This window comes from Suricata suricatta, chromosome 4 (assembly GCF_006229205.1).
Source record: "Suricata suricatta isolate VVHF042 chromosome 4, meerkat_22Aug2017_6uvM2_HiC, whole genome shotgun sequence".
Classification (NCBI taxonomy): domain Eukaryota; kingdom Metazoa; phylum Chordata; class Mammalia; order Carnivora; family Herpestidae; genus Suricata; species Suricata suricatta.
In genome coordinates, this window is record NC_043703.1 from 106,984,821 (window position 1) to 107,056,909 (window position 72,089).

At 41.1% G+C, this 72,089-nt stretch overlaps 1 protein-coding gene and 2 pseudogenes across 1 annotated transcript; all 3 read right to left on the bottom strand.

Moving 5' to 3' along the window:
• Positions 1-29,703: 29,703 nt before the first annotated feature.
• LOC115289870 lies at positions 29,704-30,324 on the bottom strand (annotated as a pseudogene).
• A 7,790-nt stretch (positions 30,325-38,114) lies between these two features.
• TMEM17 (transmembrane protein 17) lies at positions 38,115-44,024 on the bottom strand. The gene is made up of 4 exons (XM_029937453.1): positions 43,868-44,024; positions 40,199-40,302; positions 39,913-40,026; positions 38,115-39,036 (listed from the first exon to the last, which is right to left on the bottom strand). The coding sequence occupies exons 1-4, from the start codon at positions 43,965-43,967 to the stop codon at positions 38,758-38,760; spliced, it is 597 nt and encodes a 198-aa protein (XP_029793313.1). The 5' UTR covers positions 43,968-44,024; the 3' UTR covers positions 38,115-38,757.
• Positions 44,025-70,167: 26,143 nt separating this feature from the next.
• Positions 70,168-72,089, bottom strand: part of LOC115290656 — a 10,012-nt pseudogene continuing 8,090 nt past the window's right edge.

Below are 72,089 nucleotides of genomic sequence, written 5' to 3' on the forward strand. Positions count from 1 at the left end.
GTTTCTGTGAATAACAGCATTTCTGTGTGTTGGGAGCTGGGGGCTCTTTAGGACGTCTACTGCTGTGGAGAGGCAGGGCCTTGGTGTGCCCCCTCAGCAGCCCCTTATTGTATGTCACTGAAATCTCTATCAATTTGGGGGCTTAAGGGGCTGTTTGGAACTTCCTTGTTGTCAGCACTGGTTGAAGGCAAGTTATTCAGAATTTAGAGGCCTTCTACTGAAAATCTCTCTTGGGTCATAGACATGTGGTATTCATGCAATGCCAGTGTTTCTGCTTCCTGCCCGGTTCTCTTGACCGAGTCAGTCTGTGGAACATAAACATTCTCATCTAGTTCATTTTCAGCCTGTCACAACAAGAGACTTCTGTAAGCAATCAACCAGGGCTAACACTTCATTTCCACAAACAATGCCAAAACTGCTTTACACACTAACAAACTTACAAAACAAACTGTACTGCTTAAATGAATTTTCATGTGGTCTGCATAAGCTCCCAACCCGAGGGAGAAGAGAATGTTCAGTCAGCCCAAATGTCATTGTAATATTGTTTGAAAAATGTCATCTTGTCATAAACATTTTTGAATACTAGATTTTTCTCAAGTCCTGTTGAAATGGTTTTCCTTAAATAAGCAAAGCAATAGAGACCAATCACAAAGCCGAAAAGAATCACAAACATGGCAGGGGGGTGGGGTTCATGTCCTATTCGGTGATAACAGCCCCTCTATTTTTTACACTTGAATGAGGACAATTACATATTACTTAGCCTAACCAGGATTCTGTTTGCTGTGGTTGCAGGTAAAACATTAACTCTTCTGTGATCTAACTCTCAGAATGCACCAATGGGTAGAAATGGCTGTTGTATCCATCTTCTAGGTGACAAAACTGAGGCTCCATGAATCAGGCTAGTCCTTCTTACCTTGGCTGCAATTTAGTAGTTGGGTGAGCCAATCACGGGGCTGTGGGATAGAGCGCCCCCTGGGATGCGGCCGTGGGTCTTTGTCTCAGTCACTGAGCTTCTAGGTTTCTTTCTGTTACAGTGTTGCTGCATTTTTGTCCTAAACGTGCCTGGGCCATTGGTGACCCTTATCCACAAACCCCTCACCCCCACCCCCACCCTTTTTTCTTAAATTAGAGATTTTACCTTTGTGTCTCTTCTCCTGGAAGCCAGTTATCTGGCCTAAGCCTCACTCCTGAATAGTAGGCCACATTTGCGTTTTCTTTAATTTACTTCCACTTTCTTCAGAAGTTGCTCTATCAGGTGGGCCCAGGAACTAGTATTGTTTCCTGAAGGGCGCATTTTTTTCAGTCATGATTTCCATAATAATGCTTTCTCTGAGATAAAGCCTTTTTGGTACAGGCTGCAGATGGACTCTAGGCACTGTCATTAGCCTGCAGAATTCCGTGTCCCCAAACCTCCCTCAATGCTGGGGACCACCACCTCACATCCAGATGTGAATACGTTTTGCCTTCCACCAGCACTGCCACATCAAGGTTCTTAATGGTCTCTGTCTTTCATGGGAGAAAGGAGTCCTTAAGTCCAGGGAAACTCCCTTATTCTTAGGTCATTTTCCCAACATACTTACAAGCTGTGTGTGCAATTGTGTGACTGTGTGTGTCTTTCTGAGAGAAATCCCCTTCTCATTTACCAAAATAATAGTTCCATCTTCTTTTGTTTTATAAGGTAGAATACCATTCACTCAGTTTGAAGCTCAAAAAAATTAGATGCTAAGTACCATAATTCACCATTACTGTTATGTGTAGTTGATCTTTTCATGTTTTAGATCTCTCCCAAATCAGTTTGTGAATAGTCTACTATTGCTGAAAAATGTAGCACATAATTTTCAAAATGTTTATTTTAATAAACTCTGGCAATCTATAACATTAGATTAATGATTTATCTAAAATAACAAACCACACAATTTCTATAATGTTTGAACTGGAAGGCCAACCCTTGCCTCATTCAATTCTATTTTTTACTTCTTTTCCTTTGTTTTTTCTTTTTTATGTGAGTGGGGCAGAGGGAGAGAGGAAGAGAGAGAATCTTAAGCAGATTCCACACTCAGGGCAGAGCCCAGTGTGTGGGCTTGATCCTGGGATTATGACCTGAGCTGAAATCAAGAGCAAGGCACTTGACTGAGCCACCCTGGGGGGGGGGGGGGAAGTCCCATTTCCCGCCCTCCACCACCACCAAAAATGGAAGTCCCTACTTCCAGCTGGTGTCACAGATAGGCACTAAAATGACTAGCCCAGGTGTAGAAGAGAAAGCAGGTAATTATGGTTGGGGGTGTAGGGACAGCTCTGCAGAGGAAGAAACTTTTGAAAGATGGAGCTTTGAGAGCAGTCTGAGGTTCAGAACTATCAATTGGTGACTGATTTCCCACACAGGAACTGGATCATAGGGTCTCTGGCTAGCCCCTTGGACTCCTGGTAGGTCTCCTCTACTTGTTGATCTCCTGGAGTTTGGAAACACACAAAGTGAACTCCGCTCTGAGCTTTGGCCAGGTTGGGATTTACAGTGGCCAGGCCTGAGAAGGGGAAATGGAGCAGAGTGTGACCTCCGATGCCTGGAGAGACTGCAAGTGCGCCCTCCTCTGGACATTCATCCACTGCAGCTCCTCCGCGCTGGACTGCTGGTCCTGGTGGTGCTGGTTTCCTGTAGGCTGGTGTCCTGCTGGCCACCCCTGCCTGGTCAGTGGGGACAGCCCAGCCTCTTATGCTGGCTTGTCCTACACTGACAGGTAGGGAGCACCTGGAAAATGTGGTCTCCTCTCTACTTGACCCTAGGAACCTTGCTTTTTCAGGGAAATGCTATGAGGGAACCCAGAGGTGATCAAGTGCACTGTTGGTTGAAGGGTGGTCTAGGACCAAGACTATCCCAGAGTCACTTGGAAGAACCTGTTACAAGGCATGTACCTGAGTCTACTTCCAGGCCCCTGTACCCCATCCCTGGAGTGGGCCTGGGATTTGCTGTGTCACCAGTTCTTTGGGTGATTCTGACTGAAAACCTGCGAGCCAGCCCTCCTTTCACATCTAGTGAGTAGACAGCAGTCTGACAGGCGAAGGGCTTGGTACAGATGCTCTGGCTGAGCTCGGGAGAGATCCCGGGACTACTTAGTCCAGTGCTCATCGCCACATTGAACACCACTGGGTTTCACCCACACTTTCCTCTCACTGTTAAGACCTGGAGCCCAGGCGCTGGACATTTGGCCGGGTAGCCAGAGCAGTGGATTGACAGTTCCTGTAGGAGCAGAGAACCCAGGAGTTGGAAACTAAAGCCTGAAACTGGCCCTTGAAAGGCTGTTTCTCAGTTTTGAGCCTGTAGTTTCCTTATGAACAATCGCCTCTTCCATTCAGCCTCAGTCCTGCATGTCCCGCTAACTGGCTGTAGCCTTATGTGTATGCACATTTCCATAAACTCTCACACCATGCTGCGTGCCCCCTGACCTGCTGCTGCCACTGGGGCTTCAAGCCTTTCCACCTTCTGCCCTCTGCATCAAAAAATGAATAAAGATCAATGGGCAACATGTTGGTACAGGGAAAGCCCTGAAATTGGCATTGCAAGATCTGAGTTGCAGCTCTGTGTGAACTTGAATAAGTTCCTAACCCTCTCTGGCCTGTACAAGACATCATTTACTATGTTTGTCCTTCTGGCTTCCTCTTCGAGCTTAGTTACTGCACCCACAGCCCAGAAATGACAAGTCAGACAAAACCAAACCCATTGTGCCTAGGGGAGCCTGGTTTTGCCCACAGTTTTATTCCCAGCAGCTAGCACAGAAGGGCCACATAGAAGGTGATCAGTAAATGTTTGTGGTATTATGGAACAATGTGAACTTAGAGGCACAGAGATGCTAGTAATTCGGGGAAGCCCTTCCTACCAGTGAGTTCGGTAAACTTCCCTGAGTAACTTTGCACTTGATGGTCTGGTGATGAAAGATGAGACCCTAGAACACAGCATTGTCATTCTAGCTGTTAAATGAAGGACCCGATAAGATGGCCCTTCTTCTCCCTCTGCCCTTTCTCTCAAACTTTGTCCCACCTCCTCTCACCAGTTAGCCTCAGGCTTATGCCCCCTGCAGGTGTCTGCTCTTCCAAGCCCCTGCCCTTCTGGGAGACCCTGCCACCATTCTCCCCTTGTTCACAGATCTAGGTGTGTGTGTGTGTGTGTGTGTGTGTGTGTGTGCAGCCTCAGTGCCTTTCAGGCTGGGAAAAAGGAAAGACGCCAGATATTTTTGGTTCTACTGCCTCTCGATACACCTGACCTCTTCAATCTTCAGGGACCACTCAGTCCATAAACTTGCTGAACATCAGACCCTGACCTGAGCAGTCTGCAGGAATCAGGAGACACAGTTCCTGCCAGAAATCAATGGTGTGTTTGGGGGAGGAGCCCACACATGGAAGATTGAGTGATGACAAGGGGTGTCACAGGACGGCACGTGGCTCACTTCTCAATGAGGAGAATAAGGAGTTAGTGTTAGAAGTGGAGTTTGGCACCTCAGTTCTAACCCTGTGATAGCACTGGGACCTTCGGCAGGTTACATTACAGATCTGGGCCACAGTGTTGTTCTCTATGAAGTGGCGAAAACAGAGACCCTCATGAAATACAAAATCCCATTGAGACCCACATCACAGTAATAACTGCTGCAGTCAAGATCCGTGGATGGGTCTAAACTCAGTGCTCAGAAATTGGACGAGAAAAAGGATATTTACATAGCCTTAAAGTATCTCCCCCAAGGTACTTACAAATTATGAAGAGAAAAAGAGTGCCTTTACCGTAGAGAAACCTGTCAGACACCACCTTAATCAAGTGCTCAAGGTTAACATGACCTGTAAGAAGACAAATCAACATCACGCTCCTGGCCTAGTACACTGAGAAGGAAGGGCACAATATCGCTTTTGGGGTGTTCTTGCCAAAAGCACATAACCTCAATCGATACATGAGAAGAACATCAGACCAACCTAGGTTAAGAGATTTTGTACAAAATAGCTAATTAGCACTCATCAAAAGAGGCAAGGTCATGCAAGACCATGAAAGACTAAGGAAGAGCTTACAGACCAGAGAACAAGGAGATCCAACCTACATTAAAGGAGGGATCCTTGACCAGAAAGAGGGCATTATAAAAGAAAAATATAATAGTACTAAGGTTGTATAAAATGTCATTAGGGTAAGCTAGGTGAAGGGTACACAGAACTCTCTGTACTATTTCTGCACCTTTTCTGGAAGTCAAGGTTTTGTTACTTCTTACTGATTTTTTTGTTTGTTTGTTTGTTTTAAAGGAGCCTGATCTGGCTGGGTGGCTCAGTCCATATGCATATGGCTTTGGGTCGGGTCATGATCTCATTGCTTGTGAGTTTGAGCTCCACATCAGGCTCTGTACTGACAGCTCAGAGCCTGGAGCCTGCTTTGAGTTCTGTGTGTCCCCCTCTCTCTGCCTCTCCCTTGCTCTCTGTCTCTCTCAGAAATAAACATGAAAAATGTTTAAAAGGGACTGAGGGTTTTATGAGGAATCAATGAGATGATAGATATATGGTGCTTAGTAGTGTTGGCACAGTGCTCAAAAAAGTTTTAACCTCTGTTATTGTTATTTGGTTTGACAAATACTAAGGTAGAGAACAGGGCAATCCACTCTTTGAAGTAAGAGGATTAGCCTGAGCAGAGACCTAAAGGTACAAGGAACATCTGGCAGACATAAGCAGACCAGACCAAAGCAGAAAGCTAAAAAAAATTCTTTCCTCCAAGAAATAGTGGGAAATGAGACAGGAAAGGCCTCAAATGCCGAACAGGAGAAACAACTTGAGCTAGACAAAAGGCAGTAGGAAGTACCTATGTAAAAAAGTAGCAATATAACTGAAGAAGTTCCTGCATTTCAGAAAGGCCCAAGAAAGGGGCCCCACTGCCTTGCAGAGCTGATAGGTCATCAACAAAAGACAAAAGATCCAACAGAGGAAAGCTAAGTGTGGAATGTAAAGGTCTGTACCAATGGGGAGAGTGAAGGAAAATCCAGCCTGCAGCCTAGGATCACAGAGGGTGGGAGGCCCAGGGGGCTTAGAGTTGGTGTTTTGGAGTGAGGAGGTGGGGGGGTAATGAAAGCAGGTGGAACCTTCATGGGGAAATCCAAACTGAGCCTGTTTCTGCTTCCTGTCCCAGATGCTGCAATGCAACAGGAAAAGAAAGGATGCTGGGAAGCGGTCCAGGAACAGTCAGTGTCTGCTGGGAAGTCAAACCAAATGCAATAGGAATGTGACTTGCTGTGTTCAGAGAGCTGGGAGGCCTGTCCTCTTGGCCACACGAGGAGACTGAAAATGAGGTTCCAAGTCAATCTCCCTGTATGAGTGAGAGGGTTGGGGCCTGTGAGACCTTCCTGATGCACTGGGAGGTGCGGCCCTCCACTTTCCCTGAGCTGGTACAGGTGGCCCTTCAGGCCTCCTGGAGCAGCCAATTTGAGGGTTCAGTGCTCAGGGCAGAGTGGGCTAACTAGAGGACCTTGAGGTTACAGCCTAACAGGGGCTCCCCGCTCGAGCAAAGGCCCCCATTTTGTCCCGTCTGAGAGGAAGGGCTCCAGCAGTGGACAGTTAAAGTAAGTGGGATGTGAATGTGACTTGCTAGGTCAAACGTGGGGGAAGGTGTGGGGGGCTCAGCAGCTTAGCTGCGTGTGGGAACCACAGAGAGTGTCTAGCCAGTGCTCTCCATCTGGCTGCACACTGGGACCACCTGGGGACTCCATTTTAAAACCCTGATGCCCTGGGCTCAGCCTTTAGACATTGCAATTTAATAGATTCCAGGTGAGAATCAGGAATAGGCAGTTTTAGGGCACCAGTAGTTTTGTTTTGTTTTTAACTTTTATTCTGAGAAACAGTGAACAGAATAATATTCCCCCTCCATTTGCCCACCTTCCTGCTTAAACAATTTACAAGTTTTGGCCAGTTTTGTGACCGCATTCCCTCCAGTGACTCCCCTCACACGTGCCTCCCCCCACTCCCATTACTGGGAGGCAATCTCAGAAATCACAAGCTCATGGTCATGCCACCCCAGCTGGTTCTCATATATAGACAGAGCTGAAAACCGTGGACCTAGTCCAAGGCCTTACTTGCACAGATAAGCAAATTATGGCCCAGAGAGAAGAAAGGACTTGCAAACATTCCACAAAAGGTCCCGTCCAACGTTAACATTCTATGGACACGTGAACTTGGAAGCACCACAGAGTCTTTTGGTGTATTCTTGTCAAAACACTTCTGGGAAGCCTCACCCTGGTGCTAAGCCAAAGACTCCCAGAGACAGAACGGGCCTTTGCCCCAGGGGCCAACTGAACATTTATTTTTTTCTGGTTCCTAGTAGAGTTCTGCTTTGTCTCATTGCAAGACTGCTCATTAATGGTCCTGCTCGGAGCCTCTCAAGGTTGAAATTCAGTGGTTCTCTTCTCCGCCTGCAGGTCCAGGTGGGGTGGTGATGACTTAGGGCTGGGAGACGGGCGTTTCTGGCCCACAGGGTTTCCTCAGCACTGGAGGCACAGAGGCCATGTGTCCCCGGACTTCACTCTCCCCAAGGGCTGGGCAGCAGGGCCTCAGGCAAGGAGTGACAGGTGTGCCTGCCTGCTGCTGGGCTTTTACATGTAGTGTCTGTTATCTTCTTTTCTAACCAGAGAGCACATGCTCATTGTGAAACCAGGTGTGTGTGACTTGGGACCTCTCTGAGAGGAAGAAGATTGTCAGCGTCCTCGGCGCTGTGGCTGGCCGGGTCCGGCTCTGAAAACTTGGGGTCTCTTGTTACCACAGCCTCAGAGCTGAGGAGAACCTGGGCTGAAGTGGCTCTGGTCAACGTGTAGGGGCTACAGTTATCTCTTTTCCTGCCTTTATGAACGTTCCTCTGTTTCACCCCTGCCTGGGGTAGATCCCAGTCCTGGTGCTCTTTCACCTGCTTCTGCGAAGACAGTGCCATTGCCTCCCTGCTCTTGAAGAAGCTGCTGTGGGGGCTGAGACCTTACCGGTGTGTCAGCACATTGTCATACCATCCCTCAACTGTCACGGGCTGGGGGGGCGCAAAAGAATCCTCATGTGAAAGAATCAGGAACTCCACATCTTTATTTGACATTTAGTAGAAAGTCCAAAGGACAGTCATTTGTCACCTTAAAAAAAAACAACAGTAGCTTCCAGCAGAGCTCCAAGTGGAGCCCCGACTTAGGCTGTTCCTGTGTTTGTCACCTCCATGTTTAATCCCTAAGTTGCTGGGTGTAGAACTGGTGTGTGGGTGGGTGTGTATGGGTGTTCGGGGTTGGAAGGTTGTCAGAGTGGAGACTGTTCACCCAGACACACCTATAAACAGGGAGAACTGGAGAGTAAAATCCTCACTACAAGAACCTTCCAGTCCAGCTGTTGAGGCAGGTATGCATGAGGAGATCCAAAGATACTTACGTTCCTGTGTGCTAGCCCATCCGACCTACAGGACAGGGGTTCATGGAATGTGGCTGTTAAGAGAGCTGAGCCAAGGAGCAATTGGGGGTGAGAGGGGACTTACTGGGGTGGCGAGGAGAGTCTGACAGAGCTGAGTGTTATCATTGGAACAGGATGGCGGATAACCTAGGAGCCCCATATGTGGATGTGGACCATGGGGTCAACCATAGCCGGCAGGCGCCTATTTTACCTTTGCCAAGGCAGTCTTGGAGGGCCAAGCCAAAGAATACTTTTATTTTTCCAGGAAATGTACAAATGCACTTTGTTATTTCAAGCATACTTCATTTTTAATTTGCATATGCCATACAGGTGACTTTTATTAATTTTTTTAACCTTTATTTTTGAGAGACAGAGCATGAATGGGGGAGAGGCAGAGAGAGAGGGAGACAATGATTCCGAAGCAAAGCAGGCTCCAGGCTCTGAGCTGTCAGCACAGAGCCCGATGCGGGGCTCAAACTCACAAACTGTGAGATCATGACCTGAGCCGAAGCCGGATGCTTCACCAGGTGCCTCAGGCTACTTTTAACATACAAGCGTGAACTTGCCTCAATTGGCAAATGGCATATTCCAGCCTCAGGCTAGGCCCAAAAGAAGTGGTGGGACTTGTAGAGATGCTAAGGTCTTCTTCCCTCAAGATGGGCTCGGAGTCGGTGATGGGGTGAGTGAGGCTGGCAGGCCATGTGGCCCTGTCACATGTGTGCTCTGGGGAAGTGAGAACTTCGCTAAGGCTTTATCTTCATTATCAAACTGCATGGGCTAATTTAGCTTCTTGTGAAGGTCTTTTCAGTTATTTCCTTCCTTCCTTCTCTCCCTCTCTTTCTCTTCTTCCTTCCTTTCCTTTCCTTTCTTTCTCTAAAAATCCAGAGATTGAATTGCTCTGAGATACGGAAGCATTCAAAGGTGTTACCAAATTAGAATTTCTTCTCCTCATTTTCAGAGCTCTTTCTAAGGAATTTCACTTCAAGAAAACAAAAATTAAAGGTGATGGTTACTAAGTCTGCCTGTTGCCAGGTGATGGGAGGCAAATGGCTCCTGGAGAATATCCAGCTGTTCTGCTGAGTGGAGCTGATGAGGTCAGGGAAACAGAAGGAAGTGGCACATTCCTGGCTCTTGAGAATAGGAAAATGCACAAGGAGGCCCAGGTGGATTTTCTGTTGGCTGACACTTAATGGTCTTTGGGAGGAGGCAGTGTCTGGTGCCCTAGAAGCAGGCTGTCTCCTGGCCATCAGCCACCCAGCCAGCCCAGGTCCTGCTGACTGGCTATGAGTCTGTCTCAAGATGTCCTATGTCTTTCCCACCCCCTGTCCTTGAGAAAGCCCATTCCTAGCCCAGCCCTTGGACTTCCACCTTTGTGTCTTGATATTCTCAGGGCCTTGAATACACTCTTTCAGAGTGTGCCCTCAGTCCCCCTAAAACAAGGTCACCTTGCAGGTTGCTCCCTCTCCCTGGTCTCTGAGCTCTAGGAAGATGCCCCTACAGTGGGTTTGTTTTCTTTCGGTATAATGAGGTCTTATTAGTCAGATTTTTCCACCACACTGACCACCTCTGGGAGGGGGACACCTTTCCTCTCTGACACTTCCCTCCTTGCTTCTCTACCCCCAGGATTTAATTCCGAGCCCCTGAGGCCTCTCTCCCAGCTCACCAGTTTCTTGAGCTGGCTCTGGAGAGATGGACCCTTAGGTTTTCACAAAGACAACAAGCCAATATTCAGTGAGGTTCTGACCTGAATTCTGAAATCTTAACATTCCCTTGGAGAGTCCTCACTTCTTGCTTCCAAAATCCCTTGGCTGCTCTGGCCGCCCTTGGAGGGACAAACACTTACAGGCCGACTTTGGCCCACATTCTGTGGATTTCAAGTGAGTCTGTGTCTGTGTCTGTGGATGAGCATTTCCATGGGCACAACAGCCTTGGGCTGGATGACAACCCATCCTGGTCAGAGAACGAGCCCACAGGGTCCTTGGTGGCCTGACCGTGGCTGGCCCACCATTGCGGGTGGGTCCACTTGAGCTTCCTGTACAGTTCTAGTAACTCCTCCCTAGCACTGTGTTCTCCTGGCCAGACCACAGCCCCTCATGAGTAGCTGCCCCAGAAGTTTTCTCAGGAGGAAAAATCAGCTTTCTTCTTTATCTCCTTATCCCCACAAATGGCTCATGGGGGAAAAAAGAGACCAGGGTGATGTGACTTTTTCTGAGAAAGAAGACTGCAACCAAGACCCCTATTTAAGAAAACCTCTTTCATCATAAGGGCTTCTCACCTTGGCCTGTCTTGAGAATAGGACTTGTAAAGTGAGCAGAAGCTGTTTGTAAACAGCAAGATGCACACAACCTAGTAGAGGCTAAAAGCTACTGCCTCTCAAAAGGAGGCCACACCCCAGAACTTGAGTGTGAGGCCAGAGCAGTGGAGAACAAACTCAGCCTCTCAAGATGCCAAGTTTGTGGCGTCCCGGCCAGGGCAGCCCGATCACATTAAGCTGGCCCAAGAGCAGTCACCAAGTCCTCAGCCTTTATTGGGCTCTCCCTGTGTGCAGAGTTCACTGAAAGGCTATGGGTAGAGAATCTAAAGTGTCTTCTCTACCTTCTTGGAAGCTTAGGGCCAGTTGGGGAAATAAGACCAACATAGAGATAGGTAGAGTACTTAAGGACTACCAACTAACTCAGTGACCTTGGACAATGCGCTTAACCTCCCGGGGACTCATTTAATCCATCTGTAAGTTAGGGATAATATTGGTCCAAGGCTGGACCAATCAGATGATGTTTAAAATAGGGCCTGTGCTTGTGGGTTGGAGTTGTTCTAGAAGGCTTCCTAGGTTGGGATCTCCTTGTAAATAGGTCCTATGAGTTTCATCTTGGTATCCCCATCTTTAACCTACTCCCTGGAATTCAGCTGGTGTTCAATAAATGCATCATGAATGAATGCATAGAAGAGAGGAAGGAGCTCGGGCTGGGTGTTGAAAGATAGTAGGATTGTCAGGTGCCTAGAAGAAGGGAGGGCCTTTCAGGGAAGGGACGGGCTGAGCCTGGACTCCCAGGCAGGAATACGATGTGCTTGTGGGGCCGGGGCTGATCTGCCTTGCTGTTTGCTGACAGTTTCTGCACAGTAAAGCATTTAATGTCTGGAACCTCCTTCAAGGGTTGCTGACTGTAAGTCTATAGTGTTTCATCCCACCTGGCAGAGGAATTCTTAGCCCCGTTGACACGCCTTCATCTGTATCAGAGCACAGCAAGTACTGAGAGAGAGGAGGACCCTGGCTGGAACGGGGGACCAGCCCACAGCCCCAGGAGCAATAGGGCTAAAGTAAAACCTGGCGGGGTTTCAGCTTCTGCAGCAGGTAGCAGAGTGTGGGTGGGTATACAGATCTTTTGTTCAGACAAGTGGGGGGAATTTAGAATTCTTTATGCAAAATAGGTTAGCTTACCTATTACTCAGTCAGACTTTTCAAGGATAACACAGACTTAATGCTAATATAAAAGCATTTTCCAACAAAGGCTCTGAAGTGCCAGAGGGACTTGAGAGATGCCACCACCAACTCCTTTTCCAGTAAAAGAAGGCTGGCCACTGAGGACAACAGCAGAGCCTTGGGGGCTTTCCCTGTAGCCTGGAATTATCGCCCTTCCTGGCCCATGTCTGTTTTATTATCGCAGACTCTTGGCTCAGCATTATTTCTGTGCACTGCTGAGGAAATAAAAATGAGAGTGAGAGGATGTCTATTTATTGACTTTGGCTGGTCTCTCCCCTGACTACCTCCCAGTAAAGCTTTTTGGGCTTATTCTAAACCTCAAGGAGTAGACAGAGGCTAGGACTGGAAGTTCTTCTAATTGTCACCCCATAATCCCCATTTAACAAAATTCAAGGCAGGTGTTAACCAGCCTGTTCCAGATGAAGTTGTAAGAGGTCAGGGTAGGGGACTCCCTTCAGGGTTCTATCTGGTCTAAGGAACACATGGCAACAAGGGTAGAAAATTGCATTTGCGTTTTCCTAGGTTCTAATGTATCACTCAACCAGTGCCTTGAACTGTGTTAGGCATATTTGGGAGATAAAGAAATTGCAGAAGACAGAATTGCTTGCCTCAAGAAGCCCACAGAGGTTTAAGAGATCAAAACTAACACATTCAAAAAATAGAAATGGACTATATCGGAGTGATTGAAGGAAACCTTTTTGGAAATTGGCTCTGGCTGGTCTCTTTGGGAGGCATAGTGCAGCACAAAAGAAACCCAAGAATGGCTGGGGTTAGAAGTTGCTAGAGGGGCGCCTGGGTGGCTCAGTTGGTTAAGTGGCTGACTTCAACTCAGGTCATGATCTCGCAGTTCGTGAGTTTGAACCCCATGTCGGGCTCTGTGCTGACAGCTCAGAACCTGGAGCCAAACTTGGATTCTGTGTCTCCCTCTCTCTCTGTCCCTCCCCTACTCACAGTCTGTCTCTTTGTTTCCCAAAAGGAAATAAATGTTAAAAAAAAAAATTAAAAAAAGTTGCTAGAGACATAGAACTCCTCTGTCAATAAGAACCAAACCCAAAGATGGGACAACTTGGGGGCATAGGACTCCCATTAATCAGGTGGCCTCCTTCCCTTTCATTAAAGTAATATTAAGTAATAGCCAGCATTTATTATGTCTCAAGTATTGTTCTAATTGCTTTAACAAAAGTGGGTCACTCAATTTTGCCAATAACTGAGCAAAGTAGGCACTCTTTCTATCCCCATTTTATGGATCAGTAAACAAAGATACTGGGCGGATCTAACCACATGGCCAGAACTCAGCTGCTCAGCTGCTCCCTGTGGAGCTGAACTGAGGATTTAGGAGCCTAGGCCACAGTGGAGACTGCCACAGAGAAGGGAGACAGCCTGTGGTTCTAGAAGTTCTGGAGGGATGCCCACAACACAGAACCAGGAAAGGTGGCCATATGGGAGAACTCATACCCAAGGCCTCAGAGCAGCAGAGCCAACCCTCTGCTCTCCAACCCCCAACGTCTTTCCTACTGATTGCATATCGTGGTGAGCAAGTGGGCAGATCAGTCATCCAGGTTTCTTTCCACATAGTCCAAGGAGTTCCAAGACCGAGGTATACAGACAGAGAATATGTCAGCAAGAGAGATACTACTTTCAGAAGGAAACACACAGGGATGCTGGACAGTGTGATATAGACTCTGCCTGAAATGTCCAGAAGAGAGGGAGGTAGGACTTCTTGGAGGAGCCTAGGCTTGAGCCAACCATTGCAGAAGGAGAAGTATGCATTATGAAAGGCTGGGTAGGAGCCTCCCAAACAGAAGAGCAGGACCCCAGGTCTGCTCAAACCTCAAAATGGCCACACTGAGGATTGGAAGGGGCCAGTGCGGTGGGATGGGGAGGCCTTCACTATTAGTTACTGGATGGCCTGCTTGTCAGGCTTTGAGAAACCTCAAAGAGCCTGCCATGTTCTCCACAAATCTACCAATCCTCATTTTACCATCTTCATGTAAAACTGAAGCAGAGAGATTGGGCGGGGGGCGGGGGGCGGGTGGTGGTGGTGGGAATATATCTTGGTTTGCTTTCTATAAGAGAAAAATTCCAAAATGGTTAATTTTTGTAATCCATCCCTTTTGATGGGAATTGTGTGCATAGGGATATTTAAATGAGCTCTATATCTGTGCTGAGAATAGCTCCAGTCCTCTGCAGTGTTTGCAGCCACAGCGTTCTGTGTCCACAGGCTTGCAATAGTCTCCCAGAGCCAGCCCACAGCCTGCTCTCCCACCCACTCTGAAGCTGCTTCTCTCCCTAGAACAAATAACACCATGTCTTTCTTCAGGCCATGAAAGCATGGTAACATTCCCACATAAACCATCAGAAGCTAGGGACCTCTGTTGTATTAAACAGGATGCAACAAATTCAGGAGCACCTACTATATGGCAGATCCTAGGGGATACAAATGGGGTAATATTTCACCCCTGCCTTCAAGAGGCTCAGGGGCCCTGGGAACCCATGATAAGAGGCAGTTCATGGTGCTCTGGGGTCTGTTAGGGTGACTGACTTTTCCAGTTTGGGCATCCCAATATCCACATCCAAGGAGCCCGTCCCCAGGCCCATGCCCAGGTCTGTCACCCTAGCAAGGGCGCCTTGCTACTCCTCTCATTCCTTGCTTCCATCTCCACCCTTATAAACAGCTTTCTGAAATACACTGGCATTTAACTTACAACAATAATGAAAACAACACAACAACAATCTATCCTTTACAATAGTTATTGAAGGAGATTATGCCACCCCAAAATATGCTGTTTTGGAATAATATTTTGAGCTAAAAGCAATTGAGAAGCAATAGATGCAGGAAAAATTTTCTCCTCTCCCCTTCTCCACCTAAAAGTGGGGCATACATTTCCCTTTGTGGAGGTGGCATAGATTCCCCTTTTGAAGATGTACTTCCCTCCCATACCAGGAAAGGAAAACAACTCCAGCACTGGAGTCAGCACCAAGATGAGTCTGCATTAACAAGCCTTACTAAAATTACCCTTATCTTACATTAGTTTCCCCTCATAGATTTCCTAGTCCCTTTCCTATAATTTATTGTCCTTTGAAGCCCAAACTCTCTTTCCTTTGTTAAGGACATATAAACTCGGAGTCTAACTGCTTCTTTGAGTTTGGCTTATTTTATGTGTTACCAGGTATGTAAAATATGAGTACATCTCTGTTCCTTTTCTCCTGTTAATCTTTTGACAGTTAAATTTGTAGTCTCTCAGTTACTGAACCTACTAGGGTAGAAGAAAAGTTTTTCCTTCCCAACATTCTCAACCTTGGCTTGCTCATTAGAATCACTTGAGAAGCTTGTTTTTTTTTAAAAATGTTTATTCATTTATTTATTTTGACAGAGAGAGAGGGAGGGAGAGCGCAAATCATAAGCAGGCCCCAAGCTGTCAGCATGGAGCCCAATGTGGGGCTCAGTCCCACAAGCTAGGAGATCATGACCTGAGATAAAATCAAGAGTTGGACACTTAACTGACTGAGCCACTCAGGTGCCCTGAGAAGCCTTTAAAAACAATCAGGGCCTAGGTCTCCCAGAAAAATTTAATCAGACTCTCCTGCAAGGGCTTTCAATGTACAGCCAGGGTGGAGAAACACTGCCCAGTGTGGGAAATGCTCAGGGGAAGTTGTAAAAGGGGGTCACTGAATCATGGTGTATTTCCCAGAGTGGTTTCAGCTTCCGGGTCAGATTAGAGTCACTTGTGGATGATAAGCACAAGACCCTGCAGGTGCTAGTCCATAGGCTTACTCTGCGGGGCCCTTAGTCTGTTGTGGGACCCATTGGTGGGAGCAGAACAGCAGGTGAGGGATGCCCACACAGTGGGGCTCAGTGCATCTTTTTGGAGGGATGTCCTCTTCCTGGGACTGGAACCCAAAATGGTCCTCTCTCCCACACACACTTGCAGCTCTTGCCTTACTTCATGAAGTCCCTCTGAGGCAGTTTTCCAAGCTGCTACTCCTTGGCGTTTCTGGTTTTCCCATTTGTCACCTCTGTAGAGAAATTAACAGTTTTGCCAGACCCCATATAAACAGGAAGGCAAGCTGTTAACAAGATCCTCCTGCCCCGCTGCCAAGCCCAGAGCTCATGGTTTCCTTCCTCTGAGCCTGTCAGTTGTGCGGAGGAGAAAGGAGAAGAATGGGCTCTCTTTGGGCACTGTGTGGGCTCTCTTGCGGCCACTTGAATGCCAGCGTCAGGGCTGGCTGACAGCTGGGTCTGCAGCTGGCGGGCTTTGTCCATGTTTTTGAGGGACAGCCAGGGGCAGCCACTGATTAAAGTGGGAACAAAGCAAGACTACAGTCATGGCTGTGCACACCGATGCTGCTGAACAGCCGAGAACAATTAATCACCATGTTGTGGAATGTGTGGATGGGGGCAGGGAGGCAGTTGGAAAATGTAAGAATGTACAGGAAAATGTCAAGCAAGTGCTTGTGTTCACTAGAAGCTGAGAGAGAGAGAGAGAACCAGTTCCCCATGTGTTCTCAGGACCTACCACAGTGTGGAGGGTCCTGGTCACTGCCTACGTACCTCACAGATTTCCCAACTGGGGTGGTCTGACACCCTACAAATGGGGAACACTGCACCAAGCAAGATAGGGAGACTGCTGGCCTTTGGAATGGCAATTTTATCAATTTACATGAGTATATGGTACAAAAATGCCCATTTCCATGTGTGTTGTGACAGGAAAAGGATTGTCTTTCTGCAGATTTGCTGTTGGCTTCTGTATAGGCACTGTGTAGGCCAGTGTTTATGCTTGTGTTTATGCCCTGGGGCTTGCAGTCTTTTATCCCAGAACCAAAGGGGGAGGGCACTGGGAGGGAATAGGAATCCACTACCACCTCCACCACCAGCAAAGACAATTGCTCCTGGCTTGACTGGGAAGCCTGACCAGAGCAGCTTTTATAGAGAGATGGAAAGGGGGTATGTGTATGTGACAAATTGAAGCTAGAGAAGCAAAATAATTCATACAATAAAAAAGATGGAAAAGAATAAGATTAAGAATGGCAAGGGGTGCCTGGGTGGCTCAATCTGTTAAGTGTCTGACTCTTGATTTGGGGTAAGATCATGATTTCATGGTTCTTGTGTTCAAGCCTCACTGGGCTCCACTCTGTGCTGACAGTGTAGAGCCTGCTTTGGATTCTCTTTCTCCCTCTCCCTCTCCCTCAAAAAAGAAAAAAAAAAGGCACGAAAAAGGGTCTGGAAAAATGACAAGAGATTCTTAAAATACTAAGAACAAACTGAGAGTTAATGGGGGGGGGGAAGAGGGGAACATGGGTGATGGGCATGGAGGAGGGCACTTGTTAGGACGGGCACTGGGTGTTATATGGACCAACTTGACGATAAACTATATTTTTAAAAAAGAAAGAAAAGCCATCTGGAGTAGCTGGAAAGGAAAGATGGTTTGAGACCCAGACAAGGAGAATTTAGAAAGTGTTAGATCTTCTTTGCTGCATCTTTATAAATACTAAAGATTGAAATTCCTTTTTGTGATACCATTATTGTTTTTTGGACTGTGTGTTGGACTTCCTAAGCCTCATGGGGGCCCTGGGATTTATGAATTACGCAGAAAAGTTAGTTTTGCTCTTCTGGGTCCTCCCCTACTCTGGATAGCTGAGCCTGAGATAAAATATTGTGTAGAGATTGTTTTTTGGGAGGTGATCCCAGAGAGTAGAAGTGCAGGACTGAGAAAAAGGCAGGCAGAAAAGGCAGTATGAGTGTGTTATCAAGGTCATCACTCTTCGAGTGGAGCTTAATCCCACCCAGGACATGTAGATATAATCTCAGGACTGTCCCCCAGGTGATCAGCCAGAAGAGACATTCATCCATTATCTCCTTTCACTCATTGTTTGAGGGTTTCATTGGAGGCATTCACTCCCCCACATGTCAGGTTTGTACACAAGTGAGATCTGAGTGGGTTCCCACTAGTGTCCCCAGCATCATAGAAATCCCCAAATAGAGGAAGCAAAGAACACGGGCCAGCTCTTGAGACAAGTGGCTATGAGGGTGAAGCCAGGCACAGGCTGTCCTTAGAACCAGAGATGAGGTCAAGGATGAGGGGTAAGAAGCCAGAGGCATCTGACCTACCATCACAGAGAACATGGGCCAGACCCTTGACTTGACCCTTGAAATAACTGAGGTATAAAGACAGGACTGGTATGTGGAGGAAGGATAGTGGCCATAGGCCAAGCTGTAGCAGAAGGAAGTTCAGAGCCTTTCTACATTTCTTTATCTGCCATCTTCTACCTTGAGGAGCCCCAGGACCTATAGCCTTGCACACCACTGAGCAATCCAAGGCATTCATGCTATGGTGGCTCCTGGAGATACCATTCATTGTCCCCTCTCTTCAGAGCTCCCCTGCCTTACTACTTGGGTCCTATTATCAACCACCACTCCACCAGCTGCCATTGACCCTCCGCTCTTTGCTGGGAGAGTCCCTACTTACTGTTACAAGGAAAAAAATGATTAAACTATCTCACATGGTTGTGACGTGGGTCCACAAAATATTGCTCTAGTGGTAAATTTCAGGTGGGGACATCCAAGAAAGATATTTGTAGACAGAGTTGGGAGGGAGGGTGTCAAGAAGCCAATGAGCTTCCTTATCCTTGAGGAATGCCTTGATATAGACCCAAAGTGAGCTCACTTTTTCCTAAACTCGCCTCCGTTCATGTGACGGGATGGGAATGCTTCCTTTCTTAGCCAGCATTGCCTGTTATGAGTTTCCTCCAGAGCAGAGCAGGGAGCAGCATGTACTGCTTTGTTGCTTCCTGTAGAGAGGAAGAGAGTGAGGAAGTCCAGGGAACACTGTACTGGGCAGCTGCCACTGGGGACCCAGCCAAGTCTCCAAGCACAGAAAGGTACATGGCAAGAAATACTCATGGTGCATCTACATGGGTGTGACAGACACCCTTGCTCACTGGCCGTAAGCTTATATGTAAGTAGACAGAGAAGGATTACTGCTTATTTAAGTCACTGAACTCCTCTCCTTGGCCCAAGCATCTCATTGTCTCTTGTGTGGGTTTTGCCCTTGATCTTGGGCAAATGCGAGCCAATAATCAGGATCAATAATAAAGGCTGCTGGTCCCATTTATTATATCTATTGTGACTCTGGGATGGAAGTTAGAGTGTGGGTTGTTGCTTTGTCATTTCCCCCCTTGCCCCAGATTTCTGGGTTTTTTTAATTATTATTTTGAAGCTTACCTTAACTGTCAGCTCTAGTTTTATCCTAATTTACATTTCCCGTGAAACCATTTCCAAAGAGTCTTGTTGTCTTTAAGCCCAAAAGGGAGATTGGGGGAAGTTTAGAAAAATGAGATTTTTTTTTTGCGAGAGAGCGAGAGAGCAAACGAGCATGTGTGAGCAAGCAGGGGTAGAGCAGAGGGAGCGGGAAGGAGAATTTTAAGCAGGCCCCATGTCCAGCTCAGAGCTTGATCTCACGACCCTGGGACCATGACCTGAGCTGAAATCAAGAGTAAGCTGCTTAACTGACTGAGCCACCCAAGCAACCCAAGAAAAATGAGGTTCTGGTTTCATCAGTCAAGGTCCCATGAAAAAGGCAAAAACATATGTATGTATGATAGGGATGTGACCTTATACAATTATGGGAGCTGGTTAGGGAGTCTCTGCAAGGCTGTCTAATGCTCAAGTTTGAAGTCCCCAGGAAAGATAGTAGGGAAGAGAAGGTAGGTGTAAAGGAGAAGAGAACAAACGTAAGGTAGAACCCACAAGGACAAGGTGGGATCCAAGAAGGGCTGAAACCCAAGTTAGTTCTCCCTGCCTCTGAGCGGTCCATGAAAGTCCTTCAGAAGATGCCACCTCCCATGGCAGAACTAACCACACACCTGACTCAGGAGTCAGAGAAGCTGAAGATTCCAGGGGAAGGGGGGCTAGACTGCTACCCCAAAGTGACAAGGTGAGCCAGCAAATAAGTGACAACATGTGTGAACTGCAAAATGGCTGTTGCTTCACTTCTACCCTCCACATCTCACACATGAATCTCTTGTAGTTCCTTCTAAGCAGGAACTTATATAGGAAAGGGAATTTGGGGAAATGTAGTTCAGCCCAGCCAAGTCGACAGATTACAAAGCCACGAAGTGTCCTAAACAAAGTAATAGTAAATTTTTGTTTGGCAAAAATATAATCTTTGGAGCAATGTCCCAGATGCTTTACAGGAGTTACTTCATTTAATCTCTTAATAGTCCTATGAGAAAAGCATTTGATTCCCATTTTGCAGATGGGGAAACCAAGATTGAGAAGTTGCAGTGAGCACTATGGTCTTATGGACCATACATTATTTAAGACTCATCTCTCCTGTCAGGAACTCCTTCCTTGCAGCTGGGTACTGGTTACCCAGTCTATTTTTAAGCCACAGAATGAATCTGTGACCTGACTTGACCAATCAGAGTTCTTCATCCTCTTGGTCACAGTAACTTGTTCCTAAAGGGGCATCAACCTAGGCTGGGCCAATTAGAAACTTTCCTGGGACTTTCTTACCGGAAAGGTAGGATCTTTGTCCTTTTGGGGGCTGTTCAAGTTAAGTTTGGGTACTTAATCTTGGCTTCTGGGTATAGAATCTTGACTTGTGGTATTCATAGTACCATATAGAGTATGTTTACCTGAGGATGGAAAGGTATCATTTGGACCCCTAGGTTCAACCATGTCTAAGATTTGCTATAGTCAAACCACTCAAGTTACATTAACCTATACATTCCCTATTTATGTTAGCTAGTTTGGGTTGGAGTTTTGCTAGCTGCCACCAAAAGAGACTAATAAAACTGGTAACAAAGAGGAGTATTGTAACTGAGAGGTCCTAAAATGTAGGTTTCTTACATGTGGGGAGCAGATCCTTGGATTTCCCAGGTACATGAACCAATAAATTTTCAATTAAAATTTTTATTTTAATGTTTATTTGTTTTTGAGAGAGAGAGAGACAGAGCATGAGCAGGGGAGGAATAGAGACAGAGGGAGACAGAGAATCTGAAGCAGGCTCCAGGCTCTGAGCTGTCAGCACAGGGCTTGAGCCCATGAACTTTGAGATCATTACCTGAGCCAAAGTTGGCCACTTAACCAACTCAGCCACCCAGGCCCCCCTGACTCTTGATTTTGACTTAGGTCATGATCTCACAGTCATGACATTGAGCCCCGAGTCAGAATCCTGCTTGGGATTCTCTCTCTGTCTCTGTCTCTCTCTGTCTCTCTCTGTCTCTCTCTGTCTCTCTCTGTCTCTCTCTGTCTCTGTCTCTCTCTGTCTCTCTTTCCCTCGTCCTCTCCCTCTTTTCTTCCCTCCTCTCTCCTCCTCTCTCTCCTTCTGCCCCTCCCCTGCTCACACATGTGCTCTCTCTCAAAAAAATAAATAAATAAATAAATCAAATAAGCAGAATGAGAAAGAAAAGTAGTCATGGCTTTCCTAACTGATTCCTCATGTCTAGTATAAAGACTACCTATTTCCTGCAAAAGTAGGGAAAAGATAATGGTAACTTCCCTGTTTCCTTGAAAACCAGCTTGACTAAATATTTTTATTTGTATTGACTGATATTTTTATGTATTATTTTACTCCAACGTTTGGAAATATTATGTCACACTGGTCTTTCTGATTCTCAGGGCTGGGAGATTTTGGAACTCAAACAAAACTACTGATGAAGCAGAAGTGTCTGAAAGGACCTCATAGTGAGCACATCTACCACCACCACTTTCTTCTTTCTGTTGCCCTTTTATCGTTTCACTGAACTGCATTTTTGATCTCACATTATGTAAGAGTGGGACAGGCTTTTACATAAGATCTGTGTTCTAAGGTCCAAGAGATCAGGGAGTGTATCTTTAATTTGATTAATCCAGTGTATCCTTTTAACAGTTCTAATGCTCACAGTTAGTAAAATGCTAAACCCTGATGAAAGCTGACTTTAGGAGATGCCAACAAAAGATCACTGGCCGTTTGCTCCCGTTTTCTGGCACTGCAAAATTGCATTTGGCTCCATGTTCGCTCAGCATCTGCCCCCATCAGAGGATGATTCTCCTGAGGGGCCCCAGGAACCCCAGTCTTCGATCCTGTGCACCAAGCCAGTGCCTCTCTGTGCCACTCCAAGCAGACGTGCACAGAATTAACCTTACACAGTTAATGTTTAATTTTAAAAGCTGTACTTTATTTTTTTTTGTATTTCCATTTTGGTGAGCAGACCAGATGCTTTGCCAAATTTACCCTCAGCTAATTGCGTACTTCAATGTCCTGAATGTGCCCTTGTTTGCTTCAGACCTGCTGATTTGCACAAGAAATTGTTCCAGGAATGTGGGTCAGAGTGGACGCTCACACGGAAGCTGAACTGACCAGGAAAGTGCCTCTGAGGCCTGGCTAGGGTGCTAGGTGTGTGCAAATCTGCAGGAATAGAGGATTCTCCGGGGCAGGATTTTCATTTTAATGATACGGCTGCTGTAGGTGGGGGACAGCTGGGGCCTGGAGACATGGGCAAAAATCAGTTTGGCTCTGATCCACCTTTGGAACCCCCTCAAGCTTTTCATCTTGAGCGGGCTTTGGGGCAAGATTGAAATAAAATATTAATGCACAGCTGGAGGGAAATAATTTAAAAATCTGGCATTTGCTCTGCCTTCGTCCCTGGAGGCCCTGTGATAAGATGTCTGTGAAGCAGGAATGATCTTCCAGCAAGAATAGAATAAGGATAAAGTTGCTTAGTTACTCTGCTCCATCCCATACTCTGGAAACTGACCACCAGAGGTGGGGATTGGGCTCCAGGGCAGATCACAGTGCTGCAGCTACTGCCACGGGGATGTGAGCTGAGAGAGACCCAGAGGGGACAGAAGAGGGTAGCAGGGAACCAGAAGAGACGAAGTGGGTGCAGCTTGGGTGGTTGGGGGTGCGGACAAGGGGAGGGTCGTTGGCCCAGCTTGGTGAAAGCAAGGGTCTCTAACCTAACAGATGGGGCAGATTGCAACCTCCTGTCCGTTTTTGCACATGCCCCTACTCAGCTTATCCTGGGGCAGCTCCAGTCTGCACATGACTACCTGCTGGCTGGCTGTGTGCTCCTGTGAGTCCTGTTGTCTCTTATCAGATTTGTTTTGGTAACCTATAAGGCAGACACTGCCAGCAGCTCACTGTGTTTCCCTCGGCTCTCATGATCCCTCTAGAACTTGTTTCAGTCCTTAGATGTTCAGTCATTTTGATAGCTGCATTAGCTTCCCACGGACACATAACAATACCACAGACTTAATGGCTTAAACAACACAAATGGATCTCATTGGGTTGAGATTGTGGGCAGGGTTGTGTTCTTTTCTGGAGGCTCTAGGAGAGAATCTGGTTTTTTTCTTTCTTTTTTTTTTGTTTGTCTTTTTTTTTTTTTTTTTTTTTTTTTTTTGCATCTTCTGGAGGCTGCCCACATTCCTTGGTTTACGTCCCCTTCCATCCTCAAAGCCAGCAGGGGCCGGCTGACACCCTTCTGCTACCCTCTCCCACATTTATGGACCCTTGTAATTACTTTGGACCCACCTGGATAATCCAGGCTATTGCTCCCTCTTAAAAAAATTTTGTTAATGTTTTATTTATTTTTGAGAGAAGGAGAGACAGAGCGTGAGGGAGGGGCAGAGAGAGAGAGAGAGAGAGAAAGAGAGAGAGAGAGAGAGAATGAATCTGAAATAGGCTCCAGGCTGTGAGCTTTCAGCACAGAGCCCGATGTGGGGCTTGAACTCAGGAACAACAAGATCAGGACCTAGGCTGAAGTTGGATGTTTAACCAACTGAGCCACCCAGGCGCCCCTCCCTCTTTTAAAATCAGCCCACCAGCAACCTTAATTCCATTTGCAAGCTGAATTCCCTTTGCCATGTAACCTAACCGATTCACATGTTCCAGAGATTAGGACATGGACATTTTTGGGGGACTACTTTAATTAATAATGAAACCTCACCTTTTCCCAAGCCATTTACAGTCCTCCTTGGACCCTGAAAATGCCTACAAGATAGGTGAGTGGGTGGGCTTGTCAAAACACCAAGGTAAACAAACAAAACTTGTACAGATCTCACCCTAAGTTTACTTTGAAATAGATGAAAGGAAATAGTTAAAACGCAGGTCATGATATTCAGTTCATTTCCAATCTAACTCTAGATGACAGTACATAGTAAAGAGTAAGAGTGTGTGGGGAAACTGTGGCCTTCTGTGACAAGCTGTCAGACCTGCATTCAGGTTTTGCACTCACACGAACTTCACCTGGCTATGTCCCTTCCTCTTCCCAATTCTGTGATGCTCTATTTAGTAACCAGGATGGTAGTTTTAACACAGATAGCTACTGTAGAAAGGTGTGGCCCAGATGCAAAGCTATTCATGTTTATTAAACTGGATGTCCGAGAAAGATGCTGAATGGAGAATCAAAACCATGGCCCTGGTACTGACTTTGTTGAATTTTCCATGAAGGAGGAATAGGCTATTTGAGCAATCAACGTACGGACAAACTTTTTTCAAATAATGAATGGGCCTTTTGAAGAAGAATTAGAAAACCTATGATACTTAGGGCAATCCTAAAAGCAACTAGGGAGGCGGAGTTCTGACCGCCATTCCATGATCGCCATTCAGATCCTCAGGACCCGGTTATGCAGTTCTCCTGACAGCTAAGTTCCTTTTGTGGTTTGCCTAGGGAGCTCAGGAATTGAATCCTGAATCTAGGAAATTGAATCCTGAGTCTAGGGAAATTAAAAGAAACAAAGTCCCTAACCTGTAAGAGGCTGGATTTAAAAGGTTTACACTGAGTTCCTGCTTGCTGACACACTCTCTGTTTTATTTCTGTTCTTATTTATTTATTTTGGAGTGAAATTAAAGACTTTCCCCAACCTCAGCACAATTCCTCTGCTCAGGGTCCAAACTTAAAAATAACAAAACCAAACAGCAACCCCCCCTCCACACACACACAACTGAGACACTTTATTGGGGTGTTTGGCCATTTGTTAGTCAATAATACAGAGGCTTATACTGTGAAGGCAGGAATTAAACTGGAAGACCATGTGTTTTTCACAAACAGATACCTTTACCAGGTGATTGGAGGTTGGCAGCATACCGCACGCTTCCTCCTGGAGGCTTGGAAATGGTAAATACATCTTGGAGTAGCCCAGCATCTCAGAAAGCAATTATAGTAAAACACTCCGGGGGTGGGTTTGTCCCCAGGGGAAGTGGTGACTTTGATTCTGCATCTTCGCTGTTCCAAAGCATGGCCGTCTCAAATAGTTAAAATGAAAAGGGAAGGAATGTTTTTGTTGGAGAGTCCCGACAGTTTCCAGCAGATTTTCCATTTGCCTGACTTTGCTCTTGGCCCTGAATGGGGTAGAAGGTGGGGTTTTCTCTACTGAAATCATGAACATCTTTTCACTGGCATGTGCGCGTTCAGATCTGCTCTTGATATTGCTCATGTTATTAGCTGCAGCTGCGTTTGCTGTGCGCGAATTGTTTTTGTCTTTGGTGAGGATCATGTTGACTTTCGATTGCCTTTGCCCTGCAGTCAGAGTGGGCATTTCTGTGAGGGGCTTGATGATTCTTGTGTTTTTTGTTGTGTCCTTTTCAGAAATGTTTGGCTCTTCCCATTTAATGCAGTAAAGACAGCAGCTTACTGGAGACTGTTTTTGATAACCTAGAAGACTGACGTTTTCAAATTTGGCAAGCTGTAGGTGTTAAGACTGTTTGATATGGAGCACACAATAACACCGCAAGTGTGCACGTGCCTCACCCATAACTCTATTTTTTTTTTTAAGTTTAAAAATCAAAGCAAAACAAAACAAAAAGCCTCCATCAAAATGTTGTTAGGTCAGCTTGTGCGTTTGAGCTCCATGGTGTTTACATCTATGAAATCCAGAACTAATGAGTTCTGGAGGACCAAAGATTGATTTCAGAAAATATTTATCTGTGATATATACATATATATATATATATATATATGTATACACATATATATATATATATGTATACACATATATATATATATATGTATACACATATATATATATATATGTATACACACATATATATATATATGTATACACATATATATATATATAAACCCTTATAAATGCTGAGGTATAAACTTCTTATATTTTAAAGATTTCAATTTAGGAACACTCTGAATAATAAAGTCATAGGACTCGTTAATTTTACTTATCAACCCATAACTCAGAAAAACAGAATAGTAGGTGGGTACCTTGACTGGCACAGACCCACTAATGATTCAGTTTGCCTCTCTCAGAATCCATTTCTGATCACCATTTTTCTCCTTTGTCAGCTTCTGTGTAAGCTCTGTTTGTACTTCATTAATTTGCTTTTTAAAGGAATTTTGCCTTATAAAATGTAGCTTTCAGGTTGATTCTAAGGGAAGCGGGCACACGAAGCAAATGTGCATGACAAGCTGCTTTAAAAGGCCCGCTGATCCCTGGCTCCAGCAGCGGGTTCGTGCTCTGTACCCCTTTGCTATTTGAAATGGGACAGAACCCCCTCCAGTGGGGCCCAGAGTTTCCCTGACTAAGCACCTCTTTATTACTCTCTCCTACACTCCAGGCTTTGAAAGCTAGTACCACACAGTATCTACCTCATGCTAGAATCCTCTGTGCCTGCCAAACAACAGGACCCCAACTGATCTGTAGAACTGAACTGTGTGATAAAGCTTTGGAATCGGGCATTCCACAATTTGAATCCCAGGCTATGAGATCTTGGTTCACTTATTTATTTTTTTTTTTTAAGTTTATTGTCAAGTTAGTTTCCATGGAACACCAGTGCTCTTTCCCACAAGTGCCTTCCTCCATGTCCTTTCCTCCTTCCCCTTCTCCCTGCCCCTTCAGCCCTCAGTTTGTTTTCAGTATTCCAGAGTCTCTCATGATTTACCTCCCTCCCCCTCCCTAGCTCTTTTTCCCCCCTTCCCCTCCCCATGGTCCTCTGTTAAGTTTCTCCTGTTAGTCTACAGCCATACCACCCTGAATGCGCCGATCTCGTCTGATCTCGGAAGTTTCTCCTGTTAGACTTATGAGTAAAAACATATGGTATCTGTCCTTCTCTGCCTGCTTGGTTCACTTATTAAACCTCTCTGATACTCAGTTTTTCTTATCTGGAAAATGGTATTATTATAATATATTAATATACAATAAAATAATACAATTATTATAATTCCTTGGAGGAATAAATAAGGTAGTACATGGAAAGTACTTCACTTTTACAAGGATCTACTTCAGAAAATGACAGTCCTTTTAATTAGTCTACCAAAAGCTTTCCCCATTAAAAAAATTAATCAAATACACATCTCTTTAACTGCCGCTCGACTTTGATGATCCAGAAATGACCAAGGCTGTACTGAGTGCAATTCCAAGCAAAATTTCAAAACCCAAAATTTTAGGTGGTCTACTCAGCCTTTGTATAGGTAAACATGTTAGTCAATTAAAAAAAAAAAGACATTAACTTGGAGCCCCCCCCGCCCCCCCTTTCAAAACTACTTTCTTTGTCCACTAGAGGTCTAGGGGCGCAGGGTTGAGAAATAGTGCCATTGCTCCTGCTTTGGCTTCTAGTTCGAACAGGTCTAAATCAACCGAAATACATCTCTGGAGCATGTGTCTGGGCAGATGGAGCACTGATTAGTGCAACAGCATGGTCTTTAGAGCCCAACGAGCTTACGTTTAAATCCTGTCTTCTGTTTGCTTGTGTGACTCTGGACAAGTTGCTTAGACCTCTTCCAACTCCTGGTTTCAGCTTCTGTAAAATAGGAATAATTCCTGCTTTACAGAGTTGTCATGAGAGTCAAATGAGATCATGATAAACCCTTAGCGTAGCATCTGAAAAACTGCAGGCCTTCCATGAAATGATGGCTGTTACTTGTATTCATTTTGGGAATCCAGCCAAATTTGTAAGTTTATTCTTAGTGTAGGAGTGGTCGTTGGCTACAAAATTAGAATTATTTTTCATACCCGCAAGATAGGTATGAGTAAATGTGACATTTCTAACTTCTAGGGAGTTTATTGATTAAAGAAATGACTGTATATTAAGACCAGGAGGCAGGAGCTCGGGGTTCTAACATGGCTGGCATATTCATTCATCTGTGCATTCAGTCAACATTGTTCAAAGCCTACAGTGTGTCAGGTATGGTCTGAGGCACTGAGGATACAGTGAATAAGACCCGATTCTCATTGAGTGTAGGGAGACAGGGACTCAGACTTGCCTTTTACCTCCTCAGGACCTCTGCTGCACCCTTGTTTGATGATTATCCCTCATGGTGTCACTTACCTTTCTATCTAGTAGAGGTGCCATGGTTGATTCATTCTGCCACCCTCAGCAACACCTGGAAATATCTGTGTTTTGCTTTATAGATGCCTGCCTCTGGATCAGCATAACCATCTACTGCCGTCCAAGATTACCCAGACATCTGTAGAGAATGACCCAATTGCAAAGGCTGGAGTAGCTGCACGTAGCTCAGCTAAGCTCTCTGTGCTGCTTACTAAAACTTTGTGGCCCTGGCCAGTCCTCTTACCAGTCTCTACCAGATCCCATGCTCTGGTCTCATTTACCTCTTCAGTCTCATCTCTCTTGCCCTTGTTTTCTCTTTACATTGATGATTGCACACCCTGCTTGTAATTCCCTACACACACTGTGAAATTTCTGGCCTCCCTAATTTTGTTCATGGCATCTCCCAGTGCTAGGGACGGCAGTCCTGATCAGCATGGATTCAAGTAGCCAGTTCCTAGGCAGACACATCTCTAGAATAGAGGTGAGTGCCTCAAGTTAGCATAGCTAGAGGATATGAACATCTATTTTTTCCATTTCATGATTAATAAATAACTTTGATTGTAATTTGGCTTTTAAATAGATTTCTTATAGGAAGAAAATATACTGGCAGTTATAGTTTATATTATAAATTGATAGACCCTTGTTTATACATCAATCTTCTGAGTTTAGTTTTTACAGTCACTTCTTTTGAGGCTCTACGTTAAAACTGAATTTCTGGACAGAAAAGCCAAGGATAAAACTGCTAAACCACATAGACAACACCAAAGTAATTAGCTGGCCTCCTAAGGCAATGTATTTATCTTACCTCCCTATATCAAAAATGACTTCTAAAGACCTTTTACATTTCTGAGATCATCACTGCCTCAAGAGAAGGGAAGGAAAAAAACCTCGAAAGTGACTTATTCTAGCGGAATGTCCCTAGTAGATACGTATTTGCGTGTTAGAAACATCCTTGTAACAATATCCAATTTCCTTCTTTTTTTGAAGCTTTGTTTTATAAGCAGCCTCTGCAATTATAATTTGATCTCTTAAATGGATCTGGCCCCACAGGAAGGGCAAGCTTTGTGCCTGTGCCCTGGTGTTTAGGGTACCCAGACTAGATATACAATATCGTTATGTCTCTTATCAGTTTAGATAAAGATAATCAAACCTGGGGGTAAAGTTTCTGGTCCCAAAAAGCAACAAAATGAGTTTGAAAGACTTAGAAGAAATTAAATTGCCCAGGAAACTTAGAATATTAAATTATAATATTTACCATTTATTAATACTTATTATGTTTATGTCATTTAATTCTCATTTACAGCCCTCTGAGCACTGATTTTATTTATTTGTTTTAATGTTTATTTATTTATTTTATTTATTTATTTTTTTACTGGCTGCTTGGAGTTTATTTTCCACTTGGTGCAAGGCACACGGTTACAGGGTGTCGGGGAGGCTTGCGTGTGGCTGGGACAGTAAAGAGTGGGGTTCTCTTAACTTCCTTTTTGGTGTTTTGTTATTTTCATATAAAAGAACCCAAGTGCTTCTGCTTGGCTGCAGCCCCCCTAGTCTAGGACGGGAGGAGAGAGGAGAGGGGGGAAGAGGAGGGGAGGGAAGGGATGGGAACGGGAGGGGAGGGGAAGGGGGGGCCTCTCCTGAGCCTAGCGCCTCCTGAAGCCTGGCAGGGGCCACTCAGGATTGGGGACCGGTGTTGGCTGTGCCAGGCTGGCCACCAGGCTGCTTCCTCATGGCTTCCAGAGCAGGGTCACAGGGGATCAAACCGCTGGAGGCCTGGGGAGATTCCGAGCGTTCTGGGGACACCAACACTGTAGCCATGAACGGGAGAGTGGACTTCCCGAAAAAGAAGCTTGCCCACCAGTGACCTGGGTCAGCCTTGGGGAGACCCGGGTGGTGAGGGATGGCTTCCCCGGGATACTCAGCACTTCCGCAGGAGCTGTTGCTGGAAGTGGAACCCAGGCGGCGCGGGTAATAGTCGTGGGTGGCCACGAGCGAGCCGCTGGAGGGGATGGCTGCCATGCTGTCGCTTGTGGGCTGGTGGAAACCTTGGCGGCGACCCCTCGCGGGCCTCGGCGCGCGATCACGGGTGGCGGGGACGGGGACGGGGACGCTAGGCAATGGAGCCCATTTGCAGAGCAGACAGCCCAAGACCGCTCCACAACCGAAGCAAGCGCGCGCGGAGTCAATGTTTATTTATTTTGAGAGAGAACGAGAGGGCAAGCAGGAGAGAAGCAGAGAGAGAGAGAGAGAGAGAAGGAGAGAGAAGGAGAGAGAAGGAGAGAGAAGGAGAGAGAGAGAGAGAGAGAGAGAGAGAGAGAGAGAGAGAGGAGGAGAGGAGGAGAGGAGGAGAGGAGGAGAGGAGGAGAGGAGGAGAGGAGGAGAGGAGGAGAGGAGGAGAGGAGGAGAGGAGGAGAGGAGGAGGAGAGGAAGAAAATCCCAAGTAGGCTCCGCACTGTCAGTGCAGATCCCAACGTGGGGCTATCATGAACTATGAGATTGTGACCTGAGCTGAAATCAAGAGTTGGACACTTAACCAACTGAGCCACCCAGGTGCCTCTACAAGCACTCATTTTAAAAATGAATAAACTAAAGATTAGGCAAGTCAAATATTATCAGGCCAAGCTGATAAATGGAGAAAGGGTTTAAGCATAGGAGTATCTGCCTCCAAAGCCCATGATTTTAACCGCTGTACAACACTGACTCCATCAACTAGGTCCACTCATTCACCAAATACTTATTAAACACTTAGACTGTGTTAAACATTAGAAATACCAGGATGAGTAAAACACTTGTCATGAAGACCTTACTATTAAGTAGCTGGAGTGTAATATATAAACATACATATAATAAATTGTTTTAGTTGCAGTCATAAAATAGGAGCAACAAGATACAAAAGTATGCAGATGTTACCTAGAAGTAGATAGGGGACAATGGAAAATTTCCATAGAGGATATGACGGTTTAGCCAGGCATTAAAAGATAAGTAGACTTTCTCTATGTGCACTTCAGGCAAAAAGAGTGGTGTGGAGGGAAAATGTCCGCAGGCAAAAATCCAGAATGGTGACTGGAGGAGCTGCAGATGTGGGTTTGGAGAGGTGGCAGATGAGACCAGACCAGTGTGAAGAGGCCCCGTGTGCCACAGTAGGGAGTTGGGTGTTATGCTTCAGGAAATGGAGAGTCTTTTGGAATTTTAAGGAGAGTAGCAACATGGTTAGATTGGATTTTAGATTTCTTGATAAGCACAATGGTAGAGAAGGTGCAGTAAAAGTTGAGACACTATTGCAACACAGAAGAGTACAGTGAGATGATTACTCTGTATGATGTGGTCATTATATTTCTACTAATACAGTACATGCTTGTGCTCTCCACAGATCACCCAGATTTCTTCCCTTGAAAAATAGCACACAAGAAGCTCCTTAATTATGGGCCAGTGAACTGATTTTTTGAGCAGTGTATGTTGGAGGATGTCTGTGTGTATGTAAAACGTATTCATGCCTAGAATTTCAGCCTGCTGTGAGATTCTTTTGAAACGAAGATTGTATCATCTATCAAATTAGCTCTCCCCCAGTTTTCTATCATTTTCAAATATGGCAACAATGTCTTCTAATTCTGTTTATATATATATATATATATATATACATATACATATATATATATATATATATATATATATATATATATATATATATATATATATACTCTTCATTTTCTACAGGATAAAATTCAAACTATTATAATATATAAAAGACTGACAACATCTTGATGCAATCTTTCCAGCTTATCTTAAGCCCTTCTCTGCATGCCTTATATTTTATTCATATCAAACTCCTTTTGGTTATGTTCAGGCCTTATGTTTTCAAATGTCTGTAACTTTGGCTATGCTGTTCCATCTATCCTAAAGACCATCTTGCCCCCTAGACAGGATTCCTCACTTAATTCATATTTTACATTGCTCTTTTACAATATTATCATAAGCTCTTGTAAACACCTTAAGTTTGTCTCCTTTGACTTTGGTTGGAAGGCCAGGACTCAATCCTATTTGCCTTTTTGTCCTGATATATCAAACATGGTGGATTGTCATACTGTTGGAGCTAACTACATCACATTTACTTTGCCGAACAAAATCTTAGCATACTAAAAATAAAAGGCATGAACATCTTTTGTTGCTCTGCTTTGTAAATTACTGAACAATCAACAGTTAACTGCTCTGCCGCCTTGCATAGCAAAGGCTTATTGACCATAGGGAGCTCTAAGGTTTTAGAACAGCAAAAATATTTTAACTCTATCTCTCCTTTTTAGGAAAGTTATTGAAGCAAAGTCCTAAACTTTCACTCTCTCTATTGATCATTTTAGTACTAGAATTGTAGGCACTAATGAATCAAGCATTTATAAAAAAAATTAGTAAATGTGCATATCAAACATTTTTTGAATTTGAATTTTGATTTTGAATTTGAGTATCAAACATTTTTCTCTTTTAAGCTGTACTAGTGAGGAGTGTCTCCAACATGTTTTCGCTTAGAATATAATAACTCAAGATCAGGAACTCAAGCAGGAAAACAAGAGAGACCTAATGGAGAACCAGGGGGAACGGAGGAGGGAGAGAGAGTTGGGGAGAGAGAGGGATGCAGAACTTGAGAGACTATTGAAAGCTGAGAATGAACTGAGGGTTGGGGGGGGAGGGGGGAAGACAGGTGGTGGTGATGGTGGAGGGCACTTGAGGGGAAGAGCACTGGGTGTCGTATGGAAAACAATTTGACAATAAAATATTATGGAAAAAAAAAGATCAGGAACTCAAAACCTTTAAGAATTAATTGATAATACCACTTCCCTATCAGCTGAACACAGTGCTATTATAGTTCTAAAGAATTCTTCTACATTTTTACAGTGGCCTAGTGCTAAACACTTAGGACTGTGGAGCAATGAAGGACATGTAGCTGTGATATACACACTATGATTTTATATACCTCACTAGGTTAAAAAGCTTCTTTGAGTCAAGGGTGTTGCTGTGGAACTTATTTAGACTGAGCATGTTGATAAGATAAATTCCTAGTGTCTTTGGTTTTTCATAGAAAAGATGCTCCATTTATCCTCAGGTTTTCATCTTGTTTTATAAGACCTTTCTTGACTGTTCTCATTTTTAGAAAGATGTAAATCTATGTAAGCAGCAGGATAAATTTAAACATTGTGGTTAAACCTGTATTTAAACACATCTTTTTAGGGCCTGAATGTTTTTTAATGTTTCAACACTGGGGGCAGGGGGAAATATTTTTAGAATGATCCTTACAATTAACTGTTTTATTTTTTATTGACTTAAAACCTCCAGACTAGCAATCTTTTAAAACTAGAATAAAGATATATACCCATAATAAATTAATGTTGGTATCACTTTCTAAATACAGCATTTAGGTTTTCTGCTGAACATTTTCTAGGACCAAAATCTAATTTTTACATTGGAACAAATTTACGAATAGGGCACTCTGTTCCCCTCGCCGTATTGTTTTCTGCCTTCATGCCTATTTTGCTATGCAAAAGCTTTATGTCAATTTACTTTTTGAGCCGTTTAAGACCAAACCAAATTATTCCTTCAGCACATTTTAAACAATCCCTTAAAGACCTCTTTTTCTTGGCTATGTTTCCAATCTTGGCTTATCACTATAATATTTCATGCTCTATGCTTCTGAAAAAATTCAATATTCAAGAACAAAGTAATCCAGAGCTTTACTTCATTTCAGTCTTTTTATGTCCTAGGGCTGTCCCAACTCAATGACCCAGTTTTTATTGTGTCACATCTCCCTGTCTGTTGCTGACTGCGACCAGCTTGCCTAATCCTTTTCCTGTCCCTTATCAGTTTTCCCTTAATTCAAAAATCTTTTTTTTTTTTTTTAATTCTTTGCACTTCTTCTTTCACAGCTTTCAGGCTTTTCCCTCCTTAGGAGATTCAGTGTTCCTGTGGTAGCCACTCAGAAACACAAAGATGAATGAGTAACTAAGGTCCATCAATCTGTCCTTATCAAAATTTTCATTGTACTATCTTTAGAAGTGTGAGTGGTAAATGGAAGAAAGTGGATATTATAATTTGGCATTATGCATCAAGAGTTCTTAAAAATGTTCATATCCTGTGAACTACCAATTTCACTTCTGAGGATCTAGCTTATTAATTAAAAGGAATCATCTAAGATATGGAAAAAGCAGTCTGCATGAGATGCTTCTTACAATGTTAATGTATAAAAGCAAAAGAAGAGAGCAATGCAAATATCCAATAGGAGAAAGTTAAAAAAATTAGTATCTATCTCCTTGATGAAATATTGTACAGTCATTTAAGATGATGGTTATGTGACCAGGTAGAAAGATGGATAAATATTTGTTTTCAGAAAACCAGGGTACAAAATAAGTGTCAATGATCACAACTATATCTTTTTTTTACATTTATCTATTATTGAGAGACAGAGGGCAAATGGGGGAGGGGCAGAGAGAGAAGAAGACACAGAATCCAAAGCAGGCTCTAGGCTCTGAGCAGGCTGTCAGCACAGAACCCGACGCGGAGCCCGAACCCATGAACTGTCAGATCATGACCTGAGCTGAAGCGGATGCTCAACCCACTGAGCCACCCAGGTGCCCCACACAACTATATTTTTAAAAAGCATTTACAAAGGGAAAACAGCAAGGAAGCATGACCTTTGCTGATAGTTCTTTTTTTAGGGTGGTGGCATTATAGATGATTTTTCTTTACTCTCAAAATCTTGATTAAATCTCCTTTAAAAGTTAAGTTTTTAAAAGCTCTAATTTTAACTGATGCAAATTATGAACTATTTGTTATGTCAAGTAAAATGCATAAAAGACTATTTCAAATAGAGCTCTATTTAAGTCCAATCACAATCTAACAACTGGCAAAGGGGTGATAATATAGTGAGTGTGTCATTGTGTTTATCATTGTGCATAATTCCCAAAAAATGGAATTAGGAAAAAATTTTCAATGCCTATTTTTTAAAAAAATGTTTTTTATTTATTTTTGAGTGACAGAGAGAGACAGTGTGAGCAGGGGAGGGTCAGAGAGAGAGGGAGATACAGAATCTGAAGCAGGCTCCAGGCTCTGAGCTAGCTATCAGCACAGAGCCCAACACGGGGCTCGAACCCATGAACGGTGAGATCATGACCTGAGCTGAAGCTGGACGCTTAACCGACTGAGCCACCCAGGAGCCCCTCGATGCCTATTTTAAAATGTAAAATGATTTTTTAAAACTTTGTTCTCTCCAAAGTTACTTTATCAAATCAACATCTGGTCCAACCTTTCAATCTAGGTCTACACAGTCTTCAAAGAGATCTTCTTGAAACCTGAATCTGTTTGTGATATTCCTGTTGACAAATCATTCAGGGATTGAGAACATTAAAATCTTGAGCTTAGTTTACTAGCTACTCCCAAGCTTCTCTGTCTTATCCTATGTCCTTTCTTCTCATGTACCCTTCCCACCAGTTTTTCCAAAGTACAAATACCTGAAACCGTACTCAGAGTCACTATTATTTCGGTTTCTTAATACTGAAATAAACAGTTAATACCCACACATTCTCCAAATCTCAAGTGTTCCTTTGAAAAGACTTCACAGATTCTTTATCTTCTAGAAGCCCCTTCTCTGTAACCCTACAGTGCCCATTACATTGTGTGATCACTGATTTGCTTATCTGCCTTTCCCACCAGACACTGTACTTGTTATAGTGCACAGGCAAGAGTGTGTGTGTTTAACCACACTCCCGCTGCCCGTCACCATGTCCCCTGTCCGTGCTCTGACAGTGAGATGAATAGAAGGTGCTCAGTAATACTCATGAAGGGCCAATATGCTAATTATCCCGGACACTAGATGCCAGGAACAAATTGGGGAGGTGTGCAGGAAGTGAAGGACTGTTATCTGTCAGGTACCTATCAGGAAGAAATTGTCCAGTGCATCTCACCCTGATGAAGTTGGACTTCCCTACTTTGTCTTCCGGGGCAGGGGGAAGGGCTGCAAATTTTGTACCTCCCACATCATACACCCAAGAACTGGGAGTAGTCTTAGTGGTCTGTGAACCCTCCACCATTCCCTTGTACATACTAGACATTCAAACATACATTGTTTAAATTTAATTTTCAAAATAAATCAAACTTCTGACTTAGAGAAATTTGCATCCACTTTGTCCATGATAACAAAAAGCTTCTGGAATTAAAAAAATATACATATGTGAAAGACAAAATATTTGTGAAGGTCAAAATCCTAACTAGAAATTTTCAGAACTGTGTTGTGGATCCCTGGAAAGAAAGATGTAATAGGAATTAAGGGACAAACTTATTCAAATAAAATAAAAACAAGGACTGCATGAACACCAAATGTGCTGACATGTAAATATCTTCTTCTATCTCAATTTTCATATGCTTACATAGGGAAGAGGGTATAGTCCTACAGAAAATATTGGTTTGGCCCAACACAAAATTATGATTTTATTGTTCAGCTAAAAAACAAGTGACTTGGTCACATTCTCAATTGATTTTCTTACTTTTTTCCCCACCCTTCTTATATTTGCACTGAAAGCAATTTAGATACTACAACCAAAAAAATGTTTTTGTAGAAAATTTTAATCAAATTGATTTTCCCCAAAATTTTTATAGGCTTTAAAATTTGATTATGACTCTAATATTTTACCTATTAATCTTTTAATACTAAATTAAAGTTTGACTGTATCAGAGGCTCTGGTGTTTAAGATAAAACTCTGGAAACAACGGTTATATAGAACAGTCTTTCTTAATAATCCCCTTAATTTATCTGCTATATAGGCTTAATGTTCTTATTTTATATTTTCTTAGTCACCTATCCTGGGGGTGCCTCAGTGGCTCAGTGGGTGAAGCGTCCGTCTCTTCGTTTCGGCTCAGGTGATGATCTCATGGTTCGTGATTTGGAGCCTGGCATCGGGCTCTGCACTGGCAGTGTGGAGCCTGCTTGTGATTCTCTCTCTTCCTCCTCTCTCTACCCCACTCATGCTCCCTCTCAAAATAAACTTTAAAACAGTTTTAAAAAATTATGTATCAAAAAACCCAACATAAATATTTCATTAAAAAATTACATATCCCCATTTGGAAACAAATGCAAACAAATGTAAGTTAAAAAATTCTATTTTGGATTTCAAAGTATTGGAATATACATAGTAACTTCTTTAGTAGAAGGGAGCAGTTAAACAGCCAGTGCACTGGGGGAGAAATCTTTGAACTTTACATATAATAATAGGAAGCATAAATAATAAAATAAGCCTGATTAGTTTGGGCAAGTGTAGTTAAGAGTGAAAACATTTTCAAAAAGTAAGCAATATAAAAATGAATAAGGCAAAACAGGGAAATACTAGGATAAGCCTGAATTACAGAAAAGGAAAACTGGAAAGATCAGTTTTTAATGTAACTACAACTGTTTCTCAGTAAAATGCATTACTTATATAAGGCACATTTCCCTATGGCAAAGTAGAAAATATAACCCTTAAGATGATTGAATCATCACTAAAAATAATGTTGAGATACACCCATGCAGCTTTGTTCTTAACAGAACTCCCTTAAAAAGGTTTCTCCTATTAGCAAAGAAACATGCTCATTTAAGATCGTGAGTGCAGTCCCTTTGCCCATCTCAGTTCTCACTGTGTATTAACAGGGACCCTGCTTTTCAAATCAAGCCTCATGGGAATTTACTGGTTATGGGTTCTTCAGTGAACAGTCACTTAGCAGCTGAGATCACAAGGGTTAATGAGTCTGGCGCCTTAGCCCGCTCGGCCATCCTGACACCTCACAAGGGTTAATGAATGTGCCTAGTACAGTGCCTGTCTACATAAAAGTCTGTCTTATCTATCTGTCTGTCTATATCCATCCATCCATCCATCATTCCCTTGTAAACCTGTAATAAAAATAATAAACCCACAGCCCAAAAGAGCTATACAAGACATGAATGATTTGTTGCAGATACTTTAACATAAATATTTCATAATTTATTATAAAGATGTTTTTGCACACCACCACTATAAATACTGAAGATGGTTTTATAAAAGTTACAATTTTCTAATTTTCTAAATACCATGATAACCTACCTGTTTTTAACCTCTGTATAAAGCTAAGCATAGGGTTAGAATTTAACCCTAGGAGACATGAAAATTTGGTGTCTTGGTTTATAAATATAGTTAATACATCAGGATATTGACAAGAATTGTCATGTGATTCAGATGTACTGCCAAGACATGAATAGCCAACAGACTTCCAAGAAATATACACGTTTCTAGTTTTAGGTGCAATGAGAAATATTACCATAAATCTGGTAAACTGTGCCTACCAATGCAGATGTCTATACACGTGAAAAAGTCAACAACAAAAATAATAAGATTCTTGGCACCAGGTGGACAATATCTAGGCCTTAGGGTTGACTTACTGCTTTCATGTACTGTACAATCAGTCTTATCATTGGTCCCAGCTTTGGAATTTCAGAGCTAGAGAATATATAGCTCAGAACACTTGATTCGTCCTTTCTCTCATGCTAGATCTCAATGTTCCTCTTACAGTCTTGCAGAATGATCTTTCAGCTTTTGAATCAACAGCACTGGGTCAAATCTCTTCTATACAGGATCTCATTCTTCTCATGCCTCCTCTATAGGCAGAGAGACGGTCAAAGTCTTGGAGGTGGAAACGAGTTGCCAACTGATTTACCATTTTCCTCAGAGTAAGAAAGGCTGAAACAACTTGGAAAGTAAGAAACAAAGTGAAGATGATGTGTATTGCTTTCTCCAAGGGCAGATTCGTTAGGCCTTCATTAAAGAGCAAGAATAGAATTAAAGGCAGTTGCAACAGAAGGCTCAAAAGCCAAAAGCCAGCCAATTCAGGAACCTGCAACGACACACATTAGGAGTAATGAGTACAGTCTTCCATTTATATAGATCAGCACTACCGTAACCCTACATTATGAGCTCTATAATTCAAAAAGAGTAGAACATGGTTCTTGTCCTCAAAGACTTAAAGTCTAGATTAAAAGTGAAAACTAACTTAGGTGGCAATGTTAGAATGATATTCATTAATAATTAAATGTATTAATTAGAGGCATGAACTAAATACTATAAGAAATAAGACGAGAGTGATGAGGTGTAAGAAAGAGTGTAGGCTGCAAAGTTGGGTAGAAGGAGGAAGAGGCAAAAAGGTAAGTAAGCAAAGATAAGCATGACTAGGAATCAACATGTCAGCTGGGAATGGACTTGGGTTAGGAAATAACAAGAAATACAATGAGACTGGGGTGCCTAATTATGAAGGGCCTAGAAAACCACAGAAATCTTTAGGCATTATCCCTAAGCTTTGGTAACGGTACCTGCTTAGGCAACACAATGATTCAGAAAACATGTCTGGCCTAGGATTCCTAAGTTTATAATCTCCCCTCTCCCCATTTTATTATTCAGGATCCAAACATGTTTAATTGACCAAGTATTTTCAAGGCAGGTGGAGAAGAGGGAAAACTTTGAATTCTTAATGCTTACTATTTTTAGGTATTTTATATAAATCATTTCGTTCATTCCATACAAACCTTGAAGTAAATGTTTCCCCCATACAAAGAAAGCCAGGCTCAGGAGATTGAACAGACTATAGGGACAGAGATAGTAAAGTTGGAGGTAGGCCTTTGCTCCTTCTACCACAGCTCCCTGCCTTTTCCCTGTTATGAAAGAAAACATTATTGCCTTTATGTAGAGCACAGAGAGAAAGGAACGAAGAGCCTACCTTTTCCTGTAGGTTCCCCATGTAGCCCAGATACAACCTTATAGCTTCAATTAAGGTTATTAAGATTATAACAGTGACCACAATGAATTTGTAGTAATCAGGCAAGATTGAATACTAAAAAAAAAAAAAAAAGACACAAAAATAAACATGTTTGTAAAATCTCACATAGAGTAAAAATGACCAGAGATAGAATATAAATATTAAGAACTTTAATTTTATTGACAATGTAACAATGCCAGGAATGGGCAGAAGAGACCTGAACATAAGTATTAAAGCACAGACTTACCTTTATCTGAAGCATCATAATGCTGCTTACCCACCAAAGTGGGAAAAAGTAAGTGTTAAAATAAAGTGACATCTGCAATGCCAAACTGGAAACCATTTCATTATCTACAAAAGAAACAGAAAAAGAACAAACTTTTAATTCTGGTCAATGCCCTATAAGTCCTTTAGTCTTAAGATTAGTTAACTATAGTGTTGGTTCAACAAAACTCCAAATTTTAAGTCTATTTATAACCACTGTCAGCAAAAGGAAATATTCATCATCACTTTAATTCATATACTGGTTTTGCGGAGGTATGTTTCTTTTTTTTCTTTCTTCTTAAATTTTTTTTAATGTTTATTTTTGAGCGAGAGACAGCATGAATGGGGAAGGGGTAGAGAGAGAGAGGGAAACACAGAATTTGAAACAGGCTCCAGGCTCCGAGCTGTCAGCACAGAGCCCGATGTGGGGCTCAAACTCGTAACGGCAAGATCATGACCTAAATTGAAGTCGGATGCTTAACCCAGGTGTCCCTCTTTTTTTTAAGTTTATTTATTTATTTGGGGTTTGGGGGGCAGAGAGCAAGAGAATTCCAGGCACTGACAATGCAGAGCCCGACTTGGGGCTCAAACTCAGAAACTGTGAGATCATGACCTGAGCTGAAGTCAGATACCTAACTGATTGAGTCATCCAGGTGCTCCTTATACACATATGTTTCATATTTTTCAATTACTTTATCATTTTGCCATTACAGTTTGATGACTTTTTGCTCCCTAACGGTGTAGTTAAATGTGGAATATCAATATGAATCCTACTGAACAGATAACAATAATGATTGTTACCTCCTCTGTAGAGTTCTATGTAAAGAGCCTATAAAATGAACACATGAAATACATAAAAACTTATTTCTCACATATAAACTAACTTCATACAAAAATGAATCTCCCTAAATAACAGACACACCTCTCTTCAGCATACTCTAATACCCAATTTAATGCCACTTTGTTCATAAGTCCTTTCTTGAACTATTCCCCTACCCTGGGAGAAATCTCTTCCCCTCTAGGTACTTACCTCTAACCTGTGCATAAGAAAGTATGAGTAAGGAACACCCCCCTGCTCTACTCTAGTGTGCTGAGAGATCAGGAGCTTTGGAGTCTAAGTAAATCCATAACTCCTCAAACACCCCTGGAACCCTCGATGCTACACTTGGGATAAATTATTTAACCTCTTTGAGTCTCAATTTCTTCATCTGTAAAATGGTAACATTAAAAGTACCTCACAGGTTGCTTGTGAGGATTAGAGATAGTATTAATTATTTTCCCCTACCACCATGCCTGGTACTTAGCAGGCACTCAATAACATTAGTTCCCTTTCCTTCCCTTTTAGTTAATACACAGACTCCTTGTAAGCACAGACTATATGCTGTGAGATACTCATAGAACCTAAAATATTGCTGTACACATGGCACATATCAAATATGCATAAGCAGAAAGAATGGAAACATACTGTCATAGAGACATTATCAATGTAGACATTCGTGATTCATGCATGAGCTTCATTTATCTAAGGGTGATTGCATAATACCTTTTGCTTCTATGTAAGGGAGAAAGGTCCTAGATTAAGAATTGGATTTTTTAAATTAAGCCCTAAAAATACATTCTAAATTTGACTAAATCCTAACAATTTAGGAAGAGATAATGCATTTTGAAGTTAATTGCCCTAAATGTAACAATTTATAAAGGCTCTAAAATAAATTTAACTTTTTTTTTCTCTCCACAGCTGAGTATATCTGTCATTTAATAATTTTAAAATATAAAAAATAATCTTGGTCTCTCACAGTAAGGTTTCCTTTAGCTTCAAGAATACACCTGATTATTAACCTACTTTTTTTACCTTGTTTTTACGATCTACTTTTGCTTGTACCTATTTATTTTTTGGCTTGTACCTGTTTTTTAGATTATCACTGATAAAAGAATGGATTTTTAAAATTTGTTAAACCTGAAGGCAACTCACCAGCCTAGGATTCTTTTTTTCATAACAACAGTACAACTCTTGGTCAGTGGACATGGTAATGGTATACGCTTGTAATTACAGTGCAAATAATCAAACCTGCTTCAGATCTACAAGGAAGAAAATGTGGGGAAAAAATGATAAATGATGCTGAAATTTTTTAATACCTTTGGAGCAGAAATTAGTAAAATTTTGCAAAGAAGTTTTTATGTTAGAAAATGTGTACATGAGCATCTTAGGAGTTACACTGTAGCTATACAGCATTTCAAACTTATAATCCTGCAATTGAAAATCAAGTTAATATGTAAATTGAAAGCACAAGACATGAATTTACTAAATTTTGCAAAAGTACAAGTTCAGTTCTGTAAACGGAATTTAAATTAAAACATTATATAAATCAGGGGTAGGCAAACCACCAGCCAGCTGCCTGTTTTTGTATAGCAAGTGAGCTAAAAATGGTCTTTCACATTTTTAAATGGTTAGGGGGAAAATCAAAGAATAATATTTTGTGACACTGAAAATCATGAAATTCAAATTTTAGTGTCCATAAATAAAATTTTATTGGAACACTGCCATATCTATGCATTTACTATTATCTATGACTGCCATGGAGACCTATGGCCTGCCAAGTCTAAAATATTCTGGGTAGTTGCTACCTGACCCTTTACAGAAATGTCTGCTGACCCCTGACACTTTGCATCATCAGGTTTTAGTGCCTGTTAAGCCTTAGCTTTAAAATCAGAAACTTAGCCTAATTTTCCACATTATGCTTTTCTCTGTACATTCTCAATCTTAAAGAGGACTAAATTCAGGGTGAAAACAATGCAACTATGGGAATTTACTTTTCTCTGCCCTCTTTTAAAAGTCCCTAGACCAAGGAGGAGGAAAAGGTTTCTATTTCCCCGCAGAGTTCAGTGATAAAAATCCGCATGGGTTTAGATGACAGTATGTTGTCTATCACTGTGATTTAAGAAGGGGAAACTGTTCTGGAGGAAACTGAGTTATCATTTGCTGTCAAGTTGAACGCAGTATCGTGGTATTTTGTTACCAGATTTGGGGAAAGAGTTATACACAGTGAGGGGACTGTGGAGATGGCGGGAAAGGAGGAGAGCTTTGTTGAAAGCCATTCTAGGGTGGCAGCTGCCATTCTGGAGTGGATAGCGGTTTAACATGACTCATTAAACAACAACAAAGAAAACCCTTTCCATCTCTACCGCCAGAAAACGGACTTGCGGTGGAACGTACTCGTTTTGCTAATAAAGGCGAAAAGAAGAAGATATTTTAACTAAGGTGGGAGACTGCCTGGGCTGTTTTCGGTCCAGCCCTGTCCCCAAACGCCAGGGAGGAAGTCACAGAGAAAAAACACCGCCGGCCTTCGCTGAGGATGCGGGACTGGACGTGTGCTGCGAAGGCAGTGTTTATATTTTAAGTTTTTTGAGGTAGGCAGGTGCCACCTCAGCGGCCAGGCTTACAGGTCGCCGGCCAGGACCGTTAGGGATACGGGTCTGAAAGTGTCCCAGCCCCATCCGTGGTTCTGCCCCTCCTCCAGGTAGCTTTCCGCACTGCGGGGAGGCAGCTGAAGGTGAGGCCGCCATTTTAGGTCCGGGCAAACTCTAGCCGCTCCAGAGCCCACGCCAGGTCCTCCGCAGGCCACGCCCTCTGCGCTGGGCCTCGGCCACTCACCCGGCCCCTCGCTGTACTCCGGCCCGGTCCGGTTGGAGTCGCTGAACACGGTCCGGCTGAAGTTTCCCAGCCTCTGGCGGACCGGATCCGGCAGCTCCATGTCAGGGCCTCGGAACAGTTTACAGCTAGGTCGGTGGACGCTGCCTCCTCCTACCGTTCCCACGGCAACCGGGCCTTGCTCGAGGCGCTGGGGCCCAGGCGCACGCGCGGCCGCACTGCAGGGCAGGAGCGCAGGTCGCGAGCTCGAACGCCTGGAAAGGAGAGGTGTTCGAGAGCTGGGTGGTGGTGAGCGCCTCTACCTCATCTGCGGAACGGCAGATTCCTCGGTCCTGTTGTAAGCCCCGCCAGCTTAACACCAAATAGAAACAATAAGCTAAGGTTAGTTTGTAATATAAGGAGCTGTCACACATAGTGAGGACGAATAAAATAGAAAATAGAGAACGAATGTAGAACGTAAAGAATATTCATGACCCGGTGGCTCCTTTCCTAGGAATATATATTTTAAAAGTTGTATTTTTAATATGTAGTGTGTCTGCATATGCATACAATATTATTAATAAAATATTTTAAATAACATATAACATTTCCGGAACTGTGTATATGCACACACACATTGGATGGACTACATTGCTGCATCTTAAAAAACATGCTTGCAGCGAATATTTGATTATGTGGATTAGCTTTAAGTAAACAACAACAAACAAAAATATTAAGTAGAAGTGAACCTAATTTTGCAAAATGTGTGCGTGAGAGAGACGGAGACAGAATACATGAGGAGCAGAGGTGGAGGAGGTGGCACCAACACTGTGTCTTGAAAAAAACCCCCAAAAACTAGAAGGAAATAATCCAAAATGTTAAGTTATTTTTGGATAGTGGGTTGTAGGTGATTGAAACTTTTAAAAACATTTCTGAATCTTCCAGCATTTTCTCAAATAAGATGTAGTATTAAAAAAATATTTAAGTACAAGATACTTATAGAAAGGGCGCAAATTGAATATACATGTGTAACCAGCTCCCAGATCCAGGAACAGAATCTTACCAGCACCTCCGGGAGCTTCCCCTTCCTATTCCCTTACAGTCACTAATCCTAACAGACCCTTCCTGACTTTTAATAGTATAGCATAGCTTTGCCTATTTGTATGCTTCATGTCAAAGTAATCCTACAGTAAGTGCTTTTTAAAAGTAAAATCTACCTCTTGGCCCTCAAAATAACTTTTAAGAAATTCTTTCATGCTGTTGAGTGTAGTTTTTTTTTTCCTTGCTGAGTGACATGCCACAATATGTTTACCCATTTTACCGTTGAAGAGCATTTGTGTTATTTTCTAGTTGGGAGCGGCCCTAAGTAATCCCACTTTTGGTAAAAATATGTGTCTGGGTGACCATATGCATGTATTTGTGTCGTTCATTCCTAGGAGTGGAATTGCTGGCTTATGAGGTATGACCCAGCATTTATGGATACTGCCAACAGTTTTCCCAGGTGGTTGTACCAATGTCTACTGCCTCCAGCAACTTATGAGGAAGCCTTCCTGTTGCTCCACTCTGTCACTATCATTTGTTATTTCTCCATCCTTTTCTCCTAGCCATTCTGAGTGCTGTATGGTGAACAATATTATTTTCACAATCAAAAGGAAAACCACACACATTTATATAAATGTCAAGGTATATTTAGGAAAGTATGGGAGGAAATAGTTACATGGCCAGACTTTCAAAATAATTCAACAAATGTTTATTGCATTCCTACTATTTTTGAGGGCATTGTACTAGGCGAATTAGGGATATAGAACCTCCCCATCAAGAAGCTCAACAAAAAATCCAAAAAACAGAAGACAAAAAACAAGCACACCAAAACTCAGCCCAATAAGAGGGTGAGATGTGGAAACAAATATGTATGATATATTTTAGCAAAGGAACAGATATGAGAAAGCACTTAACTCTGGTTGAGGATGTTAGGGAAAAGCTACCTTTTGCTTCTCTTCAAGGTGGAGCTTAAGCCTCAGCATCTCCAAAAAGGCTCCAGGACCTCCCTGAAGCTGATCTACGTGGCTCCTCTATGTTTCTCAAAACATCTTCCTCTGTGTTACTTTGGTCACAGGGCTAGTCATGCTGTACTAAAATTGTCTATCTGTATCTGTTTCTCTTGCTAGTTCACAGGCTCTTTGAGGTCAAGGGTGACCTCTCACCTTTGTATTCAGAACACTAGCATAGTGCCTGACCTCGAGTGTGAGCTAGATAACTACTGAATGACTTAAGGAAATAAAAGATCTAAAGACCACTACCATATCTTCCCATTTCTAGTCCTTCTTAGCCAGTCCTTATATAGGGTTCACTCTATAGAATGAAGAATTAATGGATTAAAACATAGTGTAGTTATAGCATCCCTTTAAAATGGAAAGTTAGCAACAAAGAATCAATTTTCATTTATTAAATCAGCCAAGATTTTTATAAAGGAGCACAGTGAAGTAGGAAGCCTAACGCTATGCTGATTGAATTATAATTTGAACAGTCTCATTGAGGGAAGCTTCTGGCAATATGGACAAATTATCCCAAAAATATTTCTGCCTTAAACACAATAATCAAATTTTAAGACTCTGTTGGAGAAATAATCATAAAAACTATGGAGTTTTATATACCAAGATATTACTTTCAACATTATTGATATTAGTTAAAACAAAAAAAGGAGCATTTGATGTGTCTAACCACAAGCCTAGCTAAGCAGAAAATGATATTCATGGTGAGGTTTTAGGCCACAGTGGCAAAAATAGCCTGGGAAGCAGAGAGAGCAGGGTTCAAATCCCCTAAAAATTTCACTTTACCACCAGAGAGCTTTATAATTGATTTCAGACTTTTGTTTTATAAAGTGATTATAACGGTATCTTACTATTATGGTTGATGTGAAGATTTTATCAATAGAAAACAATTCCTATTAGTGATAGCTATTATTGACACATCTATTGAAATGATGTTTGTGAAGAGGAAACCCTTACCATGGAGTGAAATCATGCCAGCATTTGATTTTCTGAATTCAATTGTACCTGTGAGGCAATATTTCCATTGCTTTCCTAGTAAAGACAGCAAATGCAATTAATCATAAAACAGTACAGGCATGTTAACCAAACTTATCAAAAGCCTGAGTGAATTCTTTTAAAGATTTTTCTAGCATTGAGAAAAGATAATGGAAAAGCTTGTTCCAACTGCAATTATTTCATCAAAATCCTGGAGGAAAAAACTAATAGAATTATGGGAATTTTTCCTTTAAATGTTATTTGTTATTTAAATTTCCCATAATGCATTTCATAGTTTGAAATAAATCTTACTAAAATAAATTGAAAGGAAGAGGCAATGATGGCACAAAAACATACGGAGAAAATTTTTAAGAGGAAAAATTATGGTTTAAAAAGAATCCTGTCATTATTGATGTCACAAATGGTCCAAAGCACTGAAAAAAGCTTCCAAATACTATTTTGTTACTTGATGTTCACAATATTTATATGCAATCACATTAGTGAAATACTGAAGAACAAAGAAGAGAATCCACTTTTGTAGACTCAAGAGACTAATATGACTTTCTCATATTATTATTACTCAGAATCAAGAAAGAAGTTTGGGGTCTTTGTTCTTAAAATCATGGAGATCATTTTCAGCAAGATTAATAAATAACCCTATAAAGTTAAACTGTTTGCTGTTTATACAGTGTTTGTCAGAGTAATAGCTGATTCTCCAATAATTGTTTAATTTCTTTGGGGTTTATTTACATGTATAGTTTACTTTCCTAAATACTTATTTTCACAAAAATTTCAAGCCTAGTGGAATAGTTTCTTTCCCTTTAACAAGAGGCAAAGTTGTTTGGTAATAATGTGACAGGGAAACTGATTTGGGGAGTTACTTAAATCACTCTTTGGCATAATAAAGATATAAACTCTTACCATTTGATGGTAATAAAGACTTAAGAAATAGTATTTTATAGTGAATATGTTATTCAATTTGTTGCCTTGAAATGAACTGTGAGACATTTCTAAGAATTTATATAAATCTAAAAGATAAATTATATATTTAGGTAGAACACCTTCAGATGTGATTCCACATCAGCATCTACATTTTAAAAATCTTACTGTAAATTACCTGAAATGTAATCTTATAATCTTGAAGTTGTTAATGGACGGGCAAAGGCTTTTTGAATGCCACATACAATATATTCCACTCACAACATTTTTCGAAAGTTTCTAAGAAAGACCCAGGCTATGAGTTACATAGAAATTCAAGCTTCATGAAAGGAATTTTCTTACCATATTAAGTCATATGTGAAGGCTGACATTAATATTTTGTCTTTGGAGACAACCCCATTGAACATTTTTATTAGAAAATTCTTTCCCTTCTAAAATGCTGTTTATATTACAGTTTTTTATTCTGTGGCATTTCTTTGTGTTCGCCAAGCACACTGCTCATCTGTCATGGCAAACAGCTGTTTCATACATCAAACTATTTGAAAGAGGGGAATGGCAAACCTGGGAAGATCAGCAAAGCAAAACCTGGTTGGGGAAACCTCAGATCTGTCAAGTGAATTGTGATACTGATTAGAAGCAAGTGGCTATTTTAGTGGATAAGTAATAAGTTCTCTTCAGTAATGATAGTATTACTGTACTAATGATATTTTTATATTACACTGTGGAAAATGTACATTATGTTCCCCCTTCTAGAAGAAGAATTAATCTTTACCTTTTGTTGACTATAATATTGCCCCCTACACTCAATATTGGTATATTATAGCTTCTTACTTGGTACAAATTGTGATTCTGTGCTTTTAACATAGCATACTTTGTCGGCAAGGGCATGCTACACATTGCTTAGTCATGTTCAATTTTGATTCCCAATTACATCACGGTTGTAAGAGTAGAAATCTTGTAAATGGACAATTTAGTAAAACAAAAAGTGTACACATAGGTAAAGAATTCAAATAAACTTGAATTATTTATTTTATTTATATATATAGATGAGTAACATAACTTAAAATTTTCTTGAAGGTTAATTTGATTTGCAAAATAGAAAATCATTGCAATTATTTCTGTATCCTATTCCCTTTCCTACTGTATTTTTAGTTAATACAGAATTGTTCTTTCTTTCTCCCTTTTTTTTTTTCCAATACATGCTGTGAAGATTAGCAGAAGTTCCTGGTGGTTGGAAGCAAGTGTAATATGGTGTCAACAGAGATGTTCCCTGGGCCCTGGCTAAGTCCCAAAACTGTGCACGGAAGGTGGTAAGTTCACATATTGTAAATTCAGGGACCACCTTTGGTTAGGCCAGCCTACTAAGAAGTGTTAGGACAGTGAAGCAGCCATACCATCAAACATTCCCCAAACCACCTTGTCCCTAATTCCTGAAGTGTAAGAGTGAGTTGGGGCACCTGGGCGGCTCAGTTGGTTAAGTGATCAACTCTTGATTTCCCTCAGGTCATGATCTTGTGGTTTGTGGGATCAAGTCCTATGTTGAGCCTCGTGTCCACCCTGTGTTGGGCTCTGTGAGGACAGCGTGGACCCTAGTTGGGATTCTCTCTCTGCTTCTTTCTCTCTCTCTTGCTCTCGCTCTCACTCTCTCTCAAAGTAGATAAATAAACATTAAAAAAAGTGAGTGGATCACCCTTTTTGTAAAATAGAATATTTGTAAGGATACCCTATTCCCTCCCTTCACCGTATTCTCACTGCAAGGGAAGAGATGGAGGTAGTTCTTTCTTTCAAAGTCTAGAGAAGAGACCTTAAGAGAATTGCTTATAAAGTTTAGAGATGCTCAACCTTCCTACTTCGCTAGGTTGGAGTCTGGTGATGTCTCACTTCTTACCTCTCCTGTGCCAACAACTCAATGTTCTGGGACAAGAAGAGGAAGCAGCAGAGAGATGGCCTAGAGGAGGTAAGGGACATGGTAGTACCCTCAGCCCTCTCTAAATGGGCTACTGGCTGGACCCCTTGCAGAAGAGGTCAACTAGGTATGCCTCAAGGAACTGGGTAGCAGGAAGGCACCCCAGGAATCCTTGCCAGTGAGGGGACCAGAACTTGGATACTCTCTAGTATAGACAGTATCAGAGGTCTGACATGGTTAACTAGGGAAGCAGCAGCATTTTATAGAGAGAGAATTGGAATCTTCTCATATGGAAACCATATGATAGATCTGCTCCCCATTCCAACTCTCACCCTTACATCAGAAGAGAAATACCAGAAAGAAGGAGAGAGGAAGATATAAAGATGTGAGCCTCGTGTCCACCCTGTGTTGGGCTCTGTGAGGACAGCGTGGACCCTAGTTGGGATTCTCTCTCTGCTGCTTTCTCTCTCTCTTGCTCTCGCTCTCACTCCTGTCCTCAAAGTCATTCCTCCCTCACTGCCACCTTCACACATATACTCCAAGCCACTAATAACAGACTTGTCTGCCTTTTTCTGGAGGCAAGGGAGGGAAAATAATTTTTAATTCAGTTTGAAGCTTAATTGAAAATGAACAGAACTGAATCTTGTCAGAATGAGATGATCCTAATAACTTGAAAAGGCTGATAAATGGAATCAAGCCAAAGTGTGATATTAAGAAATAGACCTAGCAAGAAAATGGCTGGGCCATAGCACAATGAGTAAGGGGGAATTATTGGAAAACTAAAGCCATTTCATATTTATACCCCAATGAAGTGAGAGTCCTTATCGAAGTAGTTATAAAAGGGATGCCTGGGTGTCTCAGTCGGTTAAGCATCTGGCTTTGGCTCAGGATGTGATCTTGCAGTTTGTGGGTTTGAGCCCCATATTGGGCTCTGTGCTGACAGCTCAGATTCTGGAGCCTGCTTCAGATTCTGTGTCTCCCTGTTTGTCCCGCCCTCATTTGTCTCTGTCTTGCTCTCTCTCAAAAATAAATACACATTTAAAAAAATTTTTTTAAAGTAGTTACAAAAAAAATAGAGTTCTGATTTTTATGAGAGTGGGATGGTTGATTCTGAGTAACACAGACTGGTGAGATTGATTCCAATTCAAGTAAGAGACTAGAATGGTTTTATTTTTTCTTTTAGTTGAATTATAACATGCATACAGAAAAGTGTATAATGATTTGTCATGATTTTGACAAAGCGAACCTACCTGTGAAACCAGCACCCAGATTGAGAAATAGAGTACTACCAACACCCCAGAAATACCTGCTTCAGTTACCTGTCAGTCATTATCTCCCTCTTTTTCCTGTAGTCTCTATTATCTCTATATCTATCAGATTTCTGTACCTGTAGGTCAATTTTGCCTGATTTTATTTTTATGTAAATGAAGTTCTGTATCATATGTCTTTTGTGTTTGCTTCTTTCACTTTACATTTGTGACATGCATCCATGTTGTTGTGTATAGAAGTAAATAAAAACCATTACTTTCCATTGCAACATAATATTTTGCTGTTTTAATATACCATGACTTTTATTTATACAAATGGTGATGGACATTTGGCTTTTGCCCATTTGGGGCTATTAGAAGGAGTGCTGTTGCACTTAATTGCTAATACTCTATCTAGGACTTTCACATCTATGTTAATGAGGAGTAATTTTCCTGTCTTATGATATTCTTGCCAACTTTCGAAATCATAATTATACTGACCTCCTAAAATAGTTAGAAATATTTTTTTCTGTCCTATGGAAGATTTTGTGTAACATCCATGTTTTTCCTGTTGTGTTTAGAAGAATTCACCAGAGAAGCCTTCTGTGCCTGGTGTTTTATTTATGGGGAAGTTTAAAATTATGAATTTAATTTTTTTATGGATATAGAACTAGTCAGATTTTTCCCCCTCTTTTTCCACTCTGGTAAATTGTGTGTGTCTAGGAATTTGTTCATTTTGTTGACACGTAGTTGTTTGTAATGTGTCTTATTGTATTCTTTTTTTTAACTGAGGTTTAATTAACATATTAGTTTCAGCTGTATAATATAATGATTCAATATTTGCATATGTTGCAAATTGATCACCACAATAACTCCAGTTAACAAGTTAACATTCATCACCACGCATAGTTAACATTTTTTTCCTTGTGATGAAAGCTTTCAAGATCTATTCTCCTACCTACTTTCAAATATGCAATACAATATTATTAAATATAGTCACCATGCTGTACATTACATCCTTGTGACTTATTCATTTTATAACTGGAAATTTGTACCTTTTGATCCCTTTTACCCATATTGCCCCCCCTCCTTATGTCAGGCAACCACCGATCTGTTCTCTATATCCATGAGCTTGGGTTTGTTGGTTTGTTTGTTTAGATTCCATATACAAATGAGATCATAAGGTATTTATCTTTTTTCTGTCTGACTTATTTTACTTAACATCGTACCCTCAAAGTCCATCCTTATTGCTGTAAATGGCAAGATTTCATTCTTTCTTATGGCTGAATAATATTCTATTGTATATATATTCCACATTGTCTTTATCCATCATCTATCAGCTTTCATTCTTGGCTATTGTAAATAATGCTGCAGTGAACTTAGTGTTTTCAGTTTCTTCAAATAAGTACCTAGACGCCGAATTGCTGGATCATATAATAGTTCTAATTTTAGTGTTTTGAGGAACATCTGTATTGTTTTCCCTACTATCTACACCAATTTACATTTCCACCACCAGCACACCTGGGTTCCCTTTTCTTCACATCCTTGCCAACACTTGTGATTTCTTATTTTTTGAGAATTGGTATTCTGATAGGCGAGAGGTGTATATTTTATATTGATTTCCCTCCTGTTCTTCTTGATACTGGTTTTTGTTCCTTCTTTGTTTCTTTTCTTCATCAGTTTTGGTAGAGGTTTGCAACTGTATTTGTCTTTTCAAAGAACTAACATTTGGCATGTTGTTTTTCTCTATTGAATAGGTGTTTTCTGTTTATCATTTCCTTATTTCTACTTTCTGTGGGTTCAATTTTCCTTTTTTCTTTGGATATGATTTTTTAGATGGATATAAAAATCACTGGTTTTCAAGCTTTCTTTTTAATATATGAACTAAAAGTTACAAGTTTTCCTTTTACTGCACCCTACAAATTTTGATTATGTAGTGTTTTTGTCATAATTTTGTTGCAGGTGTTTTATAATTTGGGGGCACCTGGGTGGCTCAATCAGTTGAGCATCAGAGTCCATCTCAGCTCAAGTCTTCATCTCAGGGTAATGATTTCAAGCCATGCATTAGGCTCCACCCTACTTGAAAATTTTTTTTTCCTAATTTCCATTGAGATCTCTTCTTTGACCCATGGGTCATTTAGAAGTATATTGTTTTTATCTCCAAACATTAGGAAACTTAGAGTTATCTTTTTGTAATTGATTTTTAGCTTAATTCCATTATGGTCAGAAAGCATACTCAGTTTCCTATTCCAATCCTTTGATATTGTTGAGACTTGCTTTATAGCCCAGCATATGGTCAATTTTAAGAGATGTCAAGGTATACTTGAAAAGAATGTGTTTACTTCAATGACTGGATACAGTGTTGTGATGGTTAATTTTATGTGTCAATTTCACTGTACTAAGGGATGCCCAGATGGCTGGTAAAACATTATTTTTAGGTGTGTCTGTAAGAGTGTTTCTGGAAGAGATTAGTACTTGATTCAGTAGACTGAGAGAAGAGATCTACCTTCACCAATCTTAGGGACTGAATAAAACAAAAAGGGGGACAGAAAGATGACTTTTCTCTCTCTATTCTTGAGCTGGAATATCCATATTCTCTTGTCCTTGAACATCAGAGCTCCTGGTTCTCAGGCTTTGGGGGTTGTTTATATCAATGGCCCTTTTCTTAAGCCTTTGACCTTGTGCTCAAGTTTACATTGGCTTCCCTGAATTACTTCAGACAGACTGAATTATCCCACTGGCTTTCCTAGTTCTCCATTTTACAAATGGCAGATTGTGGGACTTCTCTGCCTCTATAATTCTGAGTGAGCCAATTCCTATAATAAATCTCCATATATATCTCTATCTCTCCTACTGATTCTTTTTTCTCTGGAGAGCCCTGGCTAATCGAAATGTTCTGAGTCAGCTTGCTTAAGTCATATTTATTAAATATCTACTCAAATCTTCCAAAACCTGATTTTCTGTCTGTGTGTTCTGTTAGTCACTGAGAAAGGTGTGTTAAAAATCTTCTCTTCTGACTGTGAATTTGTCCATTTATCCTTTTAGTTCTGTCAAATTCTTTTGAACATTTTAAAAACAAGTTTTCAAAGTCTTCAATTTCAAAGTTTTAGGAACTTAGAGTTGTTGTGCCTTCCTGGTGAATTGAGCTTTTATCAGTAAGAAATGTCCCCTTTAACTCTATAAATGCTTTTGCTTTACTCTGTGTTCTTTTAGGTTGCTTGGTAAATGTTTGATAGTATATTATTTTTCCATCTTTTTTCTTTTAACCACTTTGTGTTCTTAAGATATAGTGCCTGTAAACAGTATATAGGTTTATTTTTCAATCCAACCTAATAATCTTTGTCTTTTAACTGAATATTTAGTCCATTGACATTTTAAAAATATGTTCGTTTATTTTTGAGAAGAGAAAGAGCACAAACAGGGGAAGGGCAGAGAGACAGGGAGACACAGAATCAGAACACAGCCCGATGCCAGCTCGAACCCACTAACTGCGAGATCATGATGTGAGCCAAAGATGGAAGCTTGCCTGACTGAGCGACTCAAGTGCCCCTAGTCCATTCACATTTTAAATAATTACTAAAATATCTGGGTTTAAATCTATCATCTTATTTCTTTTCAATTTCCCCCACTTTTCTATGTTCCCTTTCCTCTCCTTTCTTTGGATTTATTTTAAATTACTTTATATCTCCTCCTATTAGCTTGTTAGGTATACATTTTTATTATTCCTTTTGTAGTTACCCTGGAGATAAAAAATATCCTTGAATGTAATGCACATGAATGCTTTCTCTCACTGCAGACAATGTAAGGACTTTAGAGCACTATACTTTCTCCTTTCCTGACTTGTGTGTTAATATTGTCATGTATTTGAATTATCTATACAATTGAAACCCCACAATATGTTGTTATTATTCCTGTCATTATTATTATTACTGTTTTATGTAGTTAATGTTCATTTAGGTTTACCCTGGTTTTTATTCCATTGCTCTTTATTCTTTCTTGCACTTCTGTGCTTCTTTCTGGGTCTGTATTCCCTTTTCCTTTCAGTATCTGTTTACTTGTAATAAATCCTTTCAGATTTTGTTGGTCTGGAATGTCTTTATTTTACTTTCATTTAAAAAAATCTTTATTTGGGGGGGCACCTGGGTGACTCAGTTAAGCGGCTAACTTCAGCTCAGGTCATGATCTCACCGTTCGTGAGTTTGAGCCCCACATCAGGCTTCTGTGCTGACAGCTCAGAGCCTGGAACCTGCTTCAGATTCTGTGTCTTCCTCTCTCTCTGCCCCTCCCCTACTTGCCCTCTGTCTCTCTGTCTCTCAAAACTGAATAAAAGTTAAAAAATTTTTTTAAATGTTTGTTTTGGAGAGAGGGGGAAAGAGAGAGGGAGGGAGGGAGGGAGGAAAAAAGAACATGTGTGTGAGTGGGGGAGGAGCAGAGAGAGGCAGAGAGAGAGATTCCCAAGCAGGTGGCCGTGCTCAGTGAGGAGCCCAACATGGTGTTCCTTCTCATGATCATGAGATCATGACCTGAGCCAAAATCAAGAGTCAGACACTTAACAACTGAAATACCCAGGGACCCCTGCTTTCATTTTTGAAGGACATTTCACTGGGTATAGAATTCTTAGTTGGTAGAATCTTTAAAGATGGTGTACGATTGCCTCTCCTACCATTCCGTTATTTCTGATGAGAAGTCAGCTGTCAGTCTCATTCTCATTCCTTTGAAGATACTGTATCTTTTTTTCTGACTACTTTTAAGATTTTACTTTGTCTTTGGTTTCCATGTTTGTGTGTGACATGTGTAGATGTAAATTTTTAATTTTTTAAAGTTCCTATCTCTTGAGGTTCATAGCACTTCTTGTGTCTGATTTCTTTTTTATTTTTAGAAAATTCTTGGCTATTGTTTATTCATATATTACTTCCCATTTTCTCTTTCTCCCTTTCATATCTAGAATTTCAGTTATATCTAAAATTAAACTTTTCACTGCAATCCGTATATCCCTATGCTTTTACAGTGTATTTTCTGGGTGCCTGGGTGGCTCAGTTGGTTGAACCTGCAACACTTGATATCAGCTCAGGTCATGATCCCAGGGTCATGGGATCTAGCCCCACGTTGGGCCCTGTGCAGAGCATAGAACCTGCTTGAGAGTCTGTCTCTCAAATAAATAAATAAATAAATAAGAATGTATTTTCTGTCTTTTTTTCTTCTCTGTGCTTTAGTCTATGAGCATATTTAAAAGCAAAATTAGTGATTAGGCAGAGTGTGTTTAATATGATCAAATCATGTCATTCTAACCTCATTTTCTTCTTTGCTGTAAATAGCAAATCCATATTATCAGACACATTAGTTACAGTGCCTTCCAGACCCGGTGTTTTTTTCTGAATGAAAATGACTCACCCATAGCCTCCTGTTCAGGGAAACAGAATTCTTTGTACAGAGGTGGCTAATCAGATTATCTCTGTGATTTGGAGTAGGACAAAGTGGAAGGGACTGAGTAATCAGTATCAAAAGGACAGCAAAGCAAATCCTGTTCAGAAGTAAATTCTCCAGGGGGACACCATGTATGTCATAAAAGAGAGATGAAAAGGACATATTTTCATCAGACTGCCTTGGTTTCTGGAATCTATTTAGCTCTTTGTACTGGACAGGTAATCTTAATTTTTTTTAATGTTTATTTTTGAGAGAGAGAGAGAGAGACAGAGAGTGAGTGGGGGAGGGGCAGAGAGAGAGAGAGAGGGAGAAACAGAATCTAGTATATGTGCTGCCGAAGTGAGCACTGAGACACAGAATCTAAAGCAGGCTCCAGGCTCCAAGCTGTCAGCCCAGAGCCTGATGCGGCCTCAAACTCATAAACCGTGAGATCATGACCTGAGCCATAGTTGGCCACTTAACCAACTGAGCCACCCAGGTGCTCGTGGACATGTAATCTTACATGAAACCTCATTTCTTAAGGTGACCTAAATGAGTCTATATTTTATCTATTTAAAAAAAATTGTTTTTAAATTTATTTTAAGAGAGAACAGGGGAGGGGCAGAGAGAGAAGAAACAGAGAACTGCGAGCAGGTTACATGCTGGGAGAACAGAGCCCAATGCCAGATTTAACTCAAGAAACATAAGATTATGACCTGAGCAAAAATCAAGAGTTGGACACTCAACCACCTGAGCCACCCAAGTGCCCCTAATCTGTTTTTCTTTTAGAGACTTGGGACATCTGGGTGGCTAGGTTGGCATCTGACTCTTGATTTTAGTTCAGGTCATGATCCCAGGCTCATGGGATTGAGCCCCGTGTCTGGCTTCACACTGAGTATGAAGCCTGCTTAAGATTTTCTCTCTCTCTCTCTCTCTCTCTCTCTCTCTCTCTCTCTCACTCTCACTCTCACTCTCTACCTCCCTTCTCTCTATGTTACCCCCCCTTCTCAGCTTGCTCTCTCTCTCTCTCTCTCTCTCAAATTAAAAACAGAGGGGGAGAGAGAGAGGCAGAGAGAGACAGTAATTTATCAGGGAATGTGGCTGAATGTGTATCTGAGCCCAGTAAAGTATTTCATTAAGACACATAGTAGCTTCGGACAAGACCAAGATATTTTCACTAAATGCGAGTGTACATTAGTGAATTACAAATTTATTAAGTGAGTATACCCAAAGGTTACTAATTAATGAATTGCTCCAGCCTTGAGGGAGATGGATTTTGTTTTTATTTTTGCTTCTGCTTTTGTTTTTAATACAAAGTTCTCCCCTTGACCTTGTTCTATTTAACATTTTTATCACCATCTTTGTTGAAAGCATGCTTATCACATTCACTGAGGAAAAACACATTGTTTAGCAGGATCCTGCAAATTGGAACAATGGCTAAGTCTAACAAGATAACATTAAAAAACATTTTTATTACAAAATAATACATGCTCATTGCCAAATATTGAGAAAATTATTCTCTTTTTTACAAACTATTTTTTGTGTGAAAACTATAATAAGGATAATAAATTAATACTATTTTATAACAGTATCATGTAGAAATCATAAATCATTAAATATTACTTTATAATATTGCTTTAATATACCATCATTTATATACCCAATCTCCTCTCAGGATAATGCTTTAATACTGTTTTCAAAACTGTTTTTTTTTTTTTTTTTTGCTTAAAAATCATAAACATTTTTCCAAACCATTAAACATCATTCTCTCAATTGGATGAATGTACCATTATTATTTAATCAGTATGCTATTAGGCAATTAGAATGCTTCCTCCACCACCATACTTTTTGTCTTTAAGATTATCGTAAGTATTCTTACAGCATTATTTTTTAGAAAAAAATATCATAGTTATTTCTTTTTGATAGCCTCCAGCAGTTTGTAAGAATCCTGACCCATTTCCCTGTTGCTTCACCATCAGATATTATGATTTTCAAAGTTCCTGCCAATTTTATAGGCATAAAGTAGAGTCTTGCTTTATTATTATTTTCTTTGAATACTAGTAAAGCTGAACATTTTTTCATCTCTTTATTGACCATTTGTATTTATCACTTGGGGGCATTTATATTTATGTCTTTTGTTAATTTTTCAACTAGAGTATATATCTTAATGTTTCTTATGAGGTTTTTCTTAAAGTTTATTTACTTATTTTGAGGGAGGGAGGAAGAGAGAGGAGGAGGAGGAGGAGGAGGAGGAGGAGGAGAGAGAGGGAGAGAGAACCCCAAGCAGTCTCTGCACTGTCAACACAGAGCCAGATGAGGGGCTCAATCTCACGAATCATCAAATCATGACCTGAGCTGAGATCATAAGTCAGACGCTTAACCAATGGAGCTATCTAACACACCCCTTAAGGGTTTTTATATATTAACATCTTGCAAATGTTTCTTCCAAGTCTGTCATCTGTATTTTATGAACTTTATTTTTTGGCATGAAGATTTTAATTTTTAAGTTAAGCGTATCAATTGTTTTATTGTTTTAGCCTTTCATGTCCTACATACAAAATTACCCTCTAATTATAGAACTATTTACCTATATCTTCCATCATACAATATTTAATATGAATAGATTACAGATAAGCTCTTGGGTTCTGAATAACAGTTATGTAATTTCTGGATGCAGGAGCTTAGAGGTTGCTAGCATCAGTGTGCTATGGCTGCCAAAAACACTCTTGGGATCTTAGACTTTGTTAATAAAGCTTAGGGTGCAGAACCAGGAAAGCTATTGTCCTACAACACTGTCAAAAGAATCACGCATCCTTATATGTTTGATTTAGATGTGCTTGAGATTATTTACTTTACAGGCTAATATTTCAACAATTGTTGTGGAATCTGTAATCAAAAATATATCCTCATCCTCAAGATAAGACAGACAATTTTCATAGTGAAACAAAGTATAAAAATATAGCTTTAACAGTTTGGTTTTCTTTGAGGTTGTCTGATAAATACACCACAGGCATTATATATTTTTTCATAAAATCTCTCTACCTTCTGTATTTCCACCTCCATTTCCAAATAGGCCTAGCACAAGTTTTGCCAACATGTGCTTGACATAGTAGGGCTTGCTGATACAAGCGTTCCCTTTAAAAAAAAAAAAACACAAAAAACAGGGGGCCCTGGTTGACTCAGTTGGCAGAATATGTGACTCTTGATCTCAGGGTTGTGACTTGGAGCCCCAGGATGGGTGTAGAGCTTACTTTAAATAAATGAATAAGTAAGTAAATTAAAAAGACAAGAATACTTACTGTTTTCTGAAAACTGCACCCCCCCCCCCGCCAGTTTTATTCAGCATTGAACCAGGCAAGGAAGTAAAAAGGAAGAAGAGCTATAAGGATTTGAAATGAAGAAATAAAACTATCACTATTCAGGATCAGCATTTCATATGCTTTTAACTTAGTCCTTACCTGGACTATTTCATTAGCTGTGTGTGTCACCTTCTAAGAACATGGTATGGACATAAGCCAAAAGAGATTTACCTGGTAAAAATCAGAGTAGTGGGAACTTGTGGGAATATTTCACTTGGGGAAAAGTCTCACAGGAGGAAAAAAAGAACCAAATTACTTTGTCTTGAGCTACTTAAAGGAAATATTGTTATGCAGAATAGAAATTATTATTTTTTTCCTGAAAGGCCCAAGGGAGTGTAATCAGGATCAGTAAGAGGCAAGAGAAAGAGAAATATAAGCTCTGGCAGAACTTTTGAAGGTCCGAGTGATTCAAAATTGGGAGAGTTATGCCTTAGGAAGTAGAAAATTCTTTGTCACCGAAGGTTTTTAACCAAAGGCTGAGTGATTATGTGTAAGATAACTTAGGATTTCCTCATATCATAAGAACGAAGAAGCCCACATTTCTTGAACACCCACTGTGTGCATGTACTAAGCCATGTGCTGTCTCATTTAATTATGCCAACCCAAGGAGGGACGTTCTATTTTAACCCCATTTAACAAATGAAACAGAAGCTTGGAGAGTCTGAAGACTTGCCCGGTATCCCATAGATGGTAAGTGAAAGAGGCCTGGGCAATCTGTTTCCAGAACCTGAACTCTTAACCAATGTACTGAATTGGCTGGAAAGAATGGTTGGCTTCAATAACCTTTAAGATTTTGTCAAATCCTGAGATTGTATAATTGTACATGGAAAAAAAGTCATGCTTAAAGAGATTTATATTAAAGATCATTTTTTTTGGCAGTCATGTTAGATGGCTCCTGTTTTAGTATCTAATCTAAGTTATAAATAAAATAAAAGTTACTGAAAATCCACCCATCATTTCTAAATTAGAAAGCGGTTGGATATTCACATATCTACCAAGGTACAAATAAGTTGGTAGACAATGGCTGGGATCCCAGACAGACGCTCTTGGGTCTCTGGCAATAAAATTAAGCCTATAAATATCAGATGGAGTATGTCTTACAAAATCAAATATCAGCAGTTTTGAAACATCATGGTTTTTTTTTTCCTTCTAGGCAGATCCAGCAGTTGATCTTGGGCTACTTTTATAGCATCTTAAATGAAATCGTTTTATTTGGAATTTTTCAGTGTTACATCACTGAGTTATAGGTTATATCACACCAGTCACAGAATGCTATATAAAACTTGCAGCTAGGTATACACACATATATATTTATATGTGTGTGTGTGTGTGTGTGTGTGTGTGTGTGTGTTGTATCTCTTTCAAACATAGAAACTAGTCAAATATACATAGAAGTAATGTGTGTGCAAGAGATAAGTACAGAGATTGGCCATTTGCCATTGTTATTAGGAAGAAAGGCATGCACACTGAGAGTTTTAGCAAATTACAAATGCCAGGAAGAAAATAATATGGCTGTGTTTGAAAAGATCATGCTATTTACTTGACAGGCTCTGCCAGGGCAAAGATACAGCTGTGGCCCTGCTCTGCAGATCATTTAAACAGGCTTTTCTTTATGTCATTGATGCTTTGGTTGCATCCACAGAGCTTTGCCATCAGTAAATAATAATTATTATGTGTGAGAAGATAGCCTACAAGCAGCTCCAGTGTTCACACCACCACAAATAAATCAATAGAAACCCACATTAGTTAAAATGGTTTTTGTTTATTTTTTTCAATGCATTAACACCATCGGAGCTATTAGAAGAAAACTAGATTATAATTTAAAAAATTGTAATCAGTGATGTGTGTGTATGTAAAAATCAGGATTGTCTTTTCAACGTGTTTTTTATTTTCTATTTTTTGATCTTTCTATAGTCTTAATAGTTGACCATTTCACATATTATCATCCTTATATTCATCTACCTAAGGAGATATGGGGTGGTGGAAAGCGTCAGATGGTCTGGTTTTGAGTGTTATTTCCTAGCTGTGACTGTTGAATTCTCTGAGATTCAATTTCTTCATCTACAGTAATACCTCTCCAACAGTTCTTATTGTATAGATGAAAGGATATCAAGAGCACAGAGGTGCTCTGTAAACTAGGAAGCATCATACCAATGTGAGGTCCAAGAGACTATTTCTTATAGTTTAGTCTTTGAGGGAAACTCAAAAAATATAGAAACTGCCTGTCAAGTAACAAATGATGGAAATAAGCATGGAAATGAATCATGGTAGGACTCAAGGGAAGTATAGTTCATGTTTGTTTGTTTTTCTTAAGCTTCCATGGAGAATTTTAAGGACTACTGATCGTGTTTATTCTAATGAAAATTCCTGTGGTTGTTATTGTAGCTGTTGTTCTAGTGATGTCAGAAACATGAGAAGCAAATCAGAGGCAGCTAAGAGAAGGGGACAATATATGTAGGTGTGGTTGGGACTTAATAAACATTACTGAATTAATGCATATGAATGGATCCAACATCTCCATGTTAATTTTTGGAAATTTAAGGAAGAAGTGGCTTGGCACTTGCTCTGAGGCCCCCTTTCTCTGAGCCAGTTTGGCACTTCAGCTCTACAGGAGTAGGTGGGACAGCAAGACCCAGATTGAATTTCTGACACATTCTACTGCCTGAAGCCTTCCCGAAAGTCACACATGGCATTAACAGGGGGTTCCTGTGGAAAAATGATCTCTTGACTTTTCAGAATATGACTAGAATTTCAAATTGCTTTGTTTATAGCAAGTTAGTTGGGGTTTTCTTTCCTTCTTTTGTACTTAAATAAAAGGAACACTGATCCTTTAAAAGCTTTTGGGACCGGAAAACTTTTTTATTTAACAATCTGTCACTATGATAGAAGACTGGTTGATTTGAATGGACAGTGCTATTTGAGCTTTCATGGGTGTCTGTCAGAATTTTTCGACCCCCAAAACTCCAAAGCGAGAGATGTCATTCCCAAGCTGCAGACAGTGAGCTCTGCAAAAGGGAAGACAGACCGTGGTTGATTCATAGGGATGAAGGGAGGCAAGGGAGGAGGTTGGAGGAGGAGGCCCCCTTTCCTAGTCATATAGGTACATTGTTCACTTGGGTTACTCTTCTCTGGTGACCAAAATGCTTCTTTAACACAATGAGAAGCAGCCTGTGATTTTTACAGAAAAGAAATGCTTCAAATTCCAACTACACAGACCTGTATGAGCCATGCATTAGTGCTGTTTGGTTTGTCTTTTTTTGCAAATATTACACAGGTTTGGATTACAATAATTCCTCCCATTTGAGTAAGGTTTTGCAGTCTTTAAAGCACTTTATGTTCTTAATCCTCACCATCAACATGAATGAAGAGTACAGATGTTTCCTGACTCAAAATTGCTTCACTTTTGACCTTTGCTTCTATGACCTTTATTATTATATTACTCTACCAGTATTGGCCAAATCTTGCCATGCGACTGGATGTCCACACCTACAAGAAAACTGAAACTGCTTTTATGTTGACTTGTGCTAGACATACAAAAACTTTTGATTATATAGGTGCCAAGTGTAGACAAAGCAAATCCATGCACATCTGAATTAGCCAATGCTCTTACAAAGGCATTGTTCATTTATATTGAAAAGGAGCTACCTTGAGACCTTCCTCAAAGGAAGAAGTTTTTACTGCAAATTAAAGTGGTTTGGGTTTGAATCACTTTCAGAGGATAGTTGGCAAAACATTTAGTGTTCAGAGAAAAAGCCACAAGAAACAGAGTAGCATCAAATAATTTGCCCACAAAGTCCACCAAAGATGAAGGCTGCTGTGTGCTATGGGTATTTATTTATGATAAAATCAGGAGCAGAGATGGGAAGAGAATGAGGAGGTACAGGAGGAGAAAAAAAGGAAAACACTAATAGAGGCAATGTTAACAGTCAAAGAAATTTCTACCCATGGAATCTGAAGTGATAGCTTTTAGACAGATGGCTCTAATTTTGATCACAGTTTGAAGGTCTTCAGAGCACTGATGCATTTACTTGCTTCAGGGAGATTTGTCAGAAAAATAAAATACCTTTAGTTAGAATTTTTTGGATTTGTATTTTAAGAAGCCTCAGCCAGTTGATAAAGAAGAATCCTCCAGCAGGATCATTTAAAACTTTGACATTCTTTTTTAATTTGCAAAGTTTTCTTATTTTAGAGTAATTTATTTAAATTCAAGTTAGTTAAAATACAGTGTAGTGTTGATTTTAGGAGTAGAACCCAGTGATTTATGACTTATCAACTTTTTCTTTACAAACTTAAAAAATCATCGTCATTATAGTTGTCTTTTCATGATTGATTTTGGTATTTTATAGTATAAACTGGGTCTTCAGGAACACTATCTTCATTTATAACCTTATAGGTAATAAAAGTTTAACTTAAGGAAGCTCAACTTGTAACCAATATCCAGGAATAATCTGTATCCTAAATACCTATTTTACTAGTCTCAGTTTATGAGGAACTGACCACAAGGCAGTAAATGACTTGTTGACTTGCCCTAAAAAAAGGCAGATGAAATCCTATGATGCCAAATTGCTAGGCTGAAATTTAATGATGCTTCCCTTTCTCTCTCTCACCTGAGAAACACAAGTGTTTCACAGACGTCAAGCAAATACCTATGTAACATCTGAGGGACTCCAGTCTTCATTTCATTGCAGCATCCAGTAAATTAGTTGTTGGGCATATATAGGCATATGTATTTGTCATCAAGTATTATCAAAGGTTAAGTTAAAGTAAGGTTTATTAGATAAAGATAATGTAGTGCTAACGATAGCATAGCTAGGCTTTGGAATTCTCTGTATCATCTCTGAAATAGGCTAGTAACCACGATACCATTTCAATGGAAGGCAAGTCCTTCCTTCAGACAGAATCTAATGTGTCTACCTGGAATTCATCCTAGACTTTCTTTTCCAGAAACTCATTATCTTCATTGTTCCTCATTCTCCCCTACCTTCAGTCTCTTTCTCTGTCTAGCTGCTACTGCTGCTTTTTTTTTTTCCCTGCCTAGCTTCTTTTGAGCTTAAACAGTTGGACTGGCTCAAGTTTCTCCCATCGTAACACACATACACCCCTACCTCATTCAACCAGCTATCTCCTCAAGTTTCTTCTCCCTCTTAAAACCAAACTTCCTAAAAGCATTCCCCGCGTTCATTCTTCATATTCTCACTTCCTCACAAACACTCAGCATGTTGTAACCTAGCTTAAGCCTCATCAAGCTTTAGAGTTTTTTTTCTCACCAAGTTACAAATGACCTCTATTTGATAAATCTGGTGGTTACTTCTCTATACTTTTTTCTTCTTACTTCTCAATAGCATTTAACATAAGTGACCAGTCCCTTTATTTTGAATCTTTCTCTTCCCTGGGCTTTCACATCTGTAAACCTTGTTAGTTCTTCTTTCTCTCTGCAGACTCCTTGTCTCTTCTGCCTGAGCGTAAAACATTCTGTTCCTCATGTTTCCCTCATAGACTCATTTCTCTTTTCACTAGATGATTTCATCTACTGCTATATTTTCAGCCTTCATTGGGAAGAAAACACACATTTATGCTTCTACCCCATATCTTTTCTCCTGAAGGTCTAACTTGGATCTTCATGCTGAAGTCCTATAGATGCTTATCTCAGTTTGGTTCCCCTTCCCTCAACTAGGGCCCAAGACAAGGGTTTAGATGAATGAAGTTTATTTGTTAAGACAATTCCAGGAAGAAGGAGTGAGAGCAGGAATAGTAAAAGAAGGAGGAAAAACTGATAAAAGACATTACTGACTGGTAGTCATTGTGAACATAGACTAGTAATCACTGTCCCTGTGACTCAGAATTGTCACTCTGTGGGAGGGGAGGCTGGGGCATTATCCACCAGCTCCCATCAGTTGAAGATTGCTCCCAGGAAATGGTAACTTGAGGTACTTCTGGGCTCTACCTTTGCCAGTTGAATGGACTTCTCCAGCTCTGGGGAAAGCTATGAGGCAGCAAAGAAGAGGTGAGATTCTGTCAGAGTCCAGGCTCCCCACAGCTGCATGGAAACCAGAGGTGAGCCTGAGGCTCACCTCTTTCTGTTTCCCATTCTCAGAAGCTGGCTTCATCATCCCCTCAGCAACCCAAACTAGTCACCTGAGCAGTGTCTTCGACTCTGTCTTCTTCATAATGTCCTATCCGTTTTTCAAATCCATCTGATTTTTTGTTGATCTACACTAGCACTGCCTTTCTTAGCTCTCTGTAAGCTCTTTAAAAAATATTTTGAGAGAGAGGGAGAGAGAGACAGAACATGCATGTGTGTGTAGAGTAGGGGCAAAGAGAAAGGGAGAGAAAGAGTCCCAAGCAGCCTCTCCACTGTCAGTGCAGAACCCGACGTGAGGCTCGATCTCATGAACTATGAGATCATGGCCTGAGCTGAGATCCAGAGTCAGATACTTAACCTACTGAACTATCCAGGCACCCCTATCTGAGAACTCTTAATTGGCTTTCTGTAATAACCTCCTAATTGATATTCTTGTCCTATTTACATCATCACCCTTGCTGCAACCAGAAAGATCTTTTAAAACATTCATTGGATTATGTTGCTTGCATACTTAAAGCTCTTCAGTGGTTTTCCTTTACTGTTAGAATAAAGACCCAACTTCTGAATATGGCCTTCAGGGCCCTGCACGACTTGACTCCTGCACATATCCCACCCTCCTCTTTTGACATTCCCTCCCCCGTCATCTGCATTCCAGCCTTACAGATCTTTTCTCCAGGTCTGTGGGTGTACCATGTTTTCTTTTATATCTAGGTTTTTCTACATGTTGTGTCTTAGTCTGTTTGGGCTGCTATAAGAAAATACCATATACTGGGTGGCTTGTAAACAATGGAAACCCATTGCTCACAGTTTTGGAGGCAGGAGTCCAAGGTCCGTGTGCCAGCATGATTGGGCAAGGGCCCTCTTCTGGGTTGCAGACTTCTCCCTTTATCCTCACATTGTGGAAGAGACTAGGGAGCTTTGTGGGATCTCTTTTATAAAAGGACCAATGCTATTCATGAGGGCTTGTACCCTCATGACCGAATCATTTCTGAAAGGCCCTGCCTACTAAAACCATCCCCTGTAGGGGTTAGGATTTCAACATATGAATGACGGTGGGGCACAGACATTTAGACCACAGTGCATGTCTTCCCAGCAGAATACTTTGTTTCTCCAATCCCTTTCCTTCATTCTTACTCAATGCTGGCTTTCAGATTAGCTGTCACTTCTTGATGATCCTCAATATACAGATATTATTTCCACTTCTGTCTTTTCCTACATCATCTGATACTTTCTCTTTGAGAGCACTTATGTGATATTATAACCACCAGTTTACTCACCTGAGTTCTCCTACAGACTGTGAGTCTGTGTTCACCATTTTATACCCAGTGCTTTCCATAGTGTCCTTTACATATATGTCTCTCAATAAATTTTGTGAATAGTTGAATCAATATCTGCAGTGTTAATAGAGCCTTAATCCTAACTGTGTGATAGTCCTATAATACTTCTCAGAAAGATTAAGGATTCAGCTGGTCCTTGAAGGGTTAGAAAGACTTTTCCAAACTGTCAATTTATGTAAAAGAGGTAAACTGAGGCAAGCTTAAATTACTGGAAGTTGAGCTTATTCAGGAATTGCAACTTGGGACACTCAAACTAGCAATCTACAGGTGAGTCAATTATGGGTTTGGGACAGGCTACATTTATGGGAAAGAAGTGCAAAGAAGAGAGAGTATAGCTAGAGACCTAGTAACAAGGTTATTGGCTTGAGGGTGGGGAGGGATTCTTAGTGGATGTTCATTGGTCAAGAGATAAGTTTCAGTTTTGTATATATCAGGCATTTATGGAAAATCAGTCTCTCAGTCATTAAGTTTTGTTTTCCTGAGGATGCATGTGTGAGGTTCTTCATATCATATTCTCTGGTTCCATTTTAGATTTAAATCCTTTCACAAGGTAGAGGGAATAGAATGTGTAAGGGTCATGAAACTGGAGCAGCATGGCTTGTTCAGGAAACATATAGTTTGAGTGGCTAACACACACGGTACTTGGTAGCGCATGGCAACAGTGAGGTTGTTCTCACACATTGTGGCCAGATTGCAAAGGACCTTGAATGATTTTGGATTTTAATTAATAGGAAAAGTGGAACCATTGGGGAGATTTTATCAGGAGAGTAGTGTACTCCTTCGGGTTGTAGAAAGATAACTAATGACAATAGGGTAATTTTAGGTGGGAAAAAAAGCAGGAGTAAGGAGTTCACTTAGGTCACAATTACAGTCTGGAAGTAGCCGTTGGGACAAAGAAAAGGACTGGATTTGAGAGGCCTGTTATGAGTAGACTGGACAGGAACTCAGTGACCAATTGGATGTAAAGAGTGAAGGAGAAGCAGTATATACCAACTCTGAAATTGGGTGCTAGGGAGGAGGAGGATGTCACTAACTGAGCTGGTAAATATAGTTCAGTTTTAGATAAAATGAGTGTAAAATGCCTGGGAGACAACTGGTAGGAGAAGCTAACTGGTGATTTGAGTCTGGAGATCAGGATTGGAAGTTATGGGAAGCTAAATAATGGCTCCTAAAGATATCTAGGTTTTAAGCTCTGGAATCTGTGAATGTTACCCTATATAGCAAAAGAGACTTTGCAGATGCCATTAAGTTAGGGATCTTGAGATCCAGGTGGACCTTAAGTGTAATCACGAGTATCTTTATGAGAGTGAGGCAGACAGGATTTGACTATAGAAGAGGGAACAGGAAGCAATGACAGAAGCAAGATTTTGGAATACAAGGAAGAGGTCATAATCCAATGAATGCAAGAAGCTTCCATAAGCTGGAAAAAGCAAGGAAGGGCCTCTTCCCTACAGCCTACAGAAGAAATCAGCCTTGCCAACACCTTGACTTTATCTCAGTGAAACTGATTTCAGACATGCTCTAGAACTATAAGAAAATAAGTGTTGTTTTAATTTTTTTAATGCTTATTTTTGAGAGAGACAGAGACAGAGACAGAGTAGGAGCAGGGAAGGGGCAGAGAGAGAGGGAGACACAGAATCTGAAACAGGCTCCAGGCTCTGAGCTGTCAGTACTGAGCCACCCAGCCGCCCAAATGTGTCTTGTTTTAAACCATCAAATTTGTGGTAAAGTGGTTTCAGTAGTTACAGAAGACTAACATAGAAGTAGAGTTCAGGGAATAATTGGCAAGAAGCACCAAAGTAGTATAAATGAATAAAATTGTCTAGAGAGAGAGCACATGTAGGATAAGGAGATAGGGGCACCCAAGAAGGGACCCTAGAGATCAACTATGAACCTCCGACAGAGGCAGAGACTTCCCAATATTCCTATTCTGCAATATGGACAGACTTGATATCCTGAGTAATCTTCTTGCTGAAGGCAACTAAAAATAGTTGACAAAGTATTTTTTGAAATCTTTTGAAATACATTTTATGCTGGCAGCAAAGTAAGGAATACTCAGAGGCCAAGAACTAAATGCAAATGAGGACCAAGGAAATAAGCAAAAACCTGGAGAGGCTTTTGCTTTGAGGGCATTTGCCAAATGAGTGAATGCAAAGGTTAAGGTGTACACAAAGTGAGAAGTCTGACTATAGATCCTTCCACCTCTGCGTAAAGGTAGGTCCTGGAAAGATTACTCTTTTTGTGTAAGGATGAACTACAAAGAATCCTCCACCCCATCCCCCCCCCCACTCCCCAGCAAACTGCAAGGAAAATTACCTGCCTTGTGAGGTGACTCTAAGTGAAGGGAGAGAAAAAACTGAGACTTTGTAACATAGCCAGAATTCACACAGGCTTGTAGCCCAAATTCACACTATACTTGGGAGTCCAAAAAAACTGAAGTCAGGAATTAGATTTAAAGTAAACTTTAATGTGTAATTCCTAGACACCTAGCAGAAACAGATGCGTATCTGTTCTAAAGGTGCCCAACTTCAAAAAAGCCTTCAAAGATTTCCCATCAGGAAATTCTAAAGAAATATATGTTCATGGTCAAAATTACAAAATACAAAAGGAAATAATATACCATGAGCAAAGTCCAGCGGAAACAACAGTCAGACTACAAAGTGTTAGCTATTGGAGTTACCAGGCACAGAATATATATATCTGAAGAAATAAGAGAAGGGGTTGAAAATGTACATAAGGCATGACCTAGCAGATTTGAAAAAGACTGAAAAGGACTTCTAGATATACCTTAAAATACAGACATACCTCAGAGATATGGTGAGTTTGGTTCCAGAATAACTCAAGAAGCCAATATTGCAATTAAGCAAGTCAAATGAATATTTTGGTTTCCTAGTACATATAAAAGTTATGTTTATACCATACTATAGTCTATTACATTCACAGTAGCATTATGTCTAAAGAAATTAGTGTACATTCCTTAATTTAAAAATACTCTATTACTAAAAAAATGCTAATCATCATCTAAACTTTCAGTGAGTTGTAATCTTTTTGCTGGGGGAGGGTCTTACTACTCACTGATCCGGGTGGTGGTCACTGAAGGTTGGGGTGGGTGTGGCAATTTCTTAAAATAAGATAGTGATAAAATTTGCCACTTCAGTGGACTCGTCCTTTCATAATTTCTCTCTACCATGAGATTCTGTTTGATAGCATTTTACTCAAGTAGAACTTTAAAAATTGGAGTCGATCTTCTCAAACCCTGACACTGCTTTATTGACTAAGTTTATGTAGTGTTCTAAATCCTTTATTTTCATTTTAATAATCTCTACAGCATCTTCACCAGGAGTAGTGTCTATCTCAAGGAGCCACTTCCTTTGCTCATCTGTAAGAAACAACTCCTCATCCATTCCAATTTTATCATGAGATTGCAACAATTCTGTCCTGTCTTCAGGCTCCACTTCTCGTTCTAATTCTCTTGCTGTTTGCACCACATCGGCAGTTACTACCTCCACTGAAGTCTTGAGTCCCTCCAAGTCATCCATGAGGGTTGGAATCAACTTCTTCCAAACTTCTGTTCATGTTGATATTTTGACCTCTTCACATGAATCATGAGTGTTCCTAATGGCATCTAGAATGGTGAATACTTTCCATAAAGTTTCAACTTGTTTTGCTCAGATCCATCATAGGAATCACTATCCATAGCAGCTGTAGCCTTTCAAAATATATTTCTTTGGTGGGCAAGATGGTGGAGAAATGGGGAGTTCTGTACTTCCTGCCTGCATCACTCAAACAAAGAAGGGCTGAAGCCAAAGGAGTCTGAACCACAAGAGTCTGGGAGGAAAAGAGACAGAGTCCACTAAGAAGACAACCTCATAGGGGTACCTCAAGGAACAAACCAAAGTACACATGGTGGAAAACCCCAAATATCACTACAAGTAGGGAAATAAAATAACCAAAGTCACTCCAAGAGAGACCAAGGGACACCATTAAAAGAACACCTCCTGAATGAACAGGCCCCGGACAGTCTATGAGCCTCCTTTAATGTAGCAGGATTTGCAGGTGCAGAGAGCATAACAAGCTTTTATTTTTTTATTAAAACTTTTTAACATTTATTTATTTTTGAGAGACAGAGTATGATCAGGGGAGGGGCAGAGAGAGAGGGAGACACAGAATCTAAGCAAGTTCCAGGCACTGAGCTGTCAGTGCAGAGCCTGATGCGGGGCTCGAACCCACAAACCATGAGATCGTGACCTGAGCCTTAATCAACAGAGCCACCTAGGCACCCCAAGTATATAACAAGCTTTTAAAACTCACAAAATACATAAAGCTAGCCAAAATGATGAAATGGGAAAACTCTCATCAAAAATGTATTTCTTTGGTAATAAGACTTGAAAGCTGAAGTTAATCCTTGATCTATAGGCTGCAGAATGGATGATGTGTTAATATGCATGAAAACAACACATACGTTGTTGAGATTGTTGTACATCTCAGTGAGAGGTGTTTTTGTTTTGTTTTGTTTTGTTATTTTTGTTTTGTTTTTAAGTAAGCTCCATACCTAATGTGGGGCTTGAACTTACAACCCTGAGATCAAGCCACATGTTCGACTCACTGAGCCAGCCAGGCATCCCTCAATCAGAGTTCTTGGGTGACCGGGTATATTGTCAATGAGCAGTAATATTTTGAAAGGAATCTTTTTTTCTGAGCAGGAGGTCTCAACAGTGGACTTAAAATATTCAGTAAACCATGTTGTAAACCTACTGTCAAACAGGCTGTGTTGTTCTGTTTATAGAACACAGGTAGTGGAGAATTATCAAAACTCTTAAGGGCCATAGGATTTTTGGGTTGACAAATGAGTATTACTTCAGCTTAGAGTCACCAGCTGCATTAGCCCCTAACAAGAGAGTCAGCCTGTCCTTTGAAGCTTGGAAGCCAGGCATTGATTTTTCTCTG

Coding starts and splice junctions, on each gene's coding strand:
- TMEM17 (XM_029937453.1), bottom strand. CDS start 43,967: ATGGAGCTGCCGGATCCGGTCCGCCAGAGGCTGGGAAACTTCAGCCGG. Junction 40,027..40,198: donor TTATGATGCTTCAGATAAAG/GTAAGTCTGTGC, acceptor TTTTTTTTTTAG/TATTCAATCTTGCCTGATTA. Junction 39,037..39,912: donor TGGGGAACCTACAGGAAAAG/GTAGGCTCTTCG, acceptor GTGTCGTTGCAG/GTTCCTGAATTGGCTGGCTT.